Consider the following 62,449-nt stretch of genomic DNA (forward strand, 5'->3'; position numbering starts at 1 on the left):
CCGCCATAAGTGCCAAGTAAGCCCACTCTGAGGCCTTACCGCGCAGATGCGACATGGCGTACGACACCATCAGGCTGTCGCCAGCGATGAGCTGGGCGACACCGTATTGCTCCACGGCTTAAAGCCAGTGGACAATCGTGCGCGTTGCAGTTCCATCGAACTTGAGCGAGTCCATCCAAATGGTCCTCGGCTGATGCGGCCGGGCAGAGAGCATCTCAAAAGTCCTGTTGAGAGCCTTGCTCCGAGCCTGCTCATGCCTCAGCTCATCATGAGTCTGAGTGACGGACTCCGCCGCAGCATGGCTCTGTGCCTCGGACGCGGCTCTCCGCTGTTCGAGCACGAATGCCTCAAACTGCTCCAACTGAGCAACATGTTGCTCAGGAGGACTACCCAGGAGCCTGGCCAGGGCTTGTTCACCAAGTCCCTGCGCCATTAGCCCTGCCACCTCCCGATGATGTTCGGAGAGGTGGGGAAAATGAGCCCAATCAATGTTGAGGCTCATCCTCACGTACACACGCAGAGATGCGGGTCGTGGGAAGGATTTCAAGTGCTACCAAGTGTAGGCGGGCACGTCGTAATGCGGCCACGCTCTACTTAGCACACACCCTAGCACAGCGAGGAAGCGGTTTGCACCTGCTTCTCTTGCGTGCAGTGAGGTAGTTGTGGTGGGCGCGCAAGCGACCTCACCCAACACACTAAGAACTCTGGTGAAGTGACGTCACGGGAGCGGTAATCCGTCTCCTCGTGCGCACTTACCAAGTAGGTAGTAAATTTCAGACTGATTTATATTTAATAGAATTAAATACAAATACCTATTTTTACCAATTAAAATGATATCTCTATAGATATCATTTAATATGTATTGCGAGCGTATCTTTATAGATACCTCGCGTAACTGATGACGCTAGCCGTCATCATGGATGACGCTGGGCGTCATCCCTCCTAATGTGAATGCACCCATGTGCATCACATCCACAAGGGTTGGTCACAAATGTGCACCACACCCGAGTGTTGGGTCTAATTACTATTATTTAGTAATTGACCATCCCCTTAAGTACCAAATGTACTTAATGGGGACTGTGTAACATTAGGGCAACTCTAGCCCGTTACACTCTTGCTTCGCTATGGCACGGAGTTGCCTCATGTCAGACTCCCAAAATTCATGCACGCTGCCGTCTATGGTCATGTCCTGTTGCTAAAACGTCACTCCGTTGCGTTGCATCCACAAACGAGTGATGCAAACGCTTCTCAGGATATGCCATATGCGTGTCCACACGGCGGTGTATGCGGTCACTTCATCGGGGTGGCTTCGCTCTAGCAAGGCCTGGACACCGTGGATAATTTTGACGCGTCTGTATGCACAATTGGCGAGGAAACTCTGAAGTCGTCCAAGCTCCCAGCATTCTCCTGTCCAGTGACAGATGAGCTTTTGCCAGCAGGCTTGCGCGCTCGGACATGCCCAACAGATGTGTTCGAGTGTATCTTTCACCCGTTGGCAGCATTGGAGCTTGCGGCAACTGTTAATATGCCCGCATTCGGGATGAAAGAGATTCAGTTGCCGCATACCCGACCAAAACTTGGTACGCGGTGAGCTCGTTCCCGTGATCCCAGAGATGAGTATGTGTCTGCTGAAGAGCTGCTGTTTGCCATGCGCTGCCTTCCGCTGCATTTCGAAGCGTCTCGACAATTCGATCCAGCGCACCGTCCGAACCTTTGTACCGCCGGAACGGTTGTTTCTCGAGGGCTAATAGGACGTGCTTGTTGAGGATAGTGTCCGTCACGATCCACGGGATCCCGTGGATGAGGGGATTCGCGTAAAATACGATGCCATCCGCACCCTGGTCCTTGCGTAATCGGTGGCAGTCGGCAGCCGTCTGCTGGTCCTCGATGTTGTTCGCTGCAATACTCCAGTGAAGGGGTCGGCAGCTTGCTACGCATCGCAGGACACCCGATAACACTCTGCAGCAGTTAATCGGGCCATTGTTGTTACCTGCACTCCCTGACTCGGATGGTAGATTGCAGCAGTATACAACACAGCTGGCAAGCCTAGCAGCGGAGGCGATCAGCTGGACGACGGAGGACGAATGGGTGGTGGAGCTTCCCCGCCCACTTCGGCACTTACCTCGGGAAATCACTCCAGAATAGAAAGCATTCTGTTCACATACTCCTGGGCCGAAAACCCCTGGGTTGTGAACATGCAGGGAAATGTGTTAACGTCGATGCGGTATTCCCAATTTCAGCCATGCCATCTTGCGAAACTGCACATGCAGCGGATTGGATGTCGAACCTACTCCTTCGTTCTCCCGACGGCCGGCATGCCCACTATCAGCAAGCCAAACTGAGAAGATGGGGCCTTGCCATTTTGCTTAGCGCGCCGAGTTTGGGAGTCGGTCAAGAGCCGCGCGTACGGACGGACCTCCGCCTGCACCCCCCCCCACTATTGACGCAAACATATACCTGAAAACGCACCATGACGGGCCATATCGAAGCGTCTTAGTGAACTCGGACCAGGGTCGGCAGAGCGCCATCGCTCTGGAGCAAGACAGTGATGGAATCTGTTGGCGCCGAGATACCCCGGCCGTTCAGTCTTGCGTTGCTCAGCGGAAGGCCCATGCCTGCCATGCCAAAAAATAAATGTCCTCGACAGCAGTAGTTCTGGAGTCACGAGTAAGAAACGGCCTATTTCTATTGCTTTTTTGATTAGCTTCGTTAACAAAGATAGTTACTTGTTTGCGAACGCAGTAATTCTCGAATTAATAATAAGAAACATTCGTTCTGAGTTGTTAATTAGAAAGTGATATTGAGGATGGTAGTGACTTGTTCGCGACTGCAGTAGTTCTGGAGTCAAGGTACTTACTGCTGTAAGCGGGATATCTTGTACACGCATAAGAATTTTTTCAGATTCCATACGTCGGATCCACTGACTCGGCGACCATACCGGCTAAAGCGTTAATCCAGCGGAAAGATGTCTTGTTGAACATCATGGGAAAGTCAACTATCTTTTCCCTTTAACAGCTCAATATATACGATTATGTTTTTCTTGCAATGTTTTTTGTTAAGGAATTATAAGGTATAATTAAATATGTTATATCGTTGCGTGGGTGAGCCAGAGTATGGCGTATTTTACCCGCTGGGTGTTGCACACGATGAGTATGGAGGGAAGGCCCACTCCTCCTGCTTTTTGGGTGTGTGCAGAAGTGCTGGATCGATCTTATGGCGACTGGTCTCCGTACTGGTAGTGCGGTGCCACAATAATTGCTTTTGAAGGTTCCGTAGTAGACCATCCGCGCCAGCCGCCTTGTGCATTTGAAGTGCAGTAATAGCGTGTAGAACCTCATCCGATGATATCACTTGAAGGAGGCTCACATTGTTCGCTGCCGAAAGACGTCTGTCGACCGGAGTCTGGACAAATTGGTCCAATTCCGTCGCCATGAGTTCACATGTTGTGGTGTGATGCGCGACGCCGAAACTAGGCTTCTATTCTGATGCGATTTATCCGCTAGCGTCATTTTCCGCCTGAACGGTACACCATTCATCGGACGTAAATCTATGATGGTCTGATCGCTCTCCCACTTTGATACGCGCTTGAAGCTCCAACGAAGCTGCCCCATCGTCCGTTCGAGCCGTTGCCCTAAGTGGACTAAATGCTCCTCTCTCGCCTCTTCCATCGCGATATCCATTAACTCGGTCCTGGTCAATATGCCCGACCTGTTCTGCGTGTGAACGCGGTGAATAATTGCGTTCCGCCGCTGCGTCTCACGTTTCTAGATCCGCTGAACACATACACGCATTGCTGTGCTGTCTTATCCCATGTTGCCGCCGTCACCGCCTTGCACACCTCCGCTAATATTCGCTGGTTGAGTAATTCCGCTAACACGCGCGTGCTGGGCTGACTGAATGGGGTACATCACTGCATTTTTCCTCCTCTGGGATTGTTTGACAGGTGCTTGTGGCCTTAACTGTAGCCGAACTCGCTGGTGATCGGACGGTACTGGCGGTTCTGCCACTGATACACACTGTACTTCCGCCGCCCAGGATTGCGGCACGTAAAATCGATCTATACGACTGGCCGATTCGGGACCCCAGTTTGTAAACATTCGGTCGGGTCAAGGGCCTCATCGGCATTATCTACTGAATCCATGAGTGTGCGTGCATCCTCTAGGCGCAGCTGTTGGACGAGGATTTGGAGGGCCGCGCTCTCCAATCTCCCGCCGCGTTGGCCGCCTAATTTATTCAGAGATGGACTTTGCACACAGTTGAAATCGCCTGCCAATATATAATCTCTTGCTGCTTCAATGGCCACCGTTGGAGCTCGAGAAAGAAATCCTCTCGGGCTCGGTGGTCATTCGGTGCGTAGATGTTGATTACCCGGTAGTCCCCAAAGTCGACCGCGATGACCCTGTTAGTCCAATCCTCTTGGCGCCAAGGCGGAACCTGCTCTGCTGTTGCTGGAGTCATCAAATAGCCACAGCTCCTGTTTTGGTTGCATCCACACTCCAATAAGACAGCGCTGGCCGTTTGTCTGATGCTGTCGTCCCCATAATCTTGTCCAGGTAGCTGCTAAATGAGCCGCGTCCTCTTCAATGCTGAGATGCCTTTCCCGCACCAACCAGGCTAGCGGTCGATCTACCACGGGCGTTCGTCTCCAAGCGTCAAGCCACATTGCTTGAGCTCCGGCCCGGAAGCCCAGAAGGTTGGATCTCGAAACGTCTATTATTGATCGATCATCGCCTACTCGGCGTCCTCAAATTCTGACAATTTGCTCGCTGCAAGTATTTGTGACGCCCATAAGCATCTCCTGAAGGTCTGCTGCCGGTCCGTCGCGAAGCGACAGCAGTCAAATCCTGGCTGCCCTTAGTAATGACGTGTACTTCCTGCTCCTCCGTGCTCAAAAGCCGAGGAAAATAAACTCGCCACAGCAAACCAGTCGAACGTCTTGTTTGGCGCCGCAAATGCATCTCGATAACAAGTGACAGATCTTAGCGCCTCCAAATGTCTAAGGAGACGGAGAAGGACTCCATGTTCGTTACAGGCCTCCTGTCCTGTTAGCACTCGGATCTCTTTCCCGTAAATGACCGCGCAGATTATGTGGTGTGCTAAACGGACTTTATTTCCCACATCGCACAGATTCAAAATGGTATCATCCCCATACCCACAGTTGTGTACACGTTTCCAATTATCAGTATTTCGAAAAGAGATGATAAGTTATGCGGAGCTAGGTGCAACAGCTTAGCCATCCATTCATCTAGCCATTTCTGCGTCGATTTATCCTTCGTCCTGCCGCGGTACGCTGCTAATCGCACCTGTAAGCATGTTCGCCTCCAGGCAGCCGTCCATGCTTGTAAAACCGTGTCACTTAACGACCCCAATAGCTTTTACGGAAATGGAAATTCCTGTAATTTGTGCATCAATTTCGCCGGCTCCCGCTGCACCGCCTGCATCCATGCCTCAGTGCTACTGCGCTCAAGGTGGAATGCTATTCGTGCTGTTGCCGGCCAGGAAATCCCATGCTTCTCCCATAGTTCCAGCCACGAGTCTCGGGTCTCGATAGGCTGAGATGGTAGGTCAGGAGAACCCATGTCCTCCATGGCTATCGTCCCTCCGGGTATATCTTGTTCTAGCTTGGTCCGCATAATATGTCGGATTTGTTCCTCCTCAGCCGGCGTAGTCGAATGAGCGCGCTTCTGACTTACTGAAGCCTCACCGTGAGCTCGTGTTGAAGGCACCAACGCGAGTTGGAGGCTCGACAAGTTGGATGCTTCAGCACACGCAGGACGCAGATCTGGGTTAGACAACGTAACCAGACGCTGCTCTGGAGTCGTTTGCCGCTCCTGTGTAGCTATCGCTTTCCATTGGTGCACTGCCGTCCGGGATAGCTGAAGATGCTCGAGTAACCGACTGGTTTCTGTGTTGTTGGCGTCATTTATCCCCATCTGGAGCACATGCTTTCTTTCCTCTGTGGAGAATTAAGATGCCGAATTGAGTAAAAAAGCTAAAAGTTCGGCAAACCTAGCCGGGTTGGAATCGTCTAAGAGAATGTCGATATGTTGATGTACGTCTCGGGGAAGAAGCGTGGTTGATATATGATCTCGGATCACCCCTGGGTCGCCGTTCCAATTCTTCGAGTTCCATGCTGCGGGCGAACAAATTTTCTCCACCCCGTCCCCTCTCTGCACTCCGTCGCCCAAACCTTCTCCTTCCATCACAGTGTCAGGAGCTATTTATTTCTCCGCTACCCTTCCGTTTGGCGGAGTTGCGACGGGCCGGTATGGACGACTGCTGAGTAATGTTGTCCCCAGAACCTCAGCACCAGTGGTCGTTGCAAACCGTGTTGCTTAGCATGTCTGACTGCTGCTATCCATTGATCAAGCTGCATAAGGACTTGTTGGCCAGTTTCATAAACTTTGTTTCCACGCGTGGAAGTACTAGGTTTGAATAGTGAGCAGTGCCTCGTTTGTTGCCCGTCGATATCGTACGCCAGTACAAAAATGTCGTTTCGAAGAAAGTTGGCTGCTAGAGCTCACTGCTTTCCCAATTCCAACGCGAAATGAAATCCATCCGTCCAGAAGGTGTGACCGCGTACTCAATGAGGTACCATTAAATCTGTTTTCCGATTCGCGGGCAAACGTTAATCAGAGTTGCCACCCGGGGTGTAGTGGGCAAACTGCTTGTCAAAATTAAGATGGCCAGAAAGCCGAATGCATCGTTTATGCTGGTCGTTATGGACTCAAGGTGGTCATCATGGGCAGCGAGATCGTCGTCCGCGACCGCCTGCGCTAACACCATCGCCATGCAATTGTCAGAAGATGGTGTCGTGACTGGACGTAGTCCTAGCACCTCTTCAATGCCTGGAAATCCTCTTTCCTGATGTTGTTCCGATGCTGCCATGGGCAACTGGTCCCTCCTGTATTTTCCAATTGGTTGAACCGCCTGGCTCATCGCTGCTCGTTCGCGTTGCTTGACAGTAAAAAGCTGTGGGGTCGTGGGAATTTTCGGCAGTTTCACTGACACTAGGTGCAATGTTGCCTTCTTCATATCTGTCGTTGGCGCCTGGTCGACACCCTCCGAGTCGTCTGTGGGTCGTGAGGTGGGCGCTAGTACGTCTTGTTTGGATGATGGTGCTGTTGACTTATCCGCTTCATCTTCCACACCTTTTGCCAGGTCAATAAAACGGGAGGAGAGACTTGGAGGGTGTGGCTGTGACCCAGTCGGCTGATGAGTCGCTTTACGGCTTCTCCGAGGCTGGACCGTGACGCATTGCTTCTTCGGTTTTGGTTCGACGTTAAGAGCGTCCAGCTCGATCGGACCGGTGCCTCGAACAGGCGGTGTAACCTCTATGGAAGATCTATGTGCGGCATATATCAGTGTGCGCGGTCGCTCTGTGGATGGTGCTACTGCCTCTTGTGCCTTACGTTCACTGTCCTTTTTGTAGGCGATGTGCCGCTACTTCTTTGATTTCCGCCAGGCTGGTAAAGGGGGTGGCCAAGTCTTTAAGCGCTGCTACCTCTTGCCTCGTAGCCACTCGGCTGCCTGGACCTGTAATTGTGCAGTGGTATACCAACACCGCGCCATGGTGTGCCCGAGATTGTCACAGTGCAAGCATTGAAGCCGTCGGCTGACCCCCGGGTGCTTTAAAATTATTGTCCGTCTATATCAGATAATGCGCGTAATTTTTCGCAAATATTCGGGGCACCCTGCCATATTTACCGTAAATTTCACCCGAAAGAATAAACCTTAAGTCTCAAAATTAAATTTGCCCAACCCTAATTCATCTCACCTCTAATTTCACGCACGCGATTCACCACCGTCATAATTCCATCCCACCACCATAATTTAACGCCCAACGTTTCATTCAACCCCTAGAGCTCAGGTCAGACACAATTTTACGCAAGTACGTTAGAATAAAATGATTATATTTATTCTAACGTACTTGCCTTAAAATCTACAGATTAGAAGGACCTGACATGAAGCTATTAGAGAAAACTACACGATTTGGGCAAGTTCGAACATAATGACCGACATTTTGACATATGCTGCAGCGCACCCTACGTGGAGGCTGAGCAAGTTCAAATGCGGAAGGATCACACCGGTTAGATGAGTCATTTCCAAAACGTACTTGCGATCCAGGAGGGCAACCTCTTATTTGTTGAGCAACAGGATTAATAATTGGTGCTGGATTAAGCGTTGCAAGATTTTCCAGCTGTTCAATGATTTGCCGTTGCTGGAAGACTCCCCCTGCATTAAATCGCTGAATGAATGCTAGCAGGTATAGCTCCAAAGATGTATGTGTTCGATCGATTGGATCAGGAATGGCATCATCAAGGCGCCACAAAGGATGAAATCATCGATTGTGAGCGCCCTTCCGCTAGTCTGAATGGCCAATAATACATGCTTGCAAGGTATGCCCATTGTTTTCTTGATGGTATTGCTGCAGACAAGCAATTCAGATGGGGTTTCAATCATGTTTAAATGGGCAAGAGTCATGTCCAATGCATATTTAGATATGCGACGAGCTAGATGGTTAAATGCGGAATTTTGTGCTTGTGAAATATTCGCATCCGCTCTTGCGAAAGTTGAGTTCGGTTAATGTTGTATCTGTGCATTTATTGCATGTCCAATTCTGGTTTGCACATCGCGAAAGGCCTTTGTTGAAACGCTGCTGTTGCTCTTCACCATATGGTGAAGCTCTTCTGCTCTCGGCGAGGTGACGTTTCCAAAATGCATACCGATTGGTATACGCGTGCACAAAATGCTCTTTGTACAGAAGGCAGGTATCTTGGAGGTAGGAGAGCATCTGGGGTGTGGCTGCATGCACTGTAATCATATAGTTCAACTTTTCATGTATTGCTCTTCAGATGTTGTTGAGAAGTTTTCTGTCCATGCTTGCAAAACTTTACCCCAACCCTCTTCCTGTCCAAAGTATTTTCGACAGTTTGCAAGTACGTTTTTTGGATATGCCAGATGCAGAGACGATGAACAGAAGTAGGAAGTGAATTGGCAGTGCGTTCAGTAATACAAGCTCTCGATCAGTTGTAATGGTGATTGGCAATGTTTGATGAAAAAGCGAACGAAGCTTCTCAAGCACCCATGAATAATCGGCCTCACGCCCTTGTTTAAGGAATGCAACTGCAATTGTAAAAGATGTGTTGAAACTGGTCATACTAATGATGTGCAACATTGGTGCTTTGAATCTGTTTGTCTTGTACGTGCAGTCAAGCACAAGAGCATGTGGGTATCTTAGCAGAAGTGTGACAGACTCAGGTGCAGCGTATAAGAGGTGTGTGATTCTTTCGTCCTCATCAATTTTTGATTAGGGGCTTCACCCCTCTCGGTGTAAGAAGTCAAGAAGGGCTTCCATGGGTGTCCTGTCTTGCAGTTCTTCTGCTTTCAGTCTCGTCCATTCATTGTATACCGCCCTCTCAATAGCTTTGGTCATAGAATCAATTTGACGAAGGCTTGTGAGAGTTTCTTTTGGTGCTACACTAGCTTGTAACATTTGGCGTGTCAACGTCTTTTGGTCTGGTTGCAAACAGCAAGCAGTGGGAGTTTTTCGTTGCGGGGATGGTTGACAAGATCTTTACATGAACCACCTCTGTCGCACTTAGTATCACTTTTGCTTTGCTTTGTCAGAACGTTACCTTCCGGATGTGACAATTCCCGAACACTGCTGATCAACTCAGCAGAACAAGGGTATACTTGAGAAGGAAGAGCTAGCATATTAGTATGAGAAAGAGTCTGACCTGAGTTAAAGATAAAAGGTATGTGTCTGGTGGTGAATTTATCTTTCGGGGGGTGGGGTGAATATAGCACGAATTTAGGGTGAGGTGAATATAATAATATTGATTTTAGGGTAATTTAAGGGGGTGGGGTGAATATAACCAAAGGTGGGGTGAATATAACAATTCCTTAAAAAAGGGAGTTGCTATCCGGATTTCTAACTGGACCCCTCCCTTCACATACAGTCTCCCTCTGATAACTTGTTTCCCCAACCCCCGCTGACTTATAGGATTTGATGTCCACCGTGGTCGTTCTATGGTCTCTAACTAACTTTTAACTTACTGTAATCCATCGCACCTTAATTATCTACCTCTGTATATATGAGAGTACCATCTTATGGGTATTATGCACTTCCGCAAAAGTTGGTAGAGGAGCAAATAAATAAATTCTGACCTCTTAAGACTGAATAACATGCATGCACCTTTCCAGCTCAACTTCTTCCTCGTGCTCAATTTTATGCCCTTTCTTATCACTTTTTGTTTGACTTGCCAATCAAGTGCGGACGTTCTTGGCTTTTTCTAACTTTTTAAAACTAGAACATTTACAATTCCGAACGAAGGCACGGTTCCTGATGCCACGGGCAGTCACACCCTCTCATGTAGATAACTAAGGTGTAACGGGTTAAAGCCTACTAATGTTACACAGTCACCGTTAAGTAGAATTTGTGTACTTAAGGGGATAGTCAATTACTTAAATGAAGTAATTAGACCCACCTATTGAGTTTGGTTCACATTGTGAGCCACCATTGTGTTTGTAATGGACATAAGTGCATTCACGTCAAGAGTGATGACACCTAGCGTCATATGTGATGACGGCTAGCGTCAACCGTTACGCGAGGTATCTAGAAAGATACGCTCGCAATTCATATGAAGTGTTATCTAAAGAGATGACATTTTGATTGGTAAAAATGCTATTAATATATTTAATGCGATTAAATATAAATCAGTCGGAAAACTGCTTCTTTTTGGTAAGTGCGCACGAGGAGGCGGATCACCGCTCTCGTGACGAAACGTATACCAGAGTACTTAGTGCGTTGGGTGAGATCACTAAGGCGCCCACCACAACTATTTCACGGCACACGAGAGTAGACGGCCTAACCGCTTCCTCGCTGTGTTAAAGTGTGTGCTTAAGTAGCCCGCCTACACTTGGTAGCACTGAAATCCTTCGCACGACCCGCATCTCTGCGTGTGTACGTGATGATAAGCCTCAATATCGATTGGGCTCGTTTTCCGCAACTCTCCGAACATTATCGGGAGGTGGCAGAGCACTTGGCACAGGGACTTGGTGAACAAACCCTGGCTAAGCTCTTGGGCAATCCTACTGAGCAACATGTTGCTCAGTTGGAGTAGTTTGAGGCATTTGTGCTCGGACAGCGGAAAACCGCGTCCGAGGCACAGAGCCATGCTGCGGCGGAGTCTGTCACTCAGACTCAGGATGAGCTGAGGTATGAGCAGGCTCGGAGCGAGGCTCGCAACAGGACTGTTGAGATGCTCTCTGCCCGGCCGCATCAGCCGAGGACCATTAAGATGGACCGCACATGTTCGATGGAACTGCAGCGCACACAATTGTTCACTGGCTTTTAGCCGTGGAGCAATGTGGTGTCGCGAAGCTCATCAAAGACGATAGCCGGATGGTGTCGTACGCCATGTCGCACCTGCGCGGTAAGGACTGGCGGACAGTAAGGCGTTCCCTGCATGTATGATCTTCAAGGAAAAGATTCGCGCCATGTACGAGCCGCCGAACAACGAGGTGATGCTTCAGGCGCGGTTCTTTGGAGCGCGACAGGCGGAGCGATCTATGCAAGAGTATGTGCAAGAGATGCGCTCGCTGTCCGCATCCATAACCGTAGGTCCGATTCCGGAGCACATTAAGGTGCCCACGTTTATGAACGGACTACGACATGGCCCATCGCGACAGGCCCTTTTAAGAAAGGTGCCGTCGATGATGGAAGAGGCAATCCAAAATTGCTTTAGTTGAGGAGCAATTAATACAGCAGTGCCTCGGCGATAGCTTGGTATAAGCCGTCGGCCGAGAGGTCAGACACCACTCCCATGGAGCTGGGCAATGCAGACGTTGTCTGCTGTACATACGGCAAGCGCAGCCATATGATGACTCGCTGCTATTCCAGGGTTCCTGCTGGAAGAAAGATGCTCAGCATGATGACTACCTTCCCAAAGGGCGATGGAAAGAGCCAGCGTGCGAGACGCATCAGCTCTGCATCGACCACTGAGGGGTCAGGAAATGCAGCAGCGCAGTAGGGGCGGGATGTCCTACAGACGCGGACTCTGAAGCTACCCCTAAAGTCAGAGTTGTCGAACAAATGGGTTGTATAGTCCCTGAGGTCTCGAATTTAGAGACTTCAGGAACTATGCTACCCATTGTTAACCCTGCTGATCTTTAGCGCTCAAGTGCGAGGCTATGACCAGGTGATGACCCTCCTCGTGGATTCGGGTGCATCACAGAATTTTGTAAGACTCGCGGCTCTAAGAAAGAGCCCGGCGATGTTTGAGTCGCTTTGCTAGGATGGCAAGCGAGAAGAGGCGACCTTACGTTTAGCGAACGGTGCGCTCACTAAGTCTGAGGGAGTTCAGGTAGAACTCAAATCAGCTTTAGTGACTTCTCTTGTAAAGAGAAGTTCACTGTGCTAGGTATGGAGAGTCCGTATGACCTCATCCTAGGCATGCCATGGTTGGCAAAACACCAACCATGGATAGACTGCCGTACACGCACAGTTGTGAACTCTACGCAGGACACCGGAAAGGATGTGCTCCTGCGAGAGGCATATGCAACTTATGTCGTGTCGAACACAGTTGAGGTTGCGTTGACGGGATGTCAAACGTCACCAATTCCCACCCAGCTCGTGCAGACTGGGGCAATGACAAGTAGTCATGTGTCCCATAGTCCTGCACAGAGCTGAGAGCCTGTGGCAGCAGACGACGAGCTGACAGGAATTCAAGCGTCGCGTGAATTGTCACAGTGCCTAGAGCCTGGTGCGGTTGGAAGGGGTGCGTTAGCCAGGAGAGCGACGGCACCCGCTTCTTAGTCAAAGGTCGTATGACTCGAAGAACGAGTACCCGACAAATTAGGACGATCAAGGCACGTCTAAACAAGTGACCTTTGGATCAGTTCCTAATAAAGAGAACGGGCCTTTGAACGAGGGGTTCGAGGCTGTCAAAGACGAAATTGCGGAGGCATTCCTCAGTTGAGGTGCTCCGACAAGTCTTCAAATCTGCCGAGGAGATAGTAAATCTCCCGGAGATGTCATGAAATCTGTTCCTTGCCGAATTAAAGGAAGGAAAGATCCACGAAATAGTCGCACCAGTTCCAGGAGAGAACTTGGTGGACTGTTGCTAGTCGTCCACAAGGGACAAGAGCGTCCTAGAAATGGACAAAAGAAACGGTTTGATGCTCAAGGCTGGGATGCCTTGAAGCTCAGTCCGTTCTTTAAGGTTCTGTGGAAACATCGCGATGTGTTTCCAAAAGAAGTGCCGAGCCGCCTACCAGCAGATAGGGACATCGGGCACGAAATAGAGCACCAAGTATTGTGTGACGATGCAATGGCCGTTGCCGAAAGAACAAGGCGATTGTATCGGTGAGTTCTTCGACAAGCGAGCCAAGGCGGGACATGTGCGTGAGAGCAAATCGCCTCACTGCAGCCCGACCTTTTGTGTGCGTAAAGCCACAGGTGGATGGCGCGTGGTTCATGCTTATAATAAGCTGAACACGGCGACCATACCGGCGCAAACGCCAATCCCGCGGAAAGATGTCTTGTTGAACTCCATGGGAAAGTCAACTATCTTTTCCGCGTTGAATTTGAAGGATGGCTACTACCAGGTACTGATTAGAGAGTCTGATGTAGCCAAAATGGAAGTAAGCACCCCAAGCGGTATGCTTTGGGATTGGCTTGTGATGCCCCAAGGTTTGAATAACGCATTAGCGACATTCAACCGAGTGGTGGCTCACGTGATGCGTCAGCACCGTGCCTACGCGCCTCATTACTTTGACGATGTATTCGTGCATAGTAGGGCCGAGGACGGGCTGAGCGCAATAGAGTCGCACAAGCGTCATTTAGACGCTGTGTTGCAGACTTTGAAGGACGCCCAATTGTACGTCAACTTGCAAAAGTGCGTCATAGGGGTCCCTGAGATACCTGTGCTGGGATGCATCGTATGGAACACATGGTGTACAAGCAGACCCAGACAAGGTAAAAGCAGCAAAGGAATGGCCAATCTTACGGCATGTGAAGAATTTGCGCCAATTCGTAGGGCTCGCTAATTACTTGCATAAATATAGCAAGAATTATGCTGAGCAAATCAAACCATTATCTGACCTCCTTAAAAAAGGACGCAGAATGGTTTGGTTAAAAGAACAAGATGATGCGTTCACATCAGTGAAGCAATCTCTTGTAGAGGCACCGGTCCTGGCATTGCCAGACGCGGATAAGCCTTTATCGTCGTCTGCGATGCAAGTAATTTTGCAATCGGCAGCGCGCTCATACAGAAGAATGACGACGGCGTTAACCGCTTCATCTCTTATCAGTCCCGGCTTTTAAACGCGACGGAACTGAATTACACAGACTTCAATTAAGTATGCCCTTTACAAGTTTCCTGTGCACCTATTGGGCACCGAACCATTTGTGGTTTACACGGATCACACATCACAGCGAACCGCAATATGCTCATCGCACCTCTCACCTAGAATGGCAAGATGGCTTATATTCTTCTCTGAATTTAATTTCAAAGTTGAATACAAGCCGGGTAAGTCGAATGTCTTGGCTGACGCTTTATCGCGCAGACCAGACTTCGAGGTAAGACACCAGGAATGTGTGACTAGTGCTAAAGCACAATTTCAGCCGCCAACGTTGGCATCCATGAAGGCATGCCACGGGACGAGCTCAATAGCCTCTGAAATAAAAAAGAGCTACAGTCTGGACGACCATTGTCGCTTGCTGTTGGGTCACTTTGGTGGACGAAAGGTAACCATTCCGTCGCACCTGAAAACTAAGCTAAATCGCTCGAGCTACAGCGATGGCCTGTAGTGGCATCAGCTGTCACCTTGTGATCCCTTTAGAATCTATGTGCCTCATGACACAGATCTCAAGCTGTTCATCCTTCACAAGCTCCATGATGCACCATCTAGTGGGCATCTGGGCCATAAAAAGACATTCTTACGGGTGTCAGAGGAATTTTGGTGGCCACACCTATATAGATGGGTGGCCAACTATATTCGCTCTTGCGAACAGTGTCAGCGCATTAAGCCTGGATCTTCCAGCAGTCCGCCACTGAAGCCGTTACCGATTCGAACGGATCGTTGAACGTCAGTAAATCTGGACTTCATGTTTGGCATGCCGCCCGATCATAAGGGTCGGACGGGGCTCGTCGTCTTTATAGACAGACTTAGCAAAATAGCGCATTTAGCACCATGCAAAACATCGATCACAGGCAAGGAGGCAGCTCTCTTATTCCTGGATCATGTTTAATGATTACACGGAATGCCCAAGTCCATAGTATCGGACGAGATCCGCGCTTACGTCTGGTTTTTGGCGACATGTATTCGAGCTGCTAAGTAGCAAGCTCCACATATCGACCGCAAATCATCCCCAGACCGATGACCAAACAGAACGTGCTAATCGAATCGTGGCGGATGTCTTACGCACTATAGCAACTCCGAAAGAGTGGAGCAAGCAATTGCCCGTTGTGGAGCCAGTAGGGGTGAGACATCGTTTTATATTAACGGACTGCGCCATCCTCGGACGCCAGTCTCGTTTGTGCGCAGCACGAGTCTTAGTGGGGGAGGACCCCTCACTATGCTCGGTGCGAAAGAGGGACATAGTTTCGTCAATATGACGATGGCCCGCAATGGTATCATCTCAACGACTGAAACTTGCCCTAGTGACCCTGCCAGTTTAGCAGTGGTCAATAAAACTACGTCTTATGACCGACTTCTCGGCGGTATCATAGGCGAGTTTGATATTTAAAGCGTGAGCGAGGCTCAACGCTTTGTGNCGAGCCAAGGCGGGACATGTGCGTGAGAGCAAATCGCCTCACTGCAGCCCGACCTTTTGTGTGCGTAAAGCCACAGGTGGATGGCGCGTGGTTCATGCTTACAATAAGCTGAACACGGCGACCGTACCGGCGCAAACGCCAATCCCGCGGAAAGATGTCTTGTTGAACTCCATGGGAAAGTCAACTATCTTTTCCGCGTTGAATTTGAAGGATGGCTACTACCAGGTACTGATTAGAGAGTCTGATGTAGCCAAAATGGAAGTAAGCACCCCAAGCGGTATGCTTTGGGATTGGCTTGTGATGCCCCAAGGTTTGAATAACGCATTAGCGACATTCAACCGAGTGGTGGCTCACGTGATGCGTCAGCACCGTGCCTACGCGCCCCATTATTTTGACGATGTATTCGTGCATAGAAACGCCGAGGACGGGCTGAGCGCAATAGAGTCGCACAAGCGTCATTTAGACGCTGTGTAACAGACTTTGAAGGACGCTCAATTGTACGTCAACTTGCAAAAGTGCGTCATAGGGGTCCCTGAGATACCTGTGCTGGGATGCATCGTATGGAACACATGGTGTACAAGCAGACCCAGACAAGGTAAAAGCAGCAAAGGAATGGCCAATCTTACGGCATGTGAAGAATTTGCGCCAATTCGTAGGGCTCGCTAATTACTTGCATAAATATAGCAAGAATTATGCTGAGCAAATCAAACCATTATCTGACCTCCTTAAAAAAGGACGCAGAATGGTTTGGTTAAAAGAACAAGATGATGCGTTCACATCAGTGAAGCAATCTCTTGTAGAGGCACCGGTCCTGGCATTGCCAGACGCGGATAAGCCTTTATCGTCGTCTGCGATGCAAGTAATTTTGCAATCGGCAGCGCGCTCATACAGAAGAATGACGACGGCGTTAACCGCTTCATCTCTTATCAGTCCCGGCTTTTAAACGCGACGGAACTGAATTACACAGACTTCAATTAAGTATGCCCTTTACAAGTTTCCTGTGCACCTATTGGGCACCGAACCATTTGTGGTTTACACGGATCACACATCACAGCGAACCGCAATATGCTCATCGCACCTCTCACCTAGAATGGCAAGATGGCTTATATTCTTCTCTGAATTTAATTTCAAAGTTGAATACAAGCCGGGTAAGTCGAATGTCTTGGCTGACGCTTTATCGCGCAGACCAGACTTCGAGGTAAGACACCAGGAATGTGTGACTAGTGCTAAAGCACAATTTCAGCCGCCAACGTTGGCATCCATGAAGGCATGCCACGGGACGAGCTCAATAGCCTCTGAAATAAAAAAGAGCTACAGTCTGGACGACCATTGTCGCTTGCTGTTGGGTCACTTTGGTGGACGAAAGGTAACCATTCCGTCGCACCTGAAAACTAAGCTAAATCGCTCGAGCTACAGCGATGGCCTGTAGTGGCATCAGCTGTCACCTTGTGATCCCTTTAGAATCTATGTGCCTCATGACACAGATCTCAAGCTGTTCATCCTTCACAAGCTCCATGATGCACCATCTAGTGGGCATCTGGGCCATAAAAAGACATTCTTACGGGTGTCAGAGGAATTTTGGTGGCCACACCTATATAGATGGGTGGCCAACTATATTCGCTCTTGCGAACAGTGTCAGCGCATTAAGCCTGGATCTTCCAGCAGTCCGCCACTGAAGCCGTTACCGATTCGAACGGATCGTTGAACGTCAGTAAATCTGGACTTCATGTTTGGCATGCCGCCCGATCATAAGGGTCGGACGGGGCTCGTCGTCTTTATAGACAGACTTAGCAAAATAGCGCATTTAGCACCATGCAAAACATCGATCACAGGCAAGGAGGCAGCTCTCTTATTCCTGGATCATGTTTAATGATTACACGGAATGCCCAAGTCCATAGTATCGGACGAGATCCGCGCTTACGTCTGGTTTTTGGCGACATGTATTCGAGCTGCTAAGTAGCAAGCTCCACATATCGACCGCAAATCATCCCCAGACCGATGACCAAACAGAACGTGCTAATCGAATCGTGGCGGATGTCTTACGCACTATAGCAACTCCGAAAGAGTGGAGCAAGCAATTGCCCGTTGTGGAGCCAGTAGGGGTGAGACATCGTTTTATATTAACGGACTGCGCCATCCTCGGACGCCAGTCTCGTTTGTGCGCAGCACGAGTCTTAGTGGGGGAGGACCCCTCACTATGCTCGGTGCGAAAGAGGGACATAGTTTCGTCAATATGACGATGGCCCGCAATGGTATCATCTCAACGACTGAAACTTGCCCTAGTGACCCTGCCAGTTTAGCAGTGGTCAATAAAACTACGTCTTATGACCGACTTCTCGGCGGTATCATAGGCGAGTTTGATATTTAAAGCGTGAGCGAGGCTCAACGCTTTGTGAACGAGCGATTAGCCATCTCACGAAAAGTCCGTGACGGGATGGCAAGCGCACAGGACAAGCAAAAAGAATATGCGGACCAAAATGGTCGCAAAAATAGTGAACGCTTTAGAGTGGGTGATAAAGTACTATTTAGTACTGCTACTACCTACCTAAAATGTAATTACTGTACTATCTGGAGGTACTACGAAGTTGTTGGCGCGGTTTCACTGGGCGACAGGTTGAAATCTAAATATAGGCTCAACCTTCCCCCGTACATGAAGACGCACCCGTATTTTTCGTGGGTCGTTTGAAACGGTATGTAGACCCAAATGAGGTCACATACTTCATCCGTCTAAGGAGACCGATGGTGACGCCGACAGTGAGTCGAGCGTCGTTCGGGTGAGTGGAACAATGAATGCGAAGAACTATCGGACCGACTCCTCTCACCACGAACAGGACTTGGAGAGCGGGGGACATCACGCGAGTAACGCGGAACCCTCAGCATTATCCGCTCAAAAATGTCCAAGCGAGTCTTCAGGCGCTCATTAAATCTGAGGAGCCTCCGCTCGGACATCAAAAAGATCCGAGGTCAGTCGCGAGACTTGACCCTCGAGATCCGCAATACGTCGTTCGGCAGCGCTAAACGCCTGTGACTGAACGGACGAAGGTAAGGCAGCTGCGAGTAGGTGGGCGAGATCGCCACGCCTATCGAACGCCGTCTGCCCTGATGGATGCAGGTGGGAATCAAACCTTTCTTGTTGGAAGGTTGCTTGCCTACCGCTCCGTGAGGCAAAGGTATCAGATCCTCGTCCAATAATAGGTTACCTGAAGTTTTTTACTCTTGGGAACCGATCGAAACCCTACCTATCGACGTGCCTGGCTTGGTGGCTGCCTATGAAAAGGAGCACCAACTGAGGCCTCTTCGCTAGTTCAAATCGACTAGCAGAAGCAGTGTTGTGAGAAGAAACAGGGGGTACAGTATTGACCATGATTTCTTTTACGCGTAAGCGGGCGAAATTAATTCGCTGCGGCCGTTGTTTCATCGCATCGGAATGCGGATAAATGCGGCGCATAAATTCCGCCTCGTATTGGTCGGGCGTTTCATGTGAACGCAACACGACCGGGATCGGGAAAATACACCCAAGCGATTTTCCCTGAGCCCTCCATGATTAAAAGACGCCACAATATTTATCAGCGTCTAGAAGAGCGCGTTCTAGGAGCGACGCTCTTGGCTCGTTTAAACGAGGCCATTTAGATGAAGGGGGTGTCGGTGATATGCCACTCATCACATAGCCACGTTCAAAACAACTGGCTTGTGGCACCGACTAAGCACGTTCACGTGTCGTCGGCGGAGCTTTAGGATCGGAATCCTTTATGTCAGAACCATTATGAATAATGGTCGGAGCACAAGGCGTTGTGGTTTTATTTAACGGAGAAGCAGCTGCGCCTTTATGGGCAGCGCTCTCATTAATGGTTGCTGCGCTATCCAGCGCAGACGACGAGACATCATTCGTAAATGTTGCTCCATGCTGTGAGCCATGAGAGAAGCTTGGATGGGCACTAATGCGCCATCATCCTTCCTCATGAGCTCGTTGTCCGCATCACTACTATGAGGTGACGGCAATGGTGTCGACTCATTGTAGTCGACAATGAGCGACGGATCAACATCCTCACTGTTAAAGTGGGATGGATCCTTTAGCCCCGTTAACGCGACAGCAGCAGTGGCTGTTGGCGTTTTGACTAAGGCATTGGACGCTGCCGGTATATTAACGCGGCGCGTGCGCATAGTGCGAGGTTAAAGGGGCGTCTTTGCAGACAACCCACCAGCATGGCTCCTTTTAAGTGGCATCTTTGGCGCCGTGTATGAAAAACAGGTCGCTACAGTGAATGAGAGAACTAAGCGACGCGTTAAGCAGCTCGCAGTTCCTCCTCCCCCTTTGACAAATTTTAGAATGTAAATTCGTTCTTAAAGGGGGGGTGTAACGGTCTAAAATTGCCCTAATGTTACGCAGTCCCCGTTAAGAAACACCTGGTGTACTTAAGAGGATGGCCAATTACTTTGATAAAGTAAATAGACCCACCACTCGGGTATGGTTCACATTTGCGACCAACCCTTGTATTCGTGATGCACATAGGTGCATTCACATTAGGAGGGATGATGCCTAGCGTCATCCGTGATGACGGCTAGCTCATCCGTTACGCGAGGTATCTAGGAGGATACGCTCGCAATACGTATAAGTGTTATCTAAAGAGATGACATTTTTGATTGTTGAAATAGGTATTTATATTTAATGCGATTAAATATAAATCAGTCTGAAATTACTTACTTCTTGGTTGCGCAAATCAACAGTGAGCATAAGGCCACTGATGCAACAACAAGTGTTCCATCCTCATCATTACTCGACGACGTTAGAAGAGCTTATCAAGAAGGTATGACTCTTAAAGGGACGTGAATCACTTTAAAATCCATCCCAACAATTGTAGAATGTAATGGTAAAAGCTTGCTTTAAAAGGATTGTCAAAATTGTTCTTCACAGATAATTCATACTCCGCGAAGAGAGACTACCGTCTTACCATTCCTTAAGAGAGGTGTCGACTGTTTACGGCCGCGCGTAAAGACGCATGGTCCGTATACACAATGAACGGTCCATCATTCAAGAGATAGGCCCTAAATTTAGCCAGTGCGTATTTCATGGCAAGGAGTTCCTTGTCATGCACTATATAATTGCGTTCAGCTGATTGAAGTTGATGCGATTGAAAACAGACGACGCGCTCTGCGCCGTCTGTGTCGTATTTAGTAACGCACAGCCGATGGCAAGATCGCTGGCGTTACGGACCACACGAAAAGGTCGGTCTTGGTCCGCAATCGGCAGGATTGGCGATTGTATCAAGCTTTGTTTGATTTTCTCTAGGAACGCTGACAATTAGCGTCTCATGGACACTTAACATTTTTTTCAACAAAGAAGAAAGATACTATCATTTCGGCGTAATTGCGTGAGTACTTGTGCAGGTACGCCGCTTAACAAGGACCTTTCTAAGTTCCTTTACATCGACTGCCACAGGCCAGTCGGCTTCGCCTTGATCTTTTCTGGATCCGGGCGTACACCGTGTTTATCCACGATGATCCCAAGGACTGGTATTTTGCTTGCAGCGAATGCACACTGCTTGAGATTCGCATACAATCACTTATGCTTACGCATAAGTGTAAAAACCTTTCGGACGAGAGTACGATGCACTTCAACGTCCGACATTACATTCATGGCTCTGCTATGAACGAAGACATCATCAAATAGCTCGGTGCGAAATCCCGCACCGATCTCAACAGTTTGGTTACACATCTGTTAAATGTCTCAGGGGCATAACTAAGTCCATGTGGTATGACTTGACTTGCCACTCCCATAGCATACTGCTTGGGGTGCTTACTGCTGTAAATGGGATATTTTGCTCACGCATCAGGATCTGATAGATTTTGTTCACGCATCAGGATCTGATGGAATCCATACATCAGATCCATTGACGAAAAGATAGAACATACCACCTGATTAAGTGTTTTCGTGGTATAGGCATTTGAGCCGGTACCGTTGCAACGTTCAATCTAAAAAAATGCATGCACAATCCGCCATCCTCCTGTTGCTCTACGCACACAGAAGGTCGGAAAGCTATGTGGGGAAGTTGACTCCCTCACATGACCCGCTGCTAAGCGATCGGCAAAGAATTTGTCTATCGCTAATACTTGTTCACGAGGCAATGGCCATTGCTTCGTGACATAGTATTTTAAGCCTGGAATTAGGTCGATTTCGTGTCGAGTGCCTTTATCCTTCGGCAACTCGCACGGTACTGATTCAGGAAAGACATTTTGAATTCTATTAAATCTTTATACGAAAAAGTTAGTCTTCAAAAACTCCCAGGTTTAAAAGTGAACCGTTGTATCCAAGTCTTCTGATCGAGGACACTTTCGTCCATGAATGAGCTGCGGAGAACACGTTTGTTCTTAGGAAATACTATTGCCGACCGAATATCGACCACATAGTTGTCATCTGTGACAAGTACGCAGATCTGCTTGACTTTGCCACTACGCAGATCACGCAAGAACTATTTTAGGTTCAAGCGTTGAAAATTGATCTATCTCCGATTAATCTCAGTTTCCTATTTAATTTTTTTCCAAAGGTACCTGGGAACCTTATACCGCAGGTTTCTGGGGACTTATTCCCGCAAATTCTTGAGAACTTATTCCCTCAAGTTCTATTTGGGGAGTATCCTTCAAAGCTGTTTCTGGCTCTGGGTTGCGCAATCACAGCGAGATCCTTTACGATCGACTCTCCAGTCGATCGAGGACTTTCGCACTGCCTAATATAGACAGGCGTTTTACATTTTCTTAAATGTTGCATTCCAAGCAAACATCTTTGTTTCGTACCACTCAACTCTTTCGAGTGGTCGAACTTCGACGCTGCCTGTGCTGGTGAACAGCCGTAATGATCTAACTCCACAGTGTGTTGGGTATTCAAACCGAGGTCTTGTGCAGTCATGCTAACGACGAACCAAACCACAAGTGAGGCCATCGTACGCACTCGTAGGACATCCACACGCTTGTGGACGCTCCAAGACGTTTATCAGTTGACCATCTGATGATCAAGAGACAGGCATCGTCACGGCTTGATGCAGCCAATTTATACATGGCTCGTACTTTCTGAACCATGGTTCTCCAAGGATGACACCAAATTTGCCATCCAAATCTAGTACGATAAAATCATCATCGTACTATTTACCCGTTAATGTGTATTAATACCAACTACAAGTTTCTTTACTGTTACAAATGCGCCTGTTGCTGGCGCACTGTCATCCTCGTTAGAGGGATATCGCGCTCAACGAACTTGGGCCTGCAATCTTCTAGCGATTGGCGTCGAATAAAATTCCTCGATGCCTGACAATCGACTAGGAACTTAAGTGGCAAATTATTTGACACTTTTATTTCAAGGTGATGAGGTTAACCTCATCACCTGGGGCAGTTCCATACCATGTATGTGTGTGAGGAGCAACTTTCATCAAAAGGCCTGCAAATTCTTTTGACGCTGCTGGTTCAGAAGGGCGCCCCGCTCTACTGATCCCGACCGTTTTCTTTAAAGATTCGCCGTGCCGTTGCAATTTCGCAACAGCGTCCTAGCGGGAGGTTTGTAGGCACTGGCCGTGAGGCACTTCACTCATAGGCGTAGCGGCCCGTCTTTTGACAACGATTTCATTTTTGTAATCGTTTGTAACTTGAAGAGCGAGGTTTCTCGCTCTCTACACACGAGAGCTCCACTGGTTCAGGACCTCCGATTTGTTGTCGTCTCGGTGGACGATATTCACCCGAGTGGACGAAAGCCTGTCTCAGGCTGAAGTCTTCTTCTTCCACTACAGAGATCGCTTGGTCAAGCGTATCTAATTTGAGCCGGAACAGATGAGTCTCTACAGGACCGTCTGTGCGACCCTTGATGAACACAGAAACCTGTGTGTGTTCATTAATCGGATGATCCACGATACAACGGACCAGGTATCGTGACTGCTGGGCATAAGCGTGAAGGTCACGCGTGCCCTGCTTCAAATCCAGGAGCTCGGCTCGAGCCCTAAATTAGGCATGTGGCGGCTCCCAAACGTTTGCATGAGACGGGTCTTAAAGACCTCATAACTTGACCTAAAGACTAGTGGGTAGTGAAACTTGAGCCCCAAGGCCTAATATTTTGGCACGTCCGGATACGTTGGACATGCCAAATTTCACTTTCGTCGCATCATCACTGATACGACGAGCTGCTATGGTGTCGTTTAACTCGACGAACCATCTTAAAAGGGGGTCGACCTTAAACTTAGAGATTTCGATCTTTAAGCTTTCGCTTTGACCCGGAGGCGTCGGACAATTAGCAGCATGTAAATGCTGCTGTCTCAACTGTTCGAATTGTTGAGCACGCTGTTCTTTCAACACCTCCGCGTGTTGAGAGCCGTTGTGAAACAAGGCAACCTTTTCTCGGGCCCTGTCGAGTTCGTGTTAAATGAACTCGGCTATGGCCGCATGCTGTTCATCTCTGCCCAGAGTTTCCAGCATGGCGCCAACGGCTGGCCCGCCTACGACCGGAATTATTCGTTCAATGGCTCTCCGTTCAAGGTCACTCAAATAAGAAAATTCTTCTTGCGTTGCGTGATAGCCTTCTTGAGGGGCTGGAAAGCTTCCTCCTTCTTCATCCAGCATGTCCATGTTGGATAAAACGTGCGTAGGTGGTCGTTGAACGAACTTTGAAGTGCTACCAGAAGTAACGGGACACCTTTTACTAAAACTGATCAGTACTAGTTGAACTTACACTGCTTACAGTGTAGGTGAGGTGCCTCGAAACTTCACGTACACAAAGGTACAGAGGAAGGTTTCTATAAAGCTAAGGGTCTTTAGCTTAAAGATCTAGCTCGACAAAGGCTTAAGAATAGAGAAAGTAAAACAGTATTAATCGATTAAGTTTTCCTACGCATCGATCTTCTTATACTTCTAAACTTATTAAATTAAAAAGTAACAATGTATGGCGCCTGCATGCGCAGCGCAAACGTGTCGCATAACGATTGGTGGGACTGATTTCTTAAATTAACCAACCAATCAACAGAACTAATGTCTTATTGCATGAATCTTACCAGATTTGGTAGTATTGGCACTATTAAGTCAAATAACTAATGAGGATAGGGAATTTTTAAACTCGCCCTCGCTTTTCCTAAACTACCCCTTCTATTTCTTGGCCAATCAAATGTGATAATTACAGCCCATCACATTTCATTATATAAATCAACGTCGGAATCTCTATGCACGATCCGCAACGGTGAAATCTTCGCGCACGACTGGCAACATCAAATCAAGGATTGGTCATTTAACTAAAGCATTGACAAATTTGTACTTGGAGAGACAGCAGCATTGAATCGAAGCCACCTGCTGACGTGCAGTATTCGCAAGCCTGCGATTGGAAGAATATGCAATAAGGTGCTCAAGGTCATGCTTGTGAGCACCATCATCTATCTCCAACTTCCAAGCTCTTTGCTCCTACGCTTAAAAATGATTTGGAAAGGACAGTTGAAGCACTTATGGATTCGTTTCATTGAATTTTCGGGGCGGTCTGAGTCATGATGGATATTAGCATTCTCGCATTTAAAAACATTTACTCGCACTTCGTAAGTCTCACTCTCCGTTGACAATCTCAAGCTGCATGGTGTCGTGTTTTGCGCCCATCTACGCCATCATCGATCTCCATGGTACGTTGTTGAAATCACTTGAAATGCAAACTGTAAGGGATATGCTGCACTTGATCTTAGCCATGAGGCAGAGAAGGTATCATGAAAAGATGACGTTGTTATTCATAAAAATCTGTAATAAGCATACGACGGAGTTTTAGCATGCTTCAATGTAGTTACGTAATCAATAAACTTTCGAGTAGATTAAGACTCTGTAAGACTGTCCCATTTACGTTTTCTGCTGTTCAGACAATAAATAACACATATCCTGTTTGATATCCCACCCCCGCTACCTGTTGCTGGCAACACATCAACGATTGTGTTTTGCTGCTCAGCGACGGGTAACGGGCTAAAGTTGCCCTTATGTTACACAGTCCCCGTTAAGTACACTTGGTCTACTTAAGGGGATGGTAAATTACTTTATTAAAGTTATTAGACCCACCACTCGGGTGTGGCTCACATTTGTGACCAACCCTTGTGTATGTGATGCACATAGGTGCATTCACATTAGAAGCAAGGACTGGACAGGCGGAAGAGATTCATCGAGGCTTACACATAATCCAGACCAGGTGAAGTATCCACCTCCACCTGGTCTGAAGGCCTTAATATTGAGGCGCGAGGAGAAATCGCGACTTTTTATTGCAACAAATAGAGCAGGCATCTAACACCAGATTCTCATGCTGAATCTGGCGTCTCTCATGCCGGTTCCGAAAATCCACGAAACCGCGATGAGCAGGTTTAACCGCTTCCTCGCTGTGCTAGGTCTCAAAGCGTCCTTTTAAGGCAGTCTTCGTGCGCGCTATTACAGAAAGATGAATAATCTTGGCTGCTATCTGCCACAAATTTGAGGTAGAACAGAAAGATGAATAATCTTGGCTGCTTTCTGCCACAAATTTGGCGTTGCGATCAATCTTCGCCTTCTAAATCATGATTCGAAAGTCCTTAATAGTTGCCAAAATTTTTTAGAGGTGTACCTATCAAGCAACATTCACGCAACCTCAGCGCAGCATCTACACGAATTTCTTCCGTCTCTTTGAACTGGAGAGAAGCAATTGTTGCTCTCAAGACTGAGTGACGCCACCCCCTCGATCTTTGCTAGGAATCAGCTAGCAGTGCATAGTGCGATTTATTGTTTCCTTAAGCTTACTTCGTTTATCATATCTCATGGGTAGCGCCAGTAGCAAAGCGGGCGACACACATCCTAAAAACTTGGGCGCAAATCCGAACGACCCCGATGCGTTTCCGCACCACCGTCCGAACTACAATCTGGTGCCGCAGCAGGGCCGCACTCATGAAGGAAAAATGGAGGGCAAGCAACCTCAAAAGCCGTATTACGTTGAACAGCATAGTTCTACCGAGGCGATGGAAGTCGACCAGCCTACCGACACGTCCTCGGACGCGAACGGAGCTATGGCCGATGCAGCCCAAGACGGTGGACCTAGTAGTACGACTAATTTGGAGACCAAGGACGTTGCACTACCGCCAGGTGAGGACGTCGTGCCGATGGTATTTAAATGGGAGCACGGTGGACGCAATGTCTTTATCACGGGCACGTTTAATGGATGGGACAAGCAATGCTTCATGCACCGATCGGGCAATGACTTTACGTACATTGCTAATCTCACGCGAGGAAAGCACATGTATAAGTTTGTAGTGGACGATGACTGGCGATTTGCTCCGGATCAGCTCACTATGGCCGACGTGGAAGGAAATGTGAATAATTACGTGGACGTGTCGGATTTTGTTCCTCTTTCGGACTTTGACGGCAAAGATGGACCTCAAGAGGACGATGAAGACCCAGAGAACCCGTATGCACGGTACATTCCCGAGATTGACGAGTATACGAAGGAGCCACCTCCTCTTCCACCGCATTTGCGTCACATTATCTTGAATAAGGTACAACAGGTATATGCAAATGTGTGGCACGTCTGGTCCTAAAAATTGTGTTGCCTGATGCTTCCCTAGGCACCTCCAACAGTTGATGGCCGATTGCTTCCTGTGCCTCAGCATGTGGCGCTGAATCATCTCTACTGCACTGCTATTAAAGACGGTATGATGGTGCTTGGCATCACAAACCGGTACAAACAGAAATTCGTTACCACGGTCTATTACAGTCTCATGCCTGGAGCTAACTAGACAAGTTACGTCCATGCGGCTTGAATAAAAGGAAGAATGGGAAGCACATACGAAAGGGAAGGAGCGCAGTCGTGACTGATCCAAGTGCTGGACGCGGCGTTGGGCATGCAGAAAGCATGCCTTGCCCCCACTTCGATAATAAAGTAGATAATCTTTTTCGTACTTGGCTATAGTGAATAGCAAGACATGATTGAATGGGATCGGCGAAGCCAATAGCATCCTCGTTGCGCAATGACGCTAGTAATGCAAATCACAATGGGCTGCATTTAAATTGTAATAACTTTGTTGTCTTCCTCTGCAGCACGGTCTTTCATGTGCACAATTTCAAAACTGCATGATTCTTTCATTGCGTAGCTTTACAAATCGTTATTATTACGAGTTGGGGCTACTACGCTATCAATTCTCGGGTTATACGTATACATCGGCCCATAGAAAGAGAAATAGCGTCCCAAATCCCAGCAAGACAGACGCAATGAATGCCAAAACCAACTCCACTAGTGCATTTTTCTTAGGAGCTACAGCGCGCGTGAAGAAGAGTGCCATAATAATGAGCCCAGTCAGAAGGAGTGCAACTGTAAGGAAGCCGTAATGCTTGGGATCCACAGGACTTGCGTATGGAATTTCCTGTGACACATGCAAAGATAATAGTGAGCTTAGTAAGTTGGCCAAGAAAGTAGTCGAAAGCCGCGGCTTACGGACCATTTCCATCGTACTGGAAAAACTGGAGCTCTTTTGCTGAAGTGACACGTATGTATTCGTATAAGATATAAGAGTATATTTTTTGATTCAGTAAAATCGAGTTTCGAGTTTGAAACATACAACTGAATATTAACCAATAAGTTCGCGTTAGATACGAAAATACTGATCATTCATTATGCATAGCTTCTTGAAGCCGCTGCACGAGTATAACCTTCAGCCCTTTGGAGTCAAGGCCACGCTTCCGAAGCTCAACACGTAGCTCAGCCACCTTCATCTTCGCAACAAAAGCATCCATTTCCGGTAATATCCTCTCGGGCGCTTTGGCCTCGCAATCAGTTTCCAGCGTAATGTCCTCTGTAGTCGCATTCTTGGCCACATCGTCGCTCTGCGTATCAACAGAAAACACCTGCTTCCGGCTAGAAGGTTGTTCTTGGCCTTCCATTTGAGCCACGCTATAAGTTTTCCCTGTCGTTTTCGAAAAGCTATTTCTTTCTTCTTCAAGCATGCTTTCACTCGTGTCATTCTTCTTTCCATCATCACTTCTCAGATTATTCAAGTCGTCATCTGCTACAATGTCTCGAATGTCATTGTCGGGAGTACTATTTTCGTCATGTGCTTTCATCCTCGAGTTTTGAGACGATGCATCGGACATCTCATCCTTGGTCGTCTCGGGCTCTTTAGACCTTTGCTCCATTTCCTCCTCTCGATCGCTTAGTGTCTCTTCCCCCTTTCCATCGATCACTTGCGTACCCGCAGCTTTTTTTTCCTGTTGTGCATTATTTAATTGATCCCGAAGACTCTCTAGCTTTGTCGCGTGCTCAGCTTCGAGCTTTCTTAATTTTTCTTCATGAGCTTGTATACTAGCTTTCATCTTGGCATCGTAGGCTTCCATGGAAGCAGCAACTAATTCTTTCGTTTCTTTCGTGTGCTTTGCAGGAAGGTAATAAATTGGCGGCGAAGCAATCGTCACCAGAAACTTGGATTGGTTCTCACTCTTCCGTAGTGTCTGCAAGTGCTCCAGCTTGGCGCGTGCAATCTGCTCACTCCGATCCAACTCGGTACGAGCAATTAGCGCCTTTAATTTGCCAATTTCAGCTTCAAATCGTGCTTGTTTCTCTAAATTTAGACTCTGGAGCTTCTCTCTTTGCTCAGCTTCCTGCTGCTTGGTGTCCTGACGCTTAAACAAATGTGTATCCTTCTCAATTTGCCGCTTTGCCTTGCCTAAATGACCCATCAATGCTCCAAACATACGTTTGCTACGCGCAATACCGTCTTTTTGAGCATACGGCGCGACTGCACGTTGCTTGCGCTCCTGCGTACGAGTATTCGTGGCAGCCGGGACGACGACAACGGTAGAAGTCCTGCTTGCCTCCGCCCTTTCTTCGGCATCATCGGCAACCTCTGGTTTTGCTACTGCAGAGTGCAGTTTTTGCTTTTTAAAGGTAGTAATCTGGTAATTGTCCTCATGATTGCGCTTCCCTCGTCTCCAAGAAGCGTTGCCCCGACTATTATTCTCTTTCTGCCGTACAGCGTTTCGATCAGTACCGCCACCGGTTCGCGTAGGCACACCACCAAGTCGGGACAAGACACTGCGTCGACCAGCTAATCCACCGCCTAGGACTGCACTTCCTTGACGCCCTGTGATTAGACGCAGAATTTAGCATGTCGATGAAAAATTGCACGTTACAATGCGTGACATCAGATGGCCAATGCACAGCATCGAAAGAAAGCAGAGCGTACTGGATGTGTTAAGCGCCTGTCGCTTCTTTGTCAGATCCTGTAGCTCAAGGCGAAGCGCTCGCTCCTCCTCGGACACCATTCGATCCACCATAACTGTGAGCTTTGCATGTGGGGGGCTTCACTTAAGTTGCTCAAGCAACTTTACATGGTGACCTCAAGAATCAAACTTCAAGATGCTATGCCGTTGCATTAGAGTGGCTGCAACTGTGAAGCGCACGAGTGTTCCTGCAGCAGCGAATTTTATACCATCACTCGTGCAAACGGCGCAATTCGCAGCTGGACTCAAATCATTTGTTCAGCCACAGTCATTGACGTACATGCACAAGTTATGTCTTGTAACTAAATGGACTCAAGAAAAGGTCACAAGGTTTGCTAATTGAGTTTGTTGCCTGGTGTCACGAACGCAGACTACCGCTACGTGATCTTCTATGCTTTGATTGCTGTAGGCTCCAAAGAAACTCTAATCACCGAAGAAAGATGACTGTTTAGTTGTCCTATAGACGTGAATCAAAACTTTCGGCTGGTCGCTTTATATTGAGTCTGTACGGACTCGACGCGCTTGGGGAGAAGAATTCGGCAATGCTACAGCTCTGTTAAGCGGTGCCGTGCACTTCAATACATAAAATTTCGCTATTTCTTAGCGATCTCGACCAATGTCATATCGCGACTGCAACAATTTGTAGCGAGGATTACAACAAGAATACTTCGGCTCCAAATTATCGCTTAACGAAAGCGATTGTCGTGCATTCGTCAAAGACGAAGTGTGCATCGGGCTGAACGAGACTAAATAAAAGAATAATAACCAGAGCAAGCGACGCTATTTTCTCATTTTTAATTGATTAACAATGCTGTCAATCGCACAGATTGAAGCTAGAAAGATCTACACCCGATCACAGCGTGCTACAACAATCAATACCACTAGCCTGGCATCACCCCTCAGCACAGTCCTTCGCGCGCCATCTCGGACATGCGTTCAGACAATCGCTCTTTAATGATCTTTCGGCGCTTGCGGAATGATGTGCGCTAAGTACAAACGACACACTTTATTAGTGTGCACCACCCCATTTTGAATGTAGAAAATTACGTACAAGCCGGCCTTCTTTGCTAAACAATTCCAGAAAGCTGTGCTGCATGTCATCGGCCTTGCTCATCCACTTGTGAACAAAACCGTCAACATCATTGCGCACCTTGTCAACAGCCATATCAAACTTGATACTTTTTTCCTTAATAAACGGAACGTTCATGTCCTTGCCCGTGTAGCCACGTTGCAAATTGCGGCGAATAAACGTGTCGTACTCCGCAATGATCCGAATAATTAAATCCGATGTCGAGATGCCATCTGTACGTCTCGTCTCTAGAAATTTGCCCATTGCTTTAATTCGAGCGTACACGTCGCCTTCTGTTGCCTCGCCTGACGTATCCGAGTACGGCAGTGCATCGTGGCAGACATAGTCTATATCGTGTTTCTCCAAGAATTCGTCCGAAAGCACCCATGGAGCGTCCTCAACAACTTCATCAACCCATCTACAGTGACGCAACGACTCGTAACGCTCCTTATCCGTCATAACTGTGCGACCTTTGAGTTTGTGCGTAATTTCGTCACTACAGCAACCAACAATCAGGTATGTGTTGGGATAAGCTTCCTTGCATTGCTGCAGAGCTTTTGCATGTCCAAAGTGAAAGAGATCGAAAATGCCATCGGCATAAAGACGCAGTGGACGGCCAGTGGGGGTACCAGGCTCGCCTTCTTTCAGCTTCTTGCGGTACGGCTCGGGCAGAGGCTCCGCCGAACTTTCCTGACTGCTAACGCTGCTGCTGCTGTCGTCATTATCATTCTTCACATATTCAGCTTCCCGCTCCAGATCTTCGGCGGTAAGCGCTCGGTGGTCGGCTTCGGCCTCCTCTGCGTTGTTCATCTCGGTGGCACGTCTCTACATCTCCGCATCAACACCTAGTTAGCCAGCTGCTATCTAATTTTAAGATTACCAAGCACTTCTCCACGACAATCGCGACGCGACTAATGCTTGTACACATTTCTAACGTGGAAGCACGCACCTTTCTAGCCATGTTGTGCTTCGTCTTACGTCAAAAAAACTGTGAATGACTACGAGACTTAAGTGCAGTACTTTTACTTGCTAGATTTACTAAACGAAAAGCGGTTGTAGGTTTGTAATCGGCATCGATTTTTTACTGTCTCATGCGTACCGGTATCTTGGGTTATTTAGCTTTCCGCAACTTCCAAAGATGCAACTCGAAAACTGCCCGAGTATAGTTTGTGCGGGACATTTGCAAGCTCGCAACGCTTCGTGGCTATTGCTGGTTGTACAACGATAGGAACATGCCACTGAAACGTTTGTCGTTGCTGCTGTTGAGCGGCTTCGCTTTTAATCTGTGTCGGCGGCGCGCCAGCCGAAAACTCGAAACGGAGCAGCCATTGAATGCGTACCAAATCTGTTTTGATCGTTGCGAGTGCGTCGTGCGGGATGCTCAAGCGCATATTTGTATGCAGCACACCCAGTGTGTGTTCATGAAAGCTGCCAAATACTTTCGACTGAACGACGCGGTCCGGGTCCAGCGCCATGGATGACAGCGTCTCCTCTTGACACAGAGTAGCCGAAACCTTATAGCACGGGATGTTGGCACGAGTAAAGTCGAAGACGCCCAGCAGAATGTCCCCTGGCTGATACGACTGTTTTGTTAAAAGAAAACGCACGAGATGACTACTTTCCTTCCCTATCGTAAAGATGCTCGTCTGTGCACGTTGCATCTGCTCCGTTTCGACACGGCCGTGCATGAGCGAAGGCCGCAACTCAAACGCAATCTCGCTGCCTATACGTACGCCAGCCGGTGCTGGTGCTGACGAAGAACTTCGTGCAAGACGCCCGGTCTGTGAAGTTCCACTCACTACGTGACGCGATTTAGGCGTAGTCTCATTATTCGTGTCGCTAGTTGGTAGGGTGCTGTCATTACTAAGAGCACTATGGCTCTCAGCGAGATGATATTCGCTAGCGGCCGTGCCAGCTCCAAAGAAATACTCGGAGCCATACACGTCAAATGGCAGGTGCACCGACACAGGCTTGCTCCCGGGAACCGCACATTGTGCTGTGATAGTAATTACGTAAAAGACCTTTGCAGAGGTGCCTCGGAATGACGGACATATAGTCGGTGGTAACGCAAGTGCAAACTCTCGTGTGCAACGCTCTGCAGTCTCCTTTCGCAAATTTTCAATATCAATCACGGGATCCACGCTGTGGGATTTTGCTGCAGCTGCGTCGAATTCCGACTGTGTTGGTGCAATGTTAATATCGGAGAACAGCAGCGATGGAGTCGAGCAAAAAATGCATGTGCCCGTGTCCCCTGAAAAATTGCGCACGTCAGGTAGCTTATCAAACTGATACGCGTCCTCTGGCACTTTTTGCTTCATAAGAGCTCGTTCTTCTAGGATTGTTTGCTCTTTTAATATCTCTGTACGAGTTGAGGAGACGTGCACGACTGGCAGTGTCAACAAGTTGGTATCCACTGTTACGTGGCCATGCGCTTGTGCTACAACATAAGCGATCTCTGCGTGGGCATTATTTTTATCCTCGTGGCTCACGAGCTGTACAAATCCCTTGACAACGCCTCCAGGGAAGAAGTGGCGGCTCGCAAGCCGCGCTACGAGTACACAGTCTTCCATATTTGGCATTGTCAAGGAAAATGTGAAGTTTTTTAGTGTTCGAAATGTGTGGAGTAGACATAAATTGGGGATAGATCTTTACTTTTATACTAAAGCTTACGAAGATGCTTGCATAACAGTGTTTACAGAACGCTGAACTATTCGCGCGGAAGTAGCTGCTAACAGTAATGCTTGCAAGCCTGTGACGCACAGAAAACAGCAAATTAATAAGCGAAATTTAATTCAAGTGATGACTCACCATCCAAAAATTGTTTTTGCGTCTGGCGAAGATCAGTTGGCGGCAAAGAGCTAAACCAAAGCAATGATTCCATGCATGTGCTTGGTGTACTGGCTGAAACATTGATGTTGTTGCTAGCTTTCCGATTTCGCAACGTGCTATTATCAACGCCATTATAATCCAATTTAGGCGTATCCTGAAGCCTCCATGTTCCTTCAGAGTCTAATGTTACCACGCGAGACGCATGGAAGTTCTCGCGGTACGAAATTTCGGTCAGCGTATGCTCTGGTAGCCTCAGCTTAGCTTTCGTAAGCATTAAAAGTCCCTTTGAAAGGAAATGTTAATATGCCGCATACCGCAGCACTGCGCCATACAGGACTTACCTGCTTCAGCTTGAGATTCGCTACCTCATGCTGTTCGAGATACTTCTCCAAAGCCTCGATGCCCTCGACCAAGCCTTTGTCAGCAGTGTTCGTCATTTAAGTAAGATAAGCGGAGAAACTTTAGCAACAAATTCTTAAGAAAGATTACTTATTTCGAGAATGTAACTTACGGAGAGTAAAAATTTAGCGAAAAACAGGCGAACCATAATCTAGTTTCTCAATACTTGCGCAAATTTTGGCGTTTCCGAACAATATTCGGTACAACAAAGGACAGCCGAAGCATAAGGTGTAGTAAAAACAGCTTATTGGACGGATGAGGGTCCTAAATGCTTTTATCCTCCGGCAACCCGCACGGTATCATCAGATCATCTAACGATGCCTTAACAGTGACTGCATTTCGATATCTGCAGCCCTGAGCATTCTGTTTGGCCATCGGTCTGGGGATGATCCGGTGTACCGGAAACCAAGGCGATCGCTGATTGGTCTGTTGTTATGCTTTCCTCTGAGCTCACCACGCTACCGCTACTGTTGACCAGCTACTTTCTCTCCCACTTCCTTCAACGAATGGTCAGACGAAACCACGACTATACACAACCGCTCAGAACTGACAGCCGCTCTCTTGCACGCATATTCAGCTTCTGCAAGGCTCACCTACAAACATTTACCTTTTATAAAGCTCCTCCTAGGATACTAGCTTCTTGATCACAACTCTTGATCCTCATAGCACCCTCCTCTTCTCATTTGTATCGTCAAATCCTTGCTCGACTTCGTCATGCACGTAAGCTTGAAGCTTGACCGGATCTAACGCTTTTGTCAGCAAGTTTGCCAGCATCTCCTCCGAGTGCATGTATCGGGTGAATTGTTACATGAAATCAACGCTTAAAGGTTGTTAACTAATACATTGTAATATTCTAAAAGCTTATCCATTGGTAGATATGGACCATTATATCTACTTTCTCCGGGGTCCAGTCAGCGCCGGACGCGCGCAAAGAGAGAGACAGATAAGACTTTATTACATATTTTGTATTAGTTTATAGTTAAGTTAGTATGAAAAAGATAGAAACAGAAGAGCTTAATTATATTAAAACAGTCTTCTTAATCCTCTTTAAAGCAAATGATTTAAAGAGAGTCTTCCTCTGCACGCACTAGTGTACCTGAAAAGACGTGAGGCACCACTCGCACTGAGGCAGTGCGAAGTGGACTTGTACTGAAGCAGTACAACTCAGTTGTGCCCCGTTACAGCGCAAGTATCGTGTAGCGGAGCTACTTCACCCCTCAAGTCAGAGGAAGACTTAAGACTCAAAAAGTATATAACTAAAAAGTCTAGCAACTCACAAAGTCGTACAAGCTCGTAAAGCTTAATGATTCCTTGTTAAAGAAACTCAGGGGATCGTTGAACTAAATGGCAACTAATATCCAAGAGGATGTACCTGAGGAAGGCTTATTACTCTACGCGGTCGCGACGCAAGCCTTAGGAAGGCACTAGACCCTTTAAGGCCACAAGAGCAACGGAAGTTTATTTAAATTTGAATTGAAAAAAATTACCATAATTACACTGAAAATAGATTTTGGCGACCAGATATCTATCTAGTGGCGACCACTAATTACCCATTATAATAGGGTTTTTATAGATAGTGCCTACTGTGAAAAGAGGGTAATTGACCCATAATGTGAAATGTACCACATAAGCGGTTTACAATCCGAAGTGTACCCGTCACTATTCAGCGCGTCTGCGAAGTCAAGCATGTGGTGCCTCTGTATCCTCTATGAGAAGATTCTGATCGCTTATATCCAATCAATTGGAATTCGGCAACGGGGAATCGTTTTGTTAAATGGGTGTACCATACTCGTCTTCATTACGAATATATGGTCTCTTAGAGACTTTCTCGATGTAGTCGACCTGAATTTAAAGCGAAAACTTTGTAAGCTGAAGGCCAACGGCCAATTCACCGCGCCGTATCGACCGTTACTCACTATACGGCCTAGCCAGCCCTCCAGTGCTACGGTTGCTCACGCAACTGTGGACCCAAGCCGCTTTAGGGCTGGGGATCCATCCGTCCCGCCTCCATTGGTGAAAAGCGCAACTTGACCCTGAGCGTGGCGCTCAAAAACGTCAACGGCGTACAGACAATCTTGCCAAAGAGGAGTCTCGTACTCTCAAGAGTTTTCCGACGAAGGTACACAAGCGACTTCACCAGAAAATGGTATTCACCCTAACGACGACGTCGCTTCAGAAGTCTCTCGACGTGGGATTGGAGGTTTTTCTGCTAGCCGAGCAACGCAGGAGGAGGCCGGAATATCGGTGGCGTCTGTTCTGGCGTTAAAGCACGAGGTGCAACTTATCTGTGATAATCTTGCTCAAACAAAGAGTTTTCTTGGTGAGTTCCAAGATCGTCTGTTGACGTTGGAAGAGGCCAGCTGGACCCCCTGATGAGGATGCAGCAATCTGCGTCACAGCCGACACTCGGCGTGGGCGCCTTCCAAATACACATGAGAGGTAACCCTCTAGTTATACTCGGTCACCGACCTCATAAGAATTAGCTTTGCTTTTGCCTTAAGCATCCGCAATTTCTTTTGCTTGTCTTGGCTATCAGTCATTGTATCCCGTACATGTCGTAACACATTTGGTCGCGTTGCGAAAATGTCGCTAACCTGTTTCTTAACCGTAACAGGGCTGATATCAGCAAGCCGATCGACTGTCCCACCCCCACCAAGCCCTGAATGTAGTGGTAGCGGAAGGGGTGTGTACGTAAACCGGAGTATAGCCTTTGGTAACATGCACAGCGTTATTCAACGCGAATTCCACAACTGGGGGTATTGTGCTCAAGCGCTTTGGTACACGCTGCGCAGAACGTCTTCAATGATGCGATTAATGCGCACAGTTTGACATCGGTCTGCGGATGCTCCGCCGTGGACATGTCCAATCTGGTGCCGAGCACTCGGAAGATCGACTTCCATAATGTACTAGTGAAGCGAGGGTCTCTATCGGAGACAATTGCCACTGGCACCCCCTGTTACCTAAACACGAACAATAAACAGCCTTGTTTTACCTTCACCATCGAGGTATCAGGCACTAAATGAGCCATTTTGCTCAAACGGCCAACAAAGACCACATTGCCCGAAAAATCGGCCAAATCTTTCGGTTGACCAAACACAAAATCCATACTGATGGACTTTGAACACTCAGTGGATACGGGTAAACTGACAAGCGGTACCGTTGCATGTGCAAAGGGTTTTAACCCATTTATAGAGTTAAACACAACCAAAAATTCTGGGTATGGAGCCAATAGGTGTTTCCCGACCGAGATCATCACGAGATACAGTATCGAAAGACTCGCAGAGGATTCGATAGTTAAGGTCCTCATTGTGGAACTACGATGCGCGGAAAACTTGCGGAATCAGTCGAACAGAATTTAAGCCTTATTGTACAATATCGATCGAAGCTTACACTTTCTCGAGTCGACGATTTAATGTCCGAATTATAAACACATTACTGCAATGAGCGCAAAGCATAACCACATACTGGTCATCAGTGGCATATACTGAACGAGCAATGATCAAAATGTCACGATTGCACAAGAGCAAGCTCATAATCAGGGCGGCGCGACAAGCCTTTTAAAAAGATTGAACAATGCTGAGTCATACCAGCGTAGTATTTTCGCGGTACTAGTGTAAGTAATTGGCGGCTACGCCTAGCCACTTCCGCACACCTTTTGGTTTTTAGGAGCCGACCAGTCAACTATGGTTTTTACCTTAGCAGGATATGCTCGAAGGCCTCGCTCCGGGTGAAGCATCCTCAAAATAGAATCTCTTTTGTGCCGAAAGTGCACTTAGACGCGTTTACATACAGCTTATTTGTGCGCATGCACATGTGCACGGATCGCAATTGGGATATGTGGTTTTCCGCATCCGACCGACCCTGCTCTGCACGACCATTAAAAAATGTCATCAAAAAGTATGAGCACAACCTCAATGAAGACGAAACAGTTGCGTCACTAGACAATTGAAAGTAGCCAGGCATCGGAAAGCCCTTGTGGCAATACCAATCATTCCTATATCATGCAGCCTTTGGTGCTGACTGCTGTTAGTGGGATGTCACTAGCTCGCATGAGCAACTGATAATAACCATCGACTAAGTCGAGCGCACTGTACATTGTACATCCCACCATATTGTTCTGAAGTACATCCTTTTTAGGAAAGGGGGTCTGTGCTGGTATGGTAGCGGCATTAATCTTATAATAAGCATACACAATGCGCCATTTACCATTTGGCTTTTTGACAAAATATATCGGTGTTGAATGGGAAGATTTACTTTTTCGTACCTTGCCAACCTCGTGCTTATCACGAAACAAATTCGTCAGTGAATCACACTCTCCTTCGGTAAAGGCCACTCGTGTAACATAAGATTTAGTTCCAGGAACCAAGTTGATGTAATGATGAACACTTTGATTGTAGGGTCAATGCGTGATGAGCGAGGGCAAGATTGCTCTTCGCTTGAGCAGGTCCCTCCCCCTTGAAAAAGAGTTATTCTCAAATAAGGTGGGTGGGCATATGTGGATGGCGTATGCAAATCACGAAAAACAGTGTATGCTTTGAAGAAGCATGCGCGAATTCTTAATAGCAAATTCCACCATCGGCAAAAACTCGCAATAAGCTGTATAAGAGATGTTGCACAGATGGTGTATTTTAACATACTACGTCTTGATATTCCTTTAATAAGGTTAAGAAAGGATCCCAGGAATTTTTTAAGGATCGACGATCTACTCCGCGCGCTAAATGCCGCCTTTGTATTTTCCAGAAAAGCTTTATCCAGAGGGACGATGAATTTAGCTCAGTGTCTGGTCGAAGATCACCACTCCGGGTAGCTCACCCGCCTTTAAGGCCTGGCCAAACTCATTGTTAGAGATTTCGTCTCGCTCTAAAAGAGCATGTAGCGAGGAGATAGCCTCCAGACTAATATCAATTTCCACTTTGCCAGTCACACTATTAACAAGTGTATATAGCTGTTCATCGGTATCACTGTGCGACATGATAGGCGCGTCGCGCCCCACCCTATCGACTTTAATCTTGGTTGTCTGGATGGCGTGACAATACCCGTCATAGTGGTCGGAACATTAGTTTTTTCAAGTTTTACAGGTTCTTAAACCTTAGCATGCTCTTGATTTAGAACGATGTTCAACCCAACAACCGATGAGGAGTTACATAACTCAAGTTCATCATCTTGTGAGTATTTACGTGTCACTTCACGTGCATTGATGACTCTGCCCTAGACCCACAATGCTTTTAGCATTCAATAATTTGTTATTACAACGAGTATTTCTCAACGGAGTACGTGCAATTTCACCAGAAAATAAGGAGCCGCGCTCGCTAATAATGTTCTTAACGTTAGAACGTTAGGGTCAATTGACTCAGACATCCCAATGTATAATCTAACAAAGTGACGGAATCTGTCGGTGGCTCACGCCAATAATGCTTTGTTGCCTAGCAAAAGTGAGTTCATGACTCTCCAAAGCCTCACTAGGAACATTGCGCGTGGCGTTTAGAGTGTTAGACCTCCAGTCGATCCATGGATCATGGCAATCAAGCCAGGACATACCAAGGATGAGATCATATCTCGATTCCAGGTCAAGGACAAGACAGTGTTTCATGCTGTCAGATTTAAAAAAATAACTCCTAAGTTCAAAGAAAGTTTAGGGACGGTGAAACGACTCCCAATCGCTATGAACAGTGATCGTATCACCTTCATGTGCGGAGCTCTTATGAACTAGGCTCTGTTGACCCTTTTCTTCTAGATGTTCTACAGAGCCTTGTTCTGCCCTAGTAGGGCGCCCGCCCCTTCTGGGTATCGGCGTTTCATGCACCGTACCACATTTATGGTATAAGGTGGGCTACTGCTCTTTCGAGCTTGGCGCGCGTTGCGCAATGAACAAGCCGGGCGTAAGCGTTTCCTGCTCCCGCACACATAGCATTTACGAGTGTTTTTATGCTGCTTTACAGTTAACTTCTTCTTTTCCCTCCTCAACGAGGCTTAAATCTATGAGTTTTGGCCAATTAGGCGAACCCGACGTGCTCAAAAAGCTTATACGGTAATCAGCCGTACTAACACGAAGACTTAAAGTCGAACTACGCGCGTAACTCTATGGCAACTGTATCTTTTAAAGTAACCGGATCTATACAATTCCGTTCGGGCAACGCCCCTCAATTAGACTCCCCATAAAAATGGTCACTAAAATCGCTCCTTGCACTGGGTCTTGGTGCTTAGCGGCGATACGAGCTCTCATCTCGTAAACATAGCCCCCAAAGATTCATTCAACCTGAAGAGCCGCTAAGAGTCGTGATCGCGTACGAAAAGCTTGATTAGGCGGTGCAAACATACCAGTCAATTGTTATTTCAGCGAATCCCACGTGAAAAAGCATCATGTATAGACGCGCTGCACGTGAGTGCCCATTGCATGGCTCTGTCACCGAGCTTAGAAATGGCCAAAGCCACCTTTTCTCGTTCTGTTAAAAACATGACAGAGTTTATGGATATCTACATCTGCTGGATCCAATAAAGGAGTTTATATCCTCCTTACCCTCATATTTTTTTAACAATGGCAGCATAAAGGCGGGCCTTAGGCTTTAAATTAGGCAAAGAAAAGTACCGCGTTGGCATATATGCCGCTTAGTGGTCCTGAAGGGAGAATACATATTGCATTAAAGCTCAAGCCTTGCATCCAGAACCTCTGGGTCCTGAATGCGATAAATTCTATGTGATTTAGCCTAAAGAAAGCTTTGAGCTTCTAAAACGCTGCGCGTTTCGCCCCTGAAAGTTGAGAAAAGTCCTGATCTCAGCGGAGTCTTAGTCTTACAAAGTATCAGGCGTAGATAGACTACGAGTGATACCAGATATACCGGAGCTACCTCGCAACTTTCTGATTTGTTAAACTGTTTAGCTCTATAGAATTAAGTGACTCTGTGAGTCTAAAGTCTCTCTCGCTTCTTGAGTCAGAGGGAGACTTTAAACTCAAAGAGTCACTCAATTTTATAGAAGTAAGCAGTTTAACAATTTAAAAAGTCGTACAAGCTCGTAAAGCTTAATCAATCCTAGTTTAAGGAATTCAGGGGTTCGTAGAAGCAAGTGCAACTAATGATCGAGAGTATGTACCTTAGGAAAGCTTATTACTGTAAGCGATCGCAGCGCAAGCCTTAGGAAGGCACTAGACCTTTTTAGGTCAAAAGGGGAACTGAACTTTATTAAGCTTTAAAGTATAAATCTAACCACAAAATAGAATCCGGCGACCAGATATCTATGTGGTGGCGATCACTCGTATTACCGGATTTTAATGGTATTACCTATTTTAAAATAGTAAGAAAGTATTTGGCCCATAATGTGATATGCACCTTACTAGCGATTTATCAACCGAATTATGCCCATTACATATCATGCAAGTACGACGCCACGTCTAGCATAGTCGCACACAAACTTTAGTCGCACGTCAATGTGCTTAGCATTGATCGATGAAGCTTCGCCTTTAAATTGCTTGATGGCCGCCTGATTGTCGACATGCACCATTATGCGTAGAATCGGCGCCACTTGTATCCCGCAAATCATCTCCCGCGTCCTTAGCAAACCTCGTGCAGCCTCAAATGCAGCAACGAACTCTGCTTCAATTGTTGACAAAGACACACCGACCTGTTTCTTCGCTGTCCAGCCTCCTTGTATGTCATTTAGAAGTATGACACATCCAGTCAGCGATTTTTGATCATTTATGTCTGCCGCAAAATCTGCGTCGCTGTATGACTCTAGCGTGGGAGTCACGATTCTCGAAGTCATTGGTAATTTCAGTCTTTGTGTTCCGTAAAGATAGCGCGCAATGCGCTTTGCTCGCTACCAGTCAGAAAATCAAGGCTGCTGGGTTTGACGCGTCACTTTGTGCACCGCAACAGGCCGTGTGCATTGCGCCACCCGCATGAAACTCCCGACGAGTGACGAAAACATCTTGATTGATAACAGTACTGCTGCGCGTTCAAAGCAGTAAGCCCCCCAAGCGGTATACTATGGAAGTGGCTAGTCATACCACAGGGGCTCATTATTTATGTTTATTGCTATTATTCATTTATTTTTAACTGTTGGTACTACTGATTATCAAATATTATATTACAGCAATTTTAATTTTTCGTATGAAAAATTATACTTTTTAGCCTTTTTTTTTAACATTTGCTGTTAAAGTTCCAATGTTAGGCGGCTCGGCACTTCTTCTGGGAACACATCACGATGTTTCCAGAAGAAGTGCCGAGCCGCCTGTCATGCCTGACAGCTTGCTAACCTCGTCATTTCCTTGTAGCAGTACGCACCTATCGGTGCTAGCGCTAAATACATTCCCAGCCTGTTCTCTCGTGAACGGCCTCCTCCTTTTCGAGGACATACGCCCCGTCGCTGTCGAGGTCCACACGCATGCCCAAAAATTTCCGACACACGTCCCAAATCCTTCTTGCCAGATATTTGAGGCTGACGAAGCAACGATCAACTTCTTTTGCGCTGGTGTCGGTTACCAGAAGATCGTCGACATAAACGCCAGCCACGACGATGCCATCGCCGTCTTTCTTGCGTTACAGAGACATGTTCGCGGCACAATGTACAAACCCCTCCGGTGTAAGTCTCGTCTGTAACAACTGGCTCCACTGACGGCCAGCTTGGTTTAAACCATACAAGCTTTTGCGCAGTCGGAGTACCAAGTCGCTTAGGCTCCTCACACCATGTTCCTTAAGCATCTTGTAGTTAACATTCATACTTTGAGGCACTTGTAGATAGGTCCTTGAGGTGCTCTTCTTTATCTGCCTTGACTTAAGCGTTCGGAATATCCCCGTGCATTGCAGGTAATTTCCACGTTACCGCTAGGGTTGGTATGGCTTCACTTTTGATATATCCATAACAGCTGCGAAAGTCAACCGTAGTCTTCGCCCAGGACTTAATCGTTACCGAATGCGACCAGTCGTGCCTTGAACCGTTCTATGTCGCCATTCGCGTCCGTCTTTGTCTTGAATCCCGACTTTGTGTGCAGCGCATTGCCTTATTCTGGACGCTTTATCAGCATACCCCACGTACTTGAGGAGATATATCTTCAAATAAATAATGCCGAAGTGACTTGACTTCAGCATCCCGAGAGGATTAATTCCTCGGGAGCCTGTGGATAAATCCCAACAAAACAACCGAGACATTGAATGTCTTGATTAATGACGGATCAAGAGAAGGCGCTTATACTCTTGATCTGTATGCGCCTCCAAAGTTAGCTTAGGAGATAATTCAATACCAACCCTAGATCCCAAGCGGTTCTTGAGAGATCTGCACAGTGGTAGAATCAAGCAGATATGAGTACTCGTCGAGAGGACAAATACGTAACCGATATTCGGTCAGCGGTAATCTTGGCAGAGAGCGAACGGGTTCTCAGCAGCTCATCGATGGACAAAAGTGTTCTCGATGTGAAGGCTCGGATTAAGAGATACACTTCTCGATCCTGGGAGTCACTAAAGACAAATCCTTTATACAAGGATTTGATTGAATTCAGGGATGTATACCCCAAAAGTTCAATGCGAGTTGCCTAAGAATAAAGACACTCGACATGTTATCGAGCTTAAACCGGGCTCGAAGCAGTGGCCACTGCCTCATGAACAAGTACTTGCGATCGATAAATTCTTTATCGAACGATTAAAATCGGGCGATATGAGAGAGTCAATATCCCCACATAGCTCTCCGACCTTCTGTGTGCAAAAGGCCACATGAGGGAGGCGGGTAGTGCTGGCATTCAATAAACTGAATGCTGCAACGGTACCAGCTCAAACGCCGATACCTAGAAAAGACGTAATCATAGATGGTATGTCTAATAGTACCATCTTTTCGTATATGTATCAGATGGATGGATTTAATAAGATCCTTTTGCGTGAACGGGACATCCCGTACATATCAGTGAGCACTCCCAGCGGGATGCTTTGGAAATGGCTAGTATGCCACAAGGGCTTAGTGACGCCCCTGCAACATTCAACATGCGTAACGAATCTGTTGAGACCGGTGCGAGAACTCGCTCCGACTTATTTTGACAATAAATTCGTCCATAGTCGAGCCATGGACGGAACGATGGACGTGAAATTTCATTAGTCTCACGTTCGTCAGGTTCTTTCACTTATACGAAAGCATTAGTTGTACGCAAATCTCAAGGGGTGTATATTCGCTGCAAGCGAAAAACCACTTCTTGGATGCATCGTCGGAAAAAACGTCGTGCGCCCTGATCTTGAAAAGATCAAGGCAATTACCGACTGGCCAGTTCCACTCGATGTCAAGGGACTTAGAAAGTTGTTAGGGCTAGCGGCGCAATATTGCACAAGTACTCACGCAATTATGCCGAGATGACAGTTCATCTCTCTCGTTTCTTAAAAAAGACGAGATATGGTTAGTGAACGCTGATAGTCAGCGTTTCTTTAAAGGTATCAAGCAAAGCTTGATGTAATCGCCAATCTTGGTCATTGCAGATCAAGACAGACCATTCGATGTGGTCTGTGACGCCAGCAATTTCGCAATCGGCTGTGTGTTAATGCAATACGATACAGACGGCGTGGAGTGCATCGCCTGTTGCCAATCGCGTCAGCTGCAACCAGCTGAACGCAATTACCCAGTGCATTACAAGAAACGTTTTGTCATGAAATATGCACTGGCTAATTTAGGGTCTATCTCCTCGAAGATAGACCGTTCATCGTATATACGGACCATGCGTCATTACGCACGGCCGTAAACAGCTTACACCTTTCGCAAAAAAATGGCGAGGTCACTATTCTTCTTCGCGGAGTATAATTTCTCGTGGAATATGAACCAGGACGACTTAATGTCGTCGCCGATGGGTTATCACGGCGACCCGATTTTTAGCCTGCTGCGCATTCCAACAGTGATAATAATCTCACTGTTGCAACACTCATTTCAAGTGTTCCGTCATCAACTTTGTTGGATGACATAAAGAAAGCCTACACAGAAGATAAGGACCTTCTGCGCTTAATGGATCATCTGATAAATCGATCCGATAATTCTTTTAAGGATTTAGTGGCTTTATATCAATCGTCATCCGATCGATACACAACACGCAACGGCTTATTGTATTACACAGCCGTTTCCGGCGACACTCCTCGTCTCGTCGTCCCAACCCACGATTATTTGCGCTTGCGCATCATGTATATGTCACGATACACCAACAAGTGGGCATTGTGGACGTGAGAAGACTTATCTCACAGTAAGTCTCGACTTTTACTGGCCCAGCCAGTATCAGTTCGTGCGCAAGTAGATTCGTGCTTGAGATAGATGGTCAGACGGAACATGTAAATCGCGTCCTCGAAAAGATATTTCAAAGTTATGCCCAATTGTATACGAATAGGAGCGAGTTTTTACCGTTAATCGAATTTGCCATCGACAATTCGGTGCACGCGTCTGCAACGCATCCACCGTTCTTCGTGAATGGCTTACGCCATCCACGCATACCCACTCAATAAATGGAATCCTTTAGTTTAAAGGGGGGGGGACTCGCACGAGAAAACCATTTTTGGCTCATGCTCATCATCGCGGCGAAGTTAACAACGACGCGAATGAAGTCGACGTCGATTGCTTCGACATCGAAGATGTGAAAGATCATATGGCAGTGCACACAAAGCGCACGAAAAAGACAAAACAAATGAGACATCAGAAAAATTTCTGCTAGCTCGAGAATCAGTAATCCGTTTCGTACAGGATTCCATTGCAAACGCAATGGACCGTCAGAAACGAAACGCAGACAAACATGAAAGAGCAAACATTGTTTCATTTAAAATTAATGGCCTAGTACTACTCTATTCAGTAAACTTACCTAAGCGATTAGTCACTAATGTGGGCAGCAGTAAGCTACTACCCAAGTTCATTAAGCTATTCCGTGTACTGCATCGCAGAGGCAATGCGTACACAATCGAATTGCCACGTAGGATGCGAACGCATCCTACGTCTTACGTTGGTCCGCTCCAATCGTACCATCAGTACGCGGTTTCCTCCAAGGACGTATCTGACTACCCTTTTAAAGAATTCCTAAATACAAGATTCTTGTGGTCACGAACCAGATTCTCATGTTGAATCATGAGATTTTCATGTCGGGTCCGAAAATCCTCGAAATTGCGATGAGCTGAAGACAGATCATCACGACGAGCGTGATATTTTCTTTCGTACTCCAACACTAAGTACGCACTCTTCGAACGATTTTCCAACCGTTCGATATAGTGAGCTTGGACCGTCTGCTCCAACGAGTAACATTTATCATGCTCGTGTCCAAGGTTCTCCTCCAATACATGGAGATAGCGATCGAGTTTGTCGATCTTCGACTCTAGATCCGACACACGGTTCGGATCTAATTTTTTCCTCCTTCACCTCTACCATTGGTGGATTTAACGGTGGTCAACGTTTCCTTGTGGAACGTATTCTAAACCACCGTGATGTGAAGCGGCAGCGAACGAGGTATCTTGTTCGCTGACGCGGTTATCCACCTTCACATGACAGCTGGGAGCCTCATTCCCAGCTGGTTGCTGACGTTGAGGGCCTCGTCCGTCAGTATGACGAGACCCATCCGATGATTCAGAAGGTCCATCAGAAAACACGCGCCCCTGGCGCATGTAAATCCTTTGTAAACGTCAATCGCATCCCGCATCTCAATAGAGATGCGAGCCCTTCCCCAGGGCGAAGAAAGGGAATAGACATCTTCATTTACTCTCTTCGTGCTGTCAACACAACACGGACAGGGATCACCCCACGTGAGGCATGGAAGCCCAGCCTCACGAGACAACCGATGCAATTTATACCTTGCACCGGTTGGAGTTCGTTTATCAAGCTTACCGCAAATCGCGATAAGTCCATGAAGCCAGGCTTCGCGTCTAATGTCTTTGAAATTGCAAATAAACGCGCTCCAGGCTTGCATTAGCGAGACTTTATCTTGCTTATTGTTGCCACTATACCATCGATGCTTGAAAAAAGCATCGAGATAAAAATGTACCTCAGCGCGGAAGTTCTTCGTGCTGGGATCAAGGCTATGTAGCTTTGCCGCAATAAATAAGAAATATTTATTGTGAGAAGTAGTCTCTCTAGACAAGCTATTAATTAGCTGTTCGGGCAGAAGCCACGGCTTCCTTTCAGGGGAAAGACGAGACATTTGATTGTTTACGCTCCCCTGAGTGGTACTCACTGAAGCAAGGGTACCACAAGAACTTTAATTACGATGGCTTAATTAAAGTTCTTGTGGTACCCTTGCTTCAGTGAGTACCACTACGACGCCAATCGATAAAAGATCGCATACTCAAATCATTGAGCGCGATATACCTTTAACGAGGATGACAGTGAGCCTAGCAACAGGCCCATCTGTGACAATAAAGAAACCCGTAGTTTATATCCAATTGACGTTAAGGCCAAACAGTACGATGATGATTTCATTGTACTGGATTTGGATGCAAATTTGATGTCATCCTTGGACTAGCATTGCTCAGATAGTACAAGCAAAAGATATTGCAGCATCAGGCCGTGACGGTGCCTGTCTCTTGTTCATTAGATCACCATCTAACAAACGTCTTGAAGCATTCACAAGCGTGTGGATGTACTACGAGTGAGTGCGATGGAGAGCGTCTAGAGGAGCCAGCTTTGTCGAAACTTTCCGATGATGCAAAAACATTTGCATGCAGCGTTGTTGGTAATGATGCCAAATTCGTGACCAAGAAGGCAATGACGCCAATTTTACAATGGAAGCTTTATCGCAACGTTATTCTTCATGTGTCGGTCAATTATGCTCATGAACTCCTAATTATATAGAAGAAAAGCAATTGGAAAATCACAACCAGAATGAATTCAGAGGGAACACCACCAACACAATAGCAGAGGCATTAGTGGTCACAAAGCACCTTTGTCACAATCAGGTAATTTTAACACAGGTGCGCCTTAAAAAAGGTTCTGAATTTGCTCAAAAGCATGAGACTGCTCATTTTTCCAGTCCTAAACATGTTTTCTTGTTAAGAGAACTACGAGGCGACGCAAGAGGTAAAACAAGAGTCGCGTAATCACATATTAAAAGACGTTAATAACCAGCCCAACCCTAGAGTTGTTTCTACGTTGATAGAAATCGGTCACTTTGTGATGGCTTCTGACTTGCGAACGTCCATAGTAAAACCTTTTCTTGAATTTGCATGCTCAAGATACTTCACTTCCAACTGGCCAAATGACATTTCGTCACATGACAGAATAACTTTTACTTCGAGTAACTTCAAAAAGAAGTCGAAGATGTAATCTATGCTTCCAAATTGTTGGAGAACACATATATGTCATCGGCTTAGACAAAAATGAATCAGTTTTCCGCAATCGGTACTCTCATGAGACAAATTTAAGCACTAGGCATACCAGCCAGTCCCACAGGAGCCACACACCACTGCTAGTTTCAGCATGAGTTCAAAAGACAGTATACTTGCGAGTTTTTAATGTAATCTGCATTTAATGATACTCTGGAACCAAATCCAGAACTCAATAGTTGACACAACTACAATTCCGGTCAAAGAATTCGTCGATGCGAGGAAGCGAAATCTTCGGAATAATTGTCTGAAAAAATTATCGTCATGATAATAAATAACCCAGCGAAGAAGCAAATGCGTATTGTCTGAGCATACCCAATCAGATCGTGCTATGTTTTTCCAGTAATGAAATCCGTTTGCGGACACTTATTCTATTCGGTACCAACGGAGAGTCCGAAATCTCGATTCAACCTTTCTTATGCTTTCAACACGAGCTTGTTAAGTGTAACGAAGTGTCTCATTCCATAAATATTGCTCCTATAGGAGGAATAATACATATTATTTCCTGTAAGATAAAATAAATAAAGAAGTACGAATTCAATATATTTATTAATATTTTGACTGGATAGTATTACCAAATTTGGTATTAATGACGAAAAGAGACATTAGTTTGATAAATTGGTTGATTCGAGTCTAAATCAACCCCGCCAATCGTCACAAGACACGATTGTGCGGTGTGCAAGGAGGCACATTGCATAACTAGTTGTCGATACATTAAAGCCAGTAGGTAGAAGATCGTTATAAAAAAATAATACCTTACTACAGTTTTTTTATTTTAAAGCCTTAGAATTTACCTTTAGTAGCTTAGACCTCTTAGCTACTTCGAACCTTTCTCTGCACGTCGCGCACTTGAAGTATTCGGGGTGCCCTACCTTAACTGTAATTAGTGTAGGTTAAGTGGAACTGTTATCAGTACTAGCAAAGGGTGCCCCGTTACAGTTGTTAGCACTTCATAGTCCGTTCAACGGCCCACGCCCGTTCTATCTAACATGGACATGTTGGATGATATAGGAGAGAGCTTTTAAGCCCCTAAGAAGGCTAGAACGCAATGCGTGAAAGGTTTACTTATTTAGGTGACCTGAATGGAGAGCGATCGAACGCATGAGTTCGGTCTTAGGCGGGCCAGCTGTTGGCGCCACGCAGTTCGCTCTAAACACAGATGAACCTTGCGGCCATAGCCGAGTGCATACAGCATGAGCTCAAAACAACCCAAGAAAAAGTAGCCTTGCTTCCCCAGAAAAACCTTCAACACGTAGAGGTTTTGAGAGAACAGGGTGCTCAACAATTGGAAATGTTTGAGACAGCAGCATATACATGCTGCTAGGATGCCGACGCTTCCGCATCGACCCGAAAGCTTAAATTTAGAAATCTTTAAGTTTGAGGCAGTCGAAGGCGACTCCCTTTTGAGATGGTTCGTTGAAGTAGACGACGCCATTGAAGCTCGCCGCATCAATGATGATGCGACGAAAGTGAAATTTGGCATGTCCAACTTCGCCGAGCATGCCAAATCTTGGGCCCTAGAGCTCAAACTTCAGGATCTATTGACTTTTGGTTCGTTTGAGGTCTTTAAGACCCGGCTTAAGCAAACATTTAAGCCGTCACGTGCCGAATTCAGTGCTCGAGCCGAGCTCCTAGATTTAAAGCACGGCAAGCGTTACCTTCACGCTTGCGCCCAACATACACGATACCTGGTCAGGTGTATCATTAATCATCCGAATGATAAACGAGCACAGGTAACTGCATTCATTAAGGGTCTTGCAGACCGTCCTGTCAAGACCCATATGTTCCGGCTTGAACTATAGACGCTAGACCAAGCGATCCCTGTAGCGGAACAGGAGGACTTCAGTCTTAAACAGGCTTTCGTCCACTCTGGACCTTATCGTCCTTCGAGTTGACAAGAATCGGAGGTTCAAAAGCTATAGATCGCTCGTATGTGGAGAGCGAGAAAACTCTATTTTCAAGCTACAAACGACTGCAAAATTCAATCGCTGTCAAAATACGTGCCACTACGCCTATGAGTGTAGTCTCCCCAACGCCCAGTGCCTAGAAACACTGAGCGTAACGATCGACCTCCCGCTAGGAACAGCGGAGGACGCGGATCCTACGCTGTTGCGAAATCAAAGCAACGAGTGGATCGTAAAAAAATGGTCGGGGTCAGTAGGTGCGGAGTGCACTTCAGATCCAGCAACGTTAAAACAACTTGCAGGCCTTTTGACGAAAGTTGCTCTTCACACACTGCCCCAGGTGATGAGGTTGACCTCGTCACCTTAAGCTTTGTAGTGGCAAATAAATTGCCACTAAAGTCACTAGTCGATTGTAGGGCGTCGATCAATTTGTTTCGATGCAAATCCTAGAAGATCGCAGATCAAATTCATTGAGCGCGATATCCCTCTGACGAGGATGACAGTGCGCCAAGCAACAAGCGCATATGTAACAGTAAGAAACGTGTAGTTGGTATTTGATACAACGTAAAGGGTAAACAGTACGATGATGATTTCATCGTACTAGATTTGATGACAAATTCGATGTTATCCTAGGAATACCATGGCTCAGAAAGTACGAGCCATGCGTGAATATGCAGCGTCAAGCCGAGCCATGTCTGTCTTGTTAATCAGAGTAAAGCAAGATAATGACAGTTGTTCTGTGGCAAGTTCTTAGTTTATGAATAGGTTTATTTTTCTGGATGCACCGATTGCATAGCCGATGTCAATATTTCTTTCATTTTGACAATCTTCCCGTCTTCCACCGAACGCGCAATAGAAGGTAAGGATTTCGTCACCGCATTAGACGTGAACGCATAGAAGCTAGTAGCCACTTGATTTGGTCGATTGTTATGGGCATGGTTTTTCTTGTTTTTCAGCTTGTAACAATGCTCGATGGCGTGACCGCGCTTCTTGCAATATCAACATTTCTTCGATGAAAATATATGAAGACGGTGGATAACGACGGTGGCGTGTCAATTCTGAGCCGATCTCTATTGGCTCTGGGTCATTCTGCTGAGCACGCGGGGGTGAAGGTGGTTGGCGAATAACGCTGACCAGAATATGCACGTGGTCGGTCCTGCGAATTTACGGGCGAATGATAACTATTTCCGCGGGCATTATGCGATCGATCACACTCCAATGCAATCGTCATAGCTTAAGGTAATGTATTACACATACAATATTGGTATTCAACACGTGTGGGATTTAGAAGGCCTCGCGTTAATTACGTAATTCTTTCCACCTCGCTCCTTTCCGTAACTTGCATGATAGCTTCACAGAAACAAGACATATAAATTTGAAGTACGGACAAATTATTTGCTTGAGCGCGCACAATTAATCATTCAGGCAGAGTGGGGCGTGCAAATTCGTCGGTAACTTGCGCGATGAGGTCTTGCATGTCCTTATTATATCGCCTGTTGAACCTGTACCAAGCCGAAGCATTTTCCTCTTGAAAGTTGCGGTAGTAATTGCCAAGATTTGAGATCTTTGATTGACATCGCACAATGTAAAAAATTGCCTCAAAGTACTCAGTAGGTTGCACGAAGCAGAGTCTTCCATTTTGACGTAAAATTGAAGTAAGCTAATCCCTTTAGCTTTTACCTCCCGCTTGGCCATGGCTTCAAGCATTTATAGCTTCCAGTCAACTAGTTTCAGAACCTTCGTAGTAATGGCTTTAAAGGGGTCGGTGACGTCATCGTTCGACAACGTGAGAAAACGAGAGACGGCGGAAAAATAACAAAGCGGAAGACGGTAAAAAATCTGCAAAGACAACACAAAATAAAAAAATTAGGTGATAATTTGACGGAATATCACAAAAATGGATTAAATTTTAGCCGAAGAGAGCTGAAACGCACGGCACACACACTCTGCGAGCGGCTTTGTTGTGACGCTAAGAAGCGTGTAAAGCAACTCCTCCCGGACGACCAATAAGTGCTAATAGTTGTAACACCAATAGCAGAAAACAGAGGAAGTAGACGACCTTCGGTATTGGGGGACCTTGTGTAATGAAGCAACTTTTGCTAGTATTGATTTCAGTACTAGTCAACCTACACTGATTACAATGAAGGTGAGGTGCCATGACTACTTCACGAACACGACGTGCAGAGGAAGATTCTGAGTAGCTAAGAGGTCTTAGCTTACTCAGAATCTTTCTCTGCACGTCGTATTCGTGAAGTAGTCGAGCCCCTACTAATGGTAAATTTTAGGGCTTTAGAATAGGAAAAAATAACAATGTATTAATACATTAAGTTCTTAAGTATCGATCTTCTATCTACTACTGGCTTTATGTTATTAATATCAAACTATATATAGCGCCTACCTGCGCACCGCACAATCATGCCTTATGACGAATAGCGGGGTTGATTAAAACTTAAATCAACCAATCAACAGAACTAATGTCATATTGCGTCAATATTACAAAATTTGGTAATATTGGAACTTTGGAGTCAGATTTATAAGAGTATATGATTTTGTACTTCTTTATTTATTTCTTCTAATGAGAACTAATATGAATTATTCCTCTTATAGAATTTTTTTTATGTAACGGGGTTTCACATTACCCCCCCCCCCTCCTAAAGAACATTCTTCTTGAGAAAATTCGCTTTAGTGACTGATGTAGAATGACAGGGAATACTATTATGCCTCTCTCTACAAATTAGCATTATTGGTTATTGTTTAAGATTCCAATTTTGTTTCATTATTGTTTTTTTTCAAAACTCAATTCGTTTGCTCATGGTATGATAACCCATGCACGTAGGTTGCGAAGTCGCAAAGGTGGCAGCTGCTGGTAATGCTAATGTTTCAGTAGACGTTAATGCGTCTGATGTGGGAGTTGCGTCACCTCGTACTCCAATTGGAGGTGACTGGCATGAGTCACAAGCTAGTCTCATTATGGTGACGGTGATAAGTCACCTGCTGAAGCGCACGTTCTTTGTTGTGCCCTCTGTCAAGGAGGATGGGTCTTGTTGTACCGCACTCGTAAAAGGATTATGCGTTCTAAATCACTTCGCGCATCTCACAGAGATGAGCGTCCTCCAAAGAGGGTATTTAAGGGAGCAGGCATAACCTGCCCCGGGCATGAATCCCCCCACGAGAGGCATAGTATCTCTGCCTCTCTACACAAAAGGTGCAACTTGTAGCGTGCACCGACTACGGCTCATTCTTTGAAACGCTCACGGAATGCATCCAATTTGTCAGGCCAGACCTCGCGGTCATGCTTTGCACATTCTGTACAAATGCTTCCCAAGTTTGGAACAAAGGAGTGACATCCTTTACCACCGATGTTGGAAAAAGGAATCGATGAAGAATTCTTTTTTTTCTTACCAGGCTTGTGAAGCCTGGATAAGTCGAACAACGGAATATGATACCGATCGTTGGACATACCAGACCAACGAGTTAGGTTGCCGTTAGAGGGCAATCAAGGCTTCCTTAAGGAGCAAACCGCAAAATATTGCGGTACCTTTCCCGTTGGCTCACGTCAACGTGTACGCTTAAGTGGCTCTCGAAGCGATCCTTAGAACCACTCCGTTCATGGTAATACATACTAGCCCCACCAATAGCATTCATACCGAAGTGCTCTTAACGCACGCTTCGTTTCTAGTGATGCATACTGACATCACCAGAGTGGTCATCACAAGATGACTTCGCACCAAGGGATCCGACGAGTCGTCACCACCTCTTTGGTTGTCACGTAAGAAACGTAAATTTAATAGACGTGGTTCTGGGTGAACCGGAGACCTTGACTGTATCCCCTATGTCGGGCGATGACACCGATTTATGCCAGTCTACCTACTATTGGAGTCTACCCGGACACGTCCATCATCAGTTTGGAACGAGGTTTCCGACCATCATGCGAGGATAGATGCCCTCGCCAACGAACGAGTTTACTCGTTAGAATCCCTTTTACCTCACGGTGGTTCGAGAAGCTTTCGACAAGAAAACAAATTTCACCACTTGAATCCAATAATATATGGACGGGAAGGGAAAATCGAGTTCGCCTTGTTCGCCGAACCCGAGTCAACACCGTGACATGGATCACGTTCTCTATTATTTACGGGAGGACATTGATCACGAGCTATCCCGTCGTCGCAAGTTACCGGTGGCGGTCGACAAGGTTTCTCGTGACCAGGAACAAAACTGTGCTTATGTTGAGGTTGATCAAATGGCACACAAAGGACACATTAGTCCCTTCCAAACGAGCTGGTGACAGCTCGTTAAAAGATCTCATCCTAGGAGGATGTAGCGAAATATCTAATTCGTGAAAACTAGACTCTGTCCCGAGACTATCATGCTTCAACTCGGGATCATAGGCTTTGACGGATGCCTCAGACCGTTCCAAGGAGCCAGCCTCGTACTGATGGTACGGGCCAAGACTCCCGACATAAAATGTAGGATGCTTAGGCGTCCAATGAGGCAGCTTGATCGTGTACGCGTTGCCTTGGAGGTGCAATACAAGACATGGGCCGATATACCTGGTTAGTAATTTATTACTGCCCGCATTCGTCACTAAATGTTTTGGTAGGTTTACCGTAGGCAGTAGGACTAGATCATTTTCATTAAATGAAAGAATGTTTGCTCTTCCATTTTGTCAGAGTTCCGTTTCTGTTGGTCTCCCCACCGCATCAGCGATGGAACCCTGTATGAAATGAATCACTGCTTCTCTAGCCAGCAACAATTTTCCTGCTGACTCGATTTTATTATTGCCATCAGTGCGACCGGTGCGCACTGCTCGTTTTTCTCATTAGTAAGAGCATTATCGTAGTTACCAAAGTCAGTAATAGCCTTATCGCTATTACTAAGTTTGTCTCTCCAATCTTGATTGAATCAACATTGGTATCCTTCGCATTGATTGTAAAGTCAATGCGTGATGAGCAAGAGCAAGATTGCTCTAAACACGAGCAAGCCCCCCCCCTAGAATAAGAGTTAATCTGATACAAGGTAGGTATACGTGGATGACGTAAGCCGTTCACGATAAACTGTGTATGCTGTGTAAAAGCATGCATTGAATTGTTGATGGCAAATTCTACCATCGACAAGAACTCGCACCAACTCGTAAAAGAGTGGACTTTTCCGCGAAGTATCTCTTCGAGGATACGATTTACACGCTCTGTCTGACCATCTGTTTCAGGATAATCAGAAGTTGACATGTTCAACTATGTTCAAAGTGATTTGAACACAGATTGCCGAAACTCCGCCGTGAATCTGGGGTCTCGATCTGAGACCAGTTCACGGGGTAACCCATGAAGTCGTGTCGACAAAGACACGAGCACAGCCTCTGCCTGTGATCGGCTCCGGGGCTCTAGGAAGATGACCATCTTGTTGAAACGATCAACAAACATAAGAATACCATTACTCTTGTCGTCATCTTCGGGAAATCCATTACTCTTGTGGTCGTCTTCGGGAAATCCGAAGACACAGCCCATAGATACAGACTGCCAACCCTCTGCCGGAACAGGCAGAGGTTGTAACGGAGCACGGGATATGCTTCACCCGATGACAGACTTCGCAAGCCCGTAGGTACTTGCGGACGAATTCATACTGGCGCGGCCAGTAGAAGTCGCGGCTTATCGCGAGTTAAGTTTTCTTACGTCCACGATGACCACTAATTGGTGGATCGTGGCACTCATACATGATGCGTAATCGCAGTATTATGCGTGTGTATGACGACACGAGGTGTGTCGCCAGCATTTGCTGTGCAATACAGTAAGTGGTGTATCGATCCGTGAAGATCGATACAATTTTAATAATCCTTGAAGTATTGTTTTGATGGATTGAAAGATAATCCATCGACCATTTAAGAGCATTATCTCTTCTTGATAGGCTCTTCTAACGTCGTCAAGCATTGTTGACGACGGAACACGTATTTTTTAAACATTGGGCTCATACTTCCTGTTGTTTTGCGCAGCCGGCTCAGAATCGGGCCGGCGCGAAAGAGCATCAGCGACGACATTAGGTTGTCTTGGTTAATTTTCCACGGAGAAGTTGTACTTAATGAAGAAGACAACCATCTCGCAATTTCTTGCAAGAGGTGTGGACTGTTTACGGCCGTGCGTAAAGACGCATGGTTCGTATATACAATGAACGGTCTATCAAATATTCTTTGACATACCATCAATGACTACGTCTTTTCGTGGTATCGGCGTTTGAGCCAGTACCGATGCAGCAATTAATTTATTGAGCGCATGCACAATTCGCCGCCGTCCTGTTGCTTTACGCACACAGAAGGTCGGAGAGCTATGTGAAAAGGTAGACTCCCGCACATGGCCCGCTGCTGAACAATCGGCAACTTGTCGATTGCTAATGCTTGTTTAGGATGCAGTAGCCACTGCTTCATGACAAAGTGAACCTGGATTAGGTCGTTTTGTGTCGAGTGCCTTTATCCTTAGACAACTCGCATGGTACGGCGTCAGGAAATACATAGTTGAATTTAATCAAATGCGTATAGAAAGAATTTGTCGTCAAAGACTCCAAGATTGGGACGTAAGGCGTTGATCCGAGTCTTCTCATCAAGGACACTTTCCTTCATCGATGAGCTGCTGAGAATCCGTTCGTTCGCAGGAGATACTATCACCGTTTGCTTGTCGCCACGTACTTGTCAAATGTGACAAGTACGCAGATCTGCTTGACTTAGCCACTGCGCAGATCGCGAAAGAGCCGTTTCGGTTCTAGCGTTGGCAATTGAGATATCTCCGTAGTTAACTTTGGAGGAGCTATTAGATCAAGTATAAGTGCCTACACTTGATCCGTTGTTTGCTAAGACATTTAATGTTTTTGGAACTTATTTCTAAAGGTACCTGGGAACCTTTGACCACATGTTTCAAGGGACTTATTCCTGCAGATTCTTGAGGACTTATTCCCTCAAGTTTAATTTTTAATTTTTGGGAGTGTCCTCTTTAATTGATTTTAGCTGTAGTTGCGCAACCACAGCGAGATACTCTACGATCGACTCTTTAGTCGATCTAGGACTCTCGCACTGTCTCTTATAGAAAGGCGTTTCTATTTTTCTTGAAAGTTCCTTTTTGAGCAAAACATCCTTGACGTTCATCAGATGACCCACTGATGAACGAGAGACAGGAATTGTCTTAGCTTAATGCTGCCAGCTCATGTATGGATCATACTTCTGAGCCATGGTAATCCAAGGATGATATCAATTTTTTCGTCCGAATCTAATACGATGAATTTATTATCGTACTGTTTATCCTTTAACATGTACTGGATACCAAATACACGTTACTTTACTGTTATAGAAACGTTAATTGCTAGGCGCACTGTCATCGTCGTTAGAGGTATATCGCACACAATGAATTTGAGTCTGCGATCTTCTAGCGAACAAAATTGGTCTACGCCCCACAATCGACTAGGGACTTACGTGGCAAATTATTCGACACTTTTATTTTCATGATGATGAGGTCAACCTCATCACTTAGGGTAGTTCCATTAAATGTTTGTTTGTGAGGAGCAACTTACATTAAAAGGCCTGCAAATTCTTTTGACGTTGCTGGATCGGTAGGGCGCTCTACCCCTACTGACCCGGACCGTTTTTTGAAAATCCGCCTCGCCGTTGCGATTTCACAACAGCGTCGAATCCGCGACCTAGCGGGAGGTTCGATCTTTTCGCTCAGTGTTTCTAGGCACTGGCCGTGGGGCAATACACTCATAGGCGTAGTGGCCAGTCTTTTGACAACGATTTCATTTTTGTAGTTTTTTGTAACTTGAAGAGCGAGGTTTCTCGCTCTCTACATCCTCGCCGAGCTCATGCTGTATGAATTCGATTATGGCCGCAAATTGTTCATCTGTGTTTAGAGCGAACTGCGTCACGCCAACATCTGGCCCGCCTAAGACCGAACTCATGAGTTCGTTCGCTCAAACAAGAAAATACTTCACGCATTGCGTTCTAGCCTTCTTAGGGGCTTAAAAGCTCTCTCCTACATCATCCAACATGTCCATTTAGATAGAACGGGCGTGGGCCGTTGAACGGACTATGAAGTGCTACCAATTGTAACGGGGCACCCTTTGCTAGTACTGATAACAGTTCCACTTAACCTACACTGATTACAGTTAAGGTTGGGCACCCCGAATACGTCAAGTGCGCGACGTGCAAAGAAAAGTTCGAAGTAGCTAAGAGGTCTTAGCTACTAAAGGTAAATTCTAAGGCTTTAGAATAAAAAAACTGTAGAAAGGTATTTTTTTATAACGATCTTCTACCTACTGGCTTTAATGTATCGTCAACTAGTTATGCAATGTGCCTCCTTGCGCACCGCACAATCGTGGCTTGTGACGATTGGCGGGGATGATTTAGACTCGAATTAACCAATTTATAGAACTAATGTCTCTTTTCGTCAATATTACCAAATTTGGTAATACTATTGAGTCAAATTAATAATAAAGATGCTAAATTTGGACATCTTTTGTGTTTCTTCTCATTGTAAAAAATATTTACTTTTCCTCTTATAGGAGATGTTATTTATGTAACGGGACACTTAATCAACGGTAACACATGTGTAAAGCTTTTAAAGAGCCGCTAGAGCAAGATAGAGCATATTGTTGCTTAACGTACCATAATTTGATATATTAGTCTTTTTTAGGTCGTAACTGAATGGTTTTTTGCTCTTACCACTCCGAGAGGGCTAATATACGATATTATCAAAAAAAGTATGCTCTGCCGTAGTCGAAATCCAATTCGCATCCTATATTAGAAGCTACGATAGTGTTCATGCAAAATCAGCATAGTTTTAGCCACGACAACGCCGCAGGTATAATACACGCATGATATGCACAGATTTTTAGCATTGCGGATTTAACTATTACACTTTCAGGTTGAATTTGATCGTACCAGCTTACGAATATTTCAACAAAGATAATTTATAAGACATCACATTTGTAGGCGGGCACGTTTATTCAGCCACACTCTACTTAATTACACACCCTAGCGCAGCGAGGAAGCAGTTTTAACGTCTACTCTCGTGTGCCGTGAGGTAGCTGTGGTGAGCGCCTTAGCGACTCACCCGAAGCACCAAGTACTCTAGTGACGTGTCGTCACGGGAGCGGTGATCCGACTCCTCGTGCGCACTTACCAAGTAGGAAGTAGTTACAGACTGATTTATGTTTAATCGAATTAAGTATAAAAACCTATTTTTTATCAATCACAAACTGTCATCTCGGTAGATAACACTGATGTGTATTGCGAGCGTATTATTTTAGATACCTCGCGTAACCGATGACGCTAGGCGTCATCCCTCCTAATGTGAATGCACCTAAGTGCATCGCAAACGCAAGGGTTGGTCACACGAGTGGTGAGTAAATACTTTATTTAGGTAATTGACCACCCCCTTAAGTGCACCAAGTGTACTTAACGGGGACTGCTTAACGGGGACTGTGTAAAATTAGGGCAACTTTAGCCCGTTACACCGTACTCCCCTTAAAAACGAATTTATATTTTTAATTCGTCAAAGAGGAGCGAGGTACTGCGAGCATCTTTACGCGCCGCTAATTCACTCAATCATTCTAGCGACCTGTGTTCGCATACACGGCGCCAAAGATGCCACCTAAAAGGGGCCACGTTGGTGGGTCGTCTGCGAAGACGCCCACTCAACCTCGCACTAAGCGCACGCGCCGCGTTAACACGCCGGCAGCGTCTGATGCCTTAGTCGAGACGCTGACAGCTACTGCTACTGTCGCGTTAACAGGGCTTAAGGATCCATCCCACTTTAACAGTGAGGATGCTGATCCGTCGCTCATTGTCGACTACAATGAGTCGACACCGTTGCCGTCATAGCAGTGATGCGGACAACGATCTCATGAGGAAGGATGATGACGCATTATTGCCCATCCAAACTTCTATCATGGTTCACAACATGGAGACAGCAACAATTACGAATGCTGTCTCGTCATCTGCGCTTGATGGTGCAGCGACCATTAATGCGAGCGCTGCCCATAAAGGCGCAGGTGCTTCTCTGCTTCTCCGTTGGATAAAACCACAACGTCTATTGCTCAGACCATTATACGTAATGGTTCTGACATCGAGAATTCTCAGCGTAAAGATCCGCCGACGACACGTGAATGTGCTCAGTCGGCGTCACAAGCTAGTCGTTTTGAATGTGGCTATACTATGGGTGGCATTTTACCGATGCCATCTAAATGGCCTATTTAAACGGACCAAGAGCGTCGCTCCTACAGCGCGCTCTTCTAGACGCTCATAAATATTATGGTGTCTTTAAATCATGGAGGGCTCAGGGGAAATCGCTTGGGAGTATTTTTTCGATCCCGGTCAAGTTGCGTTCAAATGAAACGCCCGACCAATACGAGGCGGAATTCACACGTCGCATTCTTCCGCATTACGATACAATGAAACAGCGGCCGCAGCGAATTAATGTCGCCCGCTTGCGTGTGAAAGAAATCATGGGCGGTACTGTACCCCCTGTTTCTTCTAACAACGCTGCTTCGGCTAGTCCGTTTGAGACTAGCGAAATGGGCCTCAGCTGGTGCTCCTTTTCATAGGCAGCCACCAAGCCGGGCACATCAATACGTAGGGTATCGATCGGTTTCCAAGAGTCGACACTCTTCGGGTAACCTCTTCATTGTAAGAGGATCTGATACTTTTGTCTCACGGAGCGTTGGGCAACACACCTTCAACAAGAATGCGTTGAATTCCACCCGCATCCATTAGTGCAGGCGGCGCCCGATAGGAGTGGGGATCTTGCTCACCTACTTGCGGCTGCCTTACTTTCGTCCGTTCAGTAAAAGGCGTTGAGCGCTGCTGAACGACGTACTGCGGATCTCGAGGGTCAAGGCTCGCGACTAACCTCGGATCTCGTTGATGTCCGAGCGAAGGTTCATCAGGGCCATGAACGCCTGAAGACTCGCTTGGACCTTTTTGAACGGATAATACTGAGGGATCCGCGTTACTCGCGTGATGTCCCTCGCTCTCCAAGTCCTGTTCGTGGAGGGAGGAATCGGTCTGATAGCTTTTCGCCTTCACTTTCCCCCTCACCCGAACGACGCTCGACTCACAGTCGGCGTTACCATCGGTCTCCTTAGCCAGATGGATATATGTGACCTCATTTGGGTCTACATACCGCTTCAGACGACCCACGTAAAATACGGGGTGCGTCTTCATATACGGGGGAAGGGTGAGCCTATAATTTAGGTCTCCAACCTCTTCTACCACCGTAAATGGCCCAATGAAACGCGGCAGCAACTTCGTAGTCCTTCCAGGTAGTACAGAAATTGCATTTTTAGAAAGGGTAGCAGTACTTAATAGTACTTTTCACCCACTCTAAAGCGTTCATTATTTTTGCGACCATTTCGTTCCGCATATTCTTTTTGCTTGTCCTGTGCGCTTGCCATTGCGTCACGGACTTTACGTGTGATGGCTAATCGCTCATCCACAAAGTGTTGAGCCTCGCTCACGCTTTAAACATCAAAATCGCCTATGATACCGCCAAGAGGTCGGTCATAAGGCGTAGTTGTATTGACCACTGCTAGACTGGAAGGGTCACTAGGGCAAATATCAGTCTTTGAGATGATACCCTCATGGGTCATCGTCATATTGACGAAATTATGTCCCTCTTTCGCACCGAGCGTAGTGAGGGACCCTCTCCGACTAAGACTCGGGCTGCGCACAAACAAGACTGGCGTCCGAGGATGGCGCAGTCCGTTAATATAAAACGGTGTCTCACCCGTACTGGCGTGGACACTATAATTTATAGCGAACTCCACAAAGGGCAATTGCTTGCTCCACTCTTTGGGAGTTGCTATAGTGCGTAAGACATCCGCCACGACCCGATTGGCACGTTCTGTTTGGCCATCGGTCTGGGGATGATCTGCGGTCGACATGTGGAGCTTGCTACCTAGCAGCTC

At 46.6% G+C, this 62,449-nt stretch overlaps 7 protein-coding genes across 7 annotated transcripts; 2 read left to right on the forward strand and 5 right to left on the reverse strand.

The window, feature by feature from the left end:
- Positions 1 to 4,854: 4,854 nt before the first annotated feature.
- Positions 4,855 to 5,337, reverse strand: CCR75_002981 (uncharacterized protein; the record flags this gene model as incomplete). Its single annotated transcript, XM_067961078.1, is given in 3 exon segments — positions 4,855 to 5,105; positions 5,153 to 5,290; positions 5,304 to 5,337. The coding sequence occupies 3 exon segments, from the start codon at positions 5,335 to 5,337 to the stop codon at positions 4,855 to 4,857; spliced, it is 423 nt and encodes a 140-aa protein (XP_067823476.1).
- A 38-nt stretch (positions 5,338 to 5,375) lies between these two features.
- CCR75_002980 (uncharacterized protein) lies at positions 5,376 to 5,933 on the reverse strand (the record flags this gene model as incomplete). Its single annotated transcript, XM_067961077.1, has 1 exon — positions 5,376 to 5,933. One exon carries the CDS (start codon positions 5,931 to 5,933, stop codon positions 5,376 to 5,378), a length of 558 nt encoding a protein of 185 aa, XP_067823475.1.
- A 20,624-nt stretch (positions 5,934 to 26,557) lies between these two features.
- On the forward strand, positions 26,558 to 27,529 carry CCR75_002979 (uncharacterized protein; the record flags this gene model as incomplete). The annotated part of the gene is made up of 2 exons (XM_067961076.1): positions 26,558 to 27,289; positions 27,359 to 27,529. 2 exons carry the CDS (start codon positions 26,558 to 26,560, stop codon positions 27,527 to 27,529), a joined length of 903 nt encoding a protein of 300 aa, XP_067823403.1.
- Positions 27,530 to 27,937: 408 nt separating this feature from the next.
- Positions 27,938 to 30,086, reverse strand: CCR75_002978 (uncharacterized protein; the record flags this gene model as incomplete). Its single annotated transcript, XM_067961075.1, has 3 exons — positions 29,969 to 30,086; positions 28,440 to 29,866; positions 27,938 to 28,153 (listed from the first exon to the last, which is right to left on the reverse strand). The coding sequence occupies exons 1-3, from the start codon at positions 30,057 to 30,059 to the stop codon at positions 27,938 to 27,940; spliced, it is 1,734 nt and encodes a 577-aa protein (XP_067823404.1). The 5' UTR covers positions 30,060 to 30,086.
- A 55-nt stretch (positions 30,087 to 30,141) lies between these two features.
- On the forward strand, positions 30,142 to 30,565 carry CCR75_002977 (uncharacterized protein; the record flags this gene model as incomplete). Its single annotated transcript, XM_067961074.1, has 2 exons — positions 30,142 to 30,335; positions 30,469 to 30,565. The coding sequence occupies 2 exons, from the start codon at positions 30,142 to 30,144 to the stop codon at positions 30,563 to 30,565; spliced, it is 291 nt and encodes a 96-aa protein (XP_067823401.1).
- Positions 30,566 to 30,605: 40 nt separating this feature from the next.
- Positions 30,606 to 32,035, reverse strand: CCR75_002976 (uncharacterized protein; the record flags this gene model as incomplete). The annotated part of the gene is made up of 4 exons (XM_067961073.1): positions 30,606 to 30,741; positions 30,912 to 30,991; positions 31,057 to 31,899; positions 32,024 to 32,035. 4 exons carry the CDS (start codon positions 32,033 to 32,035, stop codon positions 30,606 to 30,608), a joined length of 1,071 nt encoding a protein of 356 aa, XP_067823402.1.
- Positions 32,036 to 32,047: 12 nt separating this feature from the next.
- On the reverse strand, positions 32,048 to 34,340 carry CCR75_002975 (uncharacterized protein; the record flags this gene model as incomplete). Its single annotated transcript, XM_067961072.1, has 2 exons — positions 32,048 to 34,186; positions 34,245 to 34,340. 2 exons carry the CDS (start codon positions 34,338 to 34,340, stop codon positions 33,848 to 33,850), a joined length of 435 nt encoding a protein of 144 aa, XP_067823399.1. The 3' UTR covers positions 32,048 to 33,847.
- Positions 34,341 to 62,449: the final 28,109 nt, after the last annotated feature.

This window comes from Bremia lactucae (assembly GCF_004359215.1).
Source record: "Bremia lactucae strain SF5 chromosome Unknown BlacSF5_NotPlaced_9_SHOA01000002.1_551695bp, whole genome shotgun sequence".
NCBI classification, from domain to species: Eukaryota; Oomycota; class Peronosporomycetes; order Peronosporales; family Peronosporaceae; genus Bremia; species Bremia lactucae.